Here is a 72089-nt window from a genome sequence, read left to right as displayed (position 1 = left end):
CTTCTATGCAGAGTACATCATGAGAAACGCTGGGCTGGAAGAAGCACAAGCTGGAATCAAGATTGCCGAGAGAAATATCAATAACCTCAGATATGCAGATGACACCACCCTTATGGCAGAAAGTGAAGAGGAACTAAAAAGCCTCTTGATGAAAGTCAAACAGGAGACTGAAAAAGTTGGCTTAAAGCTCAACATTCAGAAAATGAAGATCATGGCATCTGGTCCCATCACTTCATGGCAGATAGATGGGGAAACAGTAGAAACAGTGTCAGACTTTATTTTGGGGGGCTCCAAAATCACTGCAGATGGTGACTGCAGCCATGAAATTAAAAGCCACTTACTCCTTTGAAGGAAAGTTATGACCAACCTAGATAGCATATTCAAAAGCAGAGATATTACTTTCCCAACAAAGGTCCATCTAGTCAAGGCTATGGTTTTTCCAGTGGTCATGTATGGATGTGAGAGTTGGACTGTGAAGAAAGCTGAGCGCCGAAGAATTGATGCTTTTGAACTGTGGTGTTGGAGAAGACTCTTGAGAGTCCCTTGGACTGCAAGGAGATCCAACCAGTCCATCCTAAAGGAGACCAGTCCTGGGTGTTCGCTGGAGGGACTGATGCTGAAGCTGAAACTCCAGTATTTTGGGCCCTCATGTGAAGAGTTGACTCATTGGAAAAGACCCTGATGCTGGGAATGATTGGGGGCAGGAGGAGAAGGGGACAACAGAAGATGAGATGGCTGGATGGCATCACTGACTTGATGGACATGGGTTTGGGTGAACTCTGGGAGTTGGTGATGGACAGGGAGGCCTGGTGTGCTGTGATTCATGGGGTCGCAAAGAGTCGGACACGACTGAGTGACTGAACTGAACTGCTGTGTTAGATATTGTTCTAAGTGCTAAAGACATAGTATTTAATAAAACACACAAAATCTCTCCTTCCTTAAGGAAATGATATGGTTTGGGGGAGACAATAAGTTATATAGTGTACTGCAAGGTAATAATGCTCTGGAGAAATGGGAGTAAACAGTGCTAAGATGCTCAGGCAGTTGTCGGCAAAAGAGGAGAGTCGGTAACATTTCACTACGGTCATGAACGAGGAAAGGTAACAAGCCGTGGATATCAAGGGGAAAACTTCCAGGCAGTGGACACAGCAATTGCAAAGACCCTTAGGCAGGGTATACCTGGCATGGTTGAGGAGAAGCCAGGGAGCCAGTGTGGCTGGAACACAGAAGATTTTGTAAGCTACTTAAGAAGAATTAAATATATACTCTGAGTTTAGAGTTGAGTGGGGAAGGACATATAAGTATTAAGATATATGTCTTACACTTAAGAAGTCCATATGCTAATGGGAGAGACAAAACAAGACAAATGAAATAATAACAAATATAAAACAAGAGACCATTAGGTAAGAAACTGTGTGATTCAGGGTGGGGACTATACCCATTTATGAGAAGAAGGTCTGTAAGTGTGAAAATGAATGGGAAGTGCTTCCTATTGGGGATACTTTATGATGGAGAGGTAGGACCTGAAGGTAGGGTAAGATTTAAATTCCAAAAACAGGGGAGGGTATTCAGTCCACATATCGTTAATATCCCCTCCTGCGTCCCAGGTGAGGTGCTGGTTGCTACTGGGAGATAATAGGGAACACTACAGAAAAAACAACAGAGAAGGTTTCTGCCCTCACAGAGGTAGCACTAAGCAGACAGCATGGTAGAGATAAAGTACAGGTTATGCGTTAGGAAACCTTGCAAACAGGAGAGAGAGGTAGACCTGACACACTGAGGATGGCAAAGACCTCACATGCATCTAGTTCAGAGGTTTCGAGGCCAAAAATCATTTGAGGGAGGCTGTTAAGAGTCCCAGGCTCCACACTGGGGATTATGCTTGAGAAAATCTACAGTACCCAGCTAAACTGCCTTTCTGAAGCAGTTATTAACAGGGTAGGAACTTTAATCAATACAAACCGATTTCTACCTGGAGAAGAATCCTAGGCTCTGTAAGAAGAGATAGTAATGAAAGAAAAAGAAAAAAAGAAAGGGAAAGGGAAGGGAGAAAATATACCCATATATACACAGGTATGCTTGTTCTGCATTACTTGATATGTTGTGAACTATATTGGCAAATAGTCTGTTAAAAGTATTTCCCCCGTTTTCTCCTTCTTAACCCATGGTTGCCTGCCTCCTATAACTTTGCACTCCACCCCCTTTTGTAATACCAAGTAAAGGAGGAATGAAAGCCATCAGATGCCAAATTCACCTACTTCTCAGTTTTGCCAGGTGCCTGGGAGAACAGTGGTAGTGTTGAGCCCCCTTGCAGCCTTGGGAGTGAAGGGACATCTGTTGCTCCTCAAAATTCTTCTCCCTGCCTGGACTGCACTACTTCCACAAAATCGATTAGGTAAATTCGCTCAACGCCTGCTCCTCTTCATGCAAAAGTGTTGCTGCTCCATGAGTTAAATGTCTGTCCATCTTCAGAGGGTGCAACCCTATTCCCACCACAGGAGAGGTCCCCAGTCAACCAACCGCTCCTAAGGAACTCTCCAAGGCTCCAGGATGTGGACGCAGGGGACAGGTTTCCTGACGCAGCCTGAGCCTTCTGAGGCCTCAACAGGAATTCCCAGGGTGGCCCCACACCATCAGTGTGAGGAGGTAGTGCAGGATTCCTCTGTAGAATTCACATTAAAATAGGGCTTGATCATGGCTCTCTGGGGAGAAGCAATGGAACCCTAGTATGAAACAAACAACTTGGAGTTTCTAAAGACCCCTGCTACAGATCCACAGGGTTCTGAAGTGAAATTTCTCAACAGAAATTAGAATTAGTTTTGTATGACAAAAAGTAACTAAAAAACCAAAATATACGAGCACAATAAAATCAATTCTATTCAATTCCAATTCTCTCCAACGTCCTCCCAAACCAGATTCCAATTTCATATAAAAATGTTGTTTAATTTCTAATTTTAATAGTATTTTCCTCCCCTCCAGATGCAGGTTTTGGTAGCAGCAAATTCAAACACACGATTTACCCCTGTATCAAGAACAGCACACGATAACAGGGTTCTACATATAAAAGCCCAATAAATATCAAATTTTCGCTAAGAATGTTTCCCTTCCTCTCAGGCCTTTCGTCGCCTCACATTTTTCGAAGCCAAGTCTCCAAACCTCGGCTACTCAATTTACTGGGACGCTCCGGGAGGACCCAGGAGGACCTCGAGACACAAGTCCCCAGACAGGTTGATTGACGACAACCAACTCCCCTCGCAGGCAGCGCAGTTCGAAGGATCAGCTTTGCGCTTGGAGCCTCCGTCCCGTGGGCTGCCCTGGTTTCCACTTGGGCCCCCACTTCCGCTCTCGCTGCCCCCAGGCATCGTCCCCGCCCCCAGATTTCAACCCCCGCCCATTCCTTGACACCCTCCAAAGCCAGACACCTGGCCATACCTGCACTTCCTCATCCTCCGTCACCACTCCGACTATCGGGATTTGGCGAGGGCTGCTGAACTTGATCCTGCTGCTGGGCTCCCGGGCCTCGGCCGTCTCCGCGGCCTCCGCTGTGGACATGGCCGTGGCTGCGGAGGGAGGGATGGGTGCGTCTCCTTCCTTCCCACACTGTGCCCGCAGCCGCGAGACAGAAAGAGGCTCCGCTACCGAAAAGTGAAAGCCGCCTAAGAGCGGCTAGAGTCGCGAAAGGTCCCAGGGGTCCGGCCGTGGCCTCGGCTGCCGCGACGCCACTCTCATCCCGCCCCTTCTGCCCACCCGCACACCTTGCCGCTTTCAGGCTGGCAGGTTGCTAACAAGCTAAAGCGTTGCTAGGGGAGGAGCCAGAGGCTGACAAACGGGCTCCTACGGAAGCCGGAGGATCCAAACTACCCCAAACCCTTATCTACATCCTAAACTCTGGAGTGGCTAGGTTTGCATGGGTTCCAGAGGGAAGAGGGGCGAACACCTCGGTAGGTAACGGTGGAGTGTTACCTTGGCGGCTTGTGTGACTCAATCTTTGTAGTTTGCTCTGGGCCTTCTTAAAACAAGAATGGGCCTGTGGTGGATGTGGGATGCAGGAATGATGAATGACAGAATGCTAATATTGGAAGCTGAGCGGTTTATCTTATCCCTAAGAAGAGACCAGTATTACCTACATTCCCCAGCCTTTTACCTCTTCTGTACTCTAGTGAGCACCAAAGCATTGCACACAATGCTGGAAGGCTTTCAAGTCAAATCGTTGAATTTAGGGCAAGTTAACCCCTGGAAACTCCAGTCTTCTCATAACTTTTTCACTTTTCTCATCAATAGGATTGCTGTGAGAGGACTGAATGAATTGATGGTTTTGTAAAGTGGTGCTTGGCACATAATAAGCAAGATGATCTATATGACATTTCTGGCTCTACAAATAGAAATGGAAAACCTAGATTGGGCTTGGCAGCACTTGATGTGAGTCACAGCCAAAGAAACCAAGTTTCTTTGAAAGAGTACTGCACGCTTCCAGTCCGTTTCCTCAATTCTGTTTAACCCCAGTCCTTGGAAACTGCCCTTACTGAGGTTACCACCACTTGCCGTCAAAGACTGTGTACATTTTCACGTCTTCATCTGGGTGTTGGAGAAGACAATGGCACCCCACTCCAGTACTCTTGCCTGGAAAATCCCATTGATGGAGGAGCCTGGTAAGCTGCAGTCCATGAGGTCGCTAAGAGTCAGACATGACTGAGCGGCTTCACTTTCACTTTTCACTTTCATGCACTGGAGAAGAAAATGGCAACCCACTCCAGTGTTCTTGCCTGGAGAATCCCAGGGACGGCGGAGCCTGATGTGCTGCCATCTATGGGGTCGCACAAAGTCCGACACGACTGAAGCGACTTAGCAGCAGCAGTAGCAGCAGCATCTTGGTGTATACTTGTCTATAGTATTTTACACTGTTGACCACTCACCCTTTCTTGAAACTCCCTAGCTCCATTTTCAGCATTATTATTATTATTTTTTAATCTTTACAGCTAATCATTGGTGCCTTTAGAGCTCCTCTCAGGCCTTACACCCAGAGGCGGTTCACTAGGTCTAAGGTTGCTATTAACCCAAGAAAGTGCAAAGGGTGTGTCAATTGTATTGTTGACGTAACCTTAATTACTGTGTAAGTATACTACATCAAGAGGAGACTGAAACCACTTGGATAAACAGAGTGGAATCCTGTGAGAATGGCACCAAAGTCTAAAATGGTGGTTGGAAAGCTCATAATCCAATGACCTGTGATCCTCTGTGTGCTCATTCTGGCATCTCAAGATGAGGAAGGATGAAAAGAAAGGATTGCCAAGGAAAATTTTCCACTTAAAGTAGAGCTTACCTAGGAGATGTCAACTGACTTTTGTGATTAAGCACAATAGACTGAAGGTGATAAGAGTCCATAAACCTCAATGGCCCTGGGAAATCAAACTCTTCTAACTGGACTTAACTGAAGACATTTTTCTAACAAATGAACAATAGGATTTTTGTTTTATTTTAACCAGTTGTGTACCAACGTATATATTCATTCTGTCCCATATCCAGAGTATCAGTTTCCCATCCTTAATTAGCACAAATCCCACAAACTCCCCCTTTCTAGCACTTAAAAACTTTTGACTTTTCTCCATTAGTGAGTCTATTACTGGGAAGTTAATAGATCTAACTGTAATTTTTTTTTTTGCTTTAATGATTTTTATCTTTTTACAGGTGAGAAGCAACCAGAATAGAATCCTCAGTCACCCCACGCTCAAGCCATATTGACTGAATTACTTCACTTTTACACAGGTGCCAAACTTCCTCCTGCATTACCTTTGCATCTTTTGTACCTGTGACTGTCCTCCAACGTCTAACTCCTTATGAAACTCTGTTCATGTGACCTTTTCTAGGAAACCTTCTCTATACACTCTGCTATTTTAGGTGCTGCTTTGTCTGTCATTCTGTTCTTGTACTCTCCACACATTTAATAGTATTTACTGGCTCAGCAGACTCCCTGCTAGACTGAGATTTTTTAAAACAAGGAGAGTTACTTACCCAGGTTTTTATACCCCAAGCCCTCAGCATAGTGACTAGAGAAGTATTTCTCAAAACTTAATGTGCATGAGAATCATCCAGAGAGCTAATTAAAAGACTTCTGAGTCCCATATCCAGGGTCTGCTTTAGTCAGTCGGGTAGGGTTCAAGGGTTTGCATGTACAGTTGACTCTTGAAGAACACAAGTTTGAACTGCGGGTTCCACTCACATGCAGATTTTTTTCAATAAATACAGAGTACAGTCCCACACAATCTGGTGGATTTAATCCATGGATACGGAACCTTGGATACAGAGGGTTAACTATAATGTTACCCCTGGGTTTTCATCCAAGTCAAGGTCGATGTCCCTAACCCCACACTGTACCCTAACCACCCCCAGCATGCTTAACCGCTGCACTGGAAGCACAGAGAGTCAACCACTGGACTGCCAGGGAAGTCCCATTGGTCCTTCTCTAGTATCGATTTTTAAAAACTGTTAAGAACATAAAAGACATTTTTATGAGAGCAGAACCCAGAAGGATGTAGGGTTAAATGGCTAACTACTGAAATGGTAAATTATTTCACAAAAAGATAAATTAATAGTAGAGAAATGTATAAGAGATGACATACATAGAGAATAAAAATACTTCAATCTGGTAACAATTCAGCAGAATTTAACATTTCTGTTGAATTACAAATTATAATTTCTTAAAAGCTGCTGTAGACTTAAAGATTAACTACAAGTTTTAATAATTTATTGAACTATGTACCATTTTTAAAAGTAACATTGAAAGCTAAATATATTTTTAACTTAAATGGATTAGGAAATAAATATACTTCTGATTTTTTATTGATCCTTGTTTGCACTCTAATTAACAATATTTAATAAAATTGTAATTATTCAATAGCATGAATTAAGAATGTTTCTAATTAACATTTTAGATTATATATGAATCTGGTAGTCAATAACCTAGTGCCAAATGTTCTAAATGTTCACACAAGTATTATTTCTTTCTGAGAGTAATTTATTTTAAACAGAAAAATTTTATAGCACATGGGAAGTGTGATTATAGTCCCCTGTAGGGGAATTATGTAACAAAAAAATACATAAAAGCTGAGATTTAATCTATTGTAGTGTTTTAAAAAATCTTTCAAGTTGAGTGTTGTAGAAACAAAGCATAAAAAAGAAAAGTAATTACCTCCTTCTAACAGAATCATTAAATTTGACACTAAGTAATAAGTACATGGAACATAAAAACGAAGTCAACCATTGTTTGGTTGTCAACCATTCTAATGAAGTGTACTAATAATCCAAATTGCAAGTGATTTTTAAATAGGAAGCTACAAGAGCTATTCATGTTTAGTGGAGCAATGAAATAAATGGTATTAACTTATAAAGAGTGACTTTTATCTGATCAAAGCTTCATCTCCATGACGTAGTTCCATGAACTGAAAATGTTCTTGAACTTTTAGAACTAACAGCCCTTTATTGTGTTTACATGGTGGGAGGTTATAGTAACCCCAGGAGAGAACTGTCTTTATTGTGGAGTAGGACTAATCAGACAAGCTTATTCTAGTGACATTAATTACCCAAGTTCTGTAACTAACTTGACTTGTTCTTATTCTATGAACCATGTTTTAGTCTTTGAAGGCTATGGGAACCAATACCGCAAACTGAGTGGCTTACGCAACAGAAATTTTATTTCTTCACAGTCTGGAAGCTAGAAGTCCAAGATCAAGGTGTCCAAGATTGGTTTCATTCTGAGGTCTTTCTCCTTGGCTTCTCCCTTTGTCATCACGTGGTCTTCCCTCTGTAACTTTATCTACTCTTCTTACTGTTCTTATAAGGACACCAATCATGTTGGATTAGGGCCCACCACTATGACCTCATTTTACCTTAACTACTTCTTTAAAGACCCTTTCTCCGAATGTAGTCATTCTGAGGTACCAGGGGTTAGGATTTCAATGTGAATTTTAGGGGGACATAATTTAGCCTGTAATTGATCCCAACATCCTTTGGACTATAATTAGAATTCTTGTAAAGAACAGATTGAAGAGTAGAATGTGCTTAGTTGAGGCAATACCGGTTTCTTTGCCTTTAGGACATGATATTTCTCAATGGCTCCTCTGTCTATGGAATTCTCCAGACAAGAATACTGGAGTGTGTAGACATTCCCTTCTCCAGGGGATCTTCCAACCCAGGGATCAAACCCACGTCTCTTGCATTGCAGGCAGAATCTTTACCACCTGAGCCACCAGGGAAGTCCAGGTATTTCTCAGATATTTCTGACTTAACAATCTATCACTGTACATTTATCAAAGAGAATCCATCCCTGGGAGATGTATCCACTCAGGTTTCTCAGCCAATCTGGATTTTGAGTCTGCACAGCCCTATGCCTGACTTTGTGAAAATCATCATTTCATATTTTATTTTCCATTTGAAGAATCTACTACCCAAATTACTGTGCTAGCCTAGGTTCCCTAGAGTCTTCCACAAACAAACAAGAAACATTCCCCTTCTGCCAGTTGGTTGGGGGCGGGCACTGTTTCTGCTAAGCAGAAGGGAGGAAAAGATGGAAGTGAGGCAGGCAGGGGAGGAGGATGTACAAATATAGGTGTTACTGAGCTGCCATAGCTTTGGAACAATGGAGTTATAAGTGCTCGGGCTTTTAGGATATTTTCATGGAGGCCTTGTGAATTATTGAACTTTGGAACGGTCCATCTGGGGAAATGAAGGGAGAACTTACTTACTAGCACCCTCTTATGCTTCAACTCTGATCAAAGTTCACCCTTGAAGTAGAGTTGCCAGATTTAAAGGTGAAAACCCATGCAGTATTTGTAACAGAATTACACTTATTTGTTTCTCTGCAATTCAAATTTGATTGAGTGTCCTGTATTTTATCTGACCCTACTCTCAGGATATTAATACCCACACATTTCCAGGCAGCTGCAGGGGGAGCCAGAGCCTTCACAGATCCTGTGCACAGGCACGAAGATCAGTACAGCAGTGTGGTGGGGCTGATGGTGGCAGTGGCAGCAGTAGCAATGACTCCTCTCTTGGCCCATAGGGCAGCTCTAACCACTGGCCAGGAGGCAAAATAGGAAGCTGAGATGGTGATGGGGAGGGTGTGGGCAGGAGGATGCAGGCATGGCTACATGGAAATCGGCTGGTAAATAACATAATTTTCTGTAAAAATGAGGCAAGTCATACTATCTCATTGGTTTCTGCAGGACTGTATTTTACTAGGCACTAGAAATACAGTTGCCAACAGAGGTCCATATAGTCAAAGCTACAGTTTTTCCAGTAGTCATGTATGAATGTGAGAGTTGGACCATAAAGAAGGCTGAGTGCCAAGAATTGATGCTTTCAAACTGAGAAAACTCTTGAGAGTCACTTGGACTGCAAGGAGATCAAACCAGTCAATCCTTTAGGAAATCAACCCTGAATATTCATTGGAAGGACTGATGCTGAAGCTGAAGCTCCAGTACTTTGGCCATCAGGGTCATTAAAAAAGACCCTGATGCTGGGAAAGACTGAAGGCAGGGGATGCCAGAGGATGAAATGGTTGGATGACATCACTGACTTGATGGACATGAGTTTGAGCAAACTCCAGGAGATGGTGAAGGACAGTAAGCTTGATGTGCTGCAGTCCATGGGATCACAAAGAGTAGGACACGACTGAGCTACTGAACAACAATAAAGGAATACAGCAGTAAGACAGAGTTCCTGCTATCAGGAACTTACAGAATATAGCTTGAATACTGTGTTCGGTCCTAGTTTAAAGATACTTAATAAATGCTAGTGAAGTGAAATACTTTTAAGAATACCATCTCATTAGATGGATGTTTTTCTAAATGTCTGCTCTGATAAAAGCAAACAAAACTCCCCCCAAACCCAAAACAATTACATGAATGCTTTCTGGATGCTTCTAAAAAGAAACAGCCAGCAAAGTATAGATGGCTTCCATCAAATACTGGAATGATTATTCAGTAAGAAAGAAAACTCCATTTGTATATAACATTTCAAAAAAGAAATTAAATCACATTAAATAGTACATTTTTATTTAGATGTTTATAAGGCAGATCTATGAGAATGATATAAAAACATGGCATATAATTTGATAACAGTACTTTGGAGATTATGGAGTTTTATCAAATATCTATTACACAGTTATAAAGAAGACAGTATTTTTAAGCAGATACAAAATACTCAATGAAAGATAAAGGCAGGAAAATGAGAATAATTAATTAGCAATGGAAAATCAGTTCTAATGTGAACTGCACACTATCGTTTAAAAACTTTTAAACATAAGAATTATTGCAATCTAGTTTATTCAAACAGTGTTATATGGTATTGTAATAAAGAACTGAAGGCCAGGATGGATTAATTTTGATTTCATATAAAGAAACCCAAATTTACAATGGCTTAAATACAGGAAAAGCCAGTCGAAGTAGTGAAGCAGTCAAGACCTTTTTAATTTCTAACATGTCCTCCTTAGGGTTAGGCCTTGGTCTTCTTGGATATTTGCAAGAGTTCCTATTATATGACAGTTCTGGCAGCAAGACAGAGGAATAAGATAAAGGAACACATGCTGCTTTTCTTTGAAGAGACTTCTAAGAATTCACTTATTTGCACCTCTACATCTCACTGGTCCACACTCAGTCACAAATGAAGACTTAACTGCGAGGGCTGTTGGGGAATGTGATGGGCAGCAGCTTTTAAAGTAGGGTAACTAGACACAGGGAGACAACTTCCAGTCCCCCTTCAGACTCAGTATCTGCAAAACTATGACAGACCTTTAAAGAAAATAAGAGAATCATCCTTGGAGTTGGCAATTTGGAAATCATTAAAAAAAAAAAAACCACCTGCTTTCGTTATTTATATTAGCCCATCTAGCCATTGGGAGAATCCAAATAGTCCACCCTAATTTTGGATGACTGCATGATCTTAATCCAATGATTTGGAAAGTTTAAAAAAAAAATCTGTTCAGTAGTCCTCCCCTTATCCACAGGGGATGTTTCAAGACCCCCAGTGGATGCCTGAAGCCACTAATAGTACCAAACTCTATATATACTATGTTTTTTCCCCCTATATACACATACCTGTGACAGAGTTTAATTTATAAATTAGGCACAGTAAGAGATTACAACAAAATACAAATGATAAAATAGAAAGATTATAACAAAGTACTGTAGCAAAACTTATGTGAATGTAGTCTCTCTCAAAATCTCTTATTGTATGTAATGTCTTTTCCATCTTAACTAAGCACTTGTCACACACTGTATAACTTTCATAGTATGAAGTGCAATGTAAACCTAGCATGAATTTCTTTTTCCTTCTTCACAATTTCATAGATAGGAGATTTATTCTTACCATATATCCTAGCAACCTCAGGATACAATTTTTTTCTTTCCTTATTAAGTAAAAAACTTTCACCATTTCACTTAGAGGGGACACTTTACAACCTCCCTTTGACATATCTGAATTCCTAGCATCACTACCCTTGTACTCTGAGCCCAATGTTAAGTAAAATAAGAATTACATGCACTACAATACCACAACAGCCAATCTGATAACCAAGACAGCTACCAAGTAACTAAGGGAAGGACATATTGAACAGAGGACTGATTCATGTCCTAGGCCAGCTGGAGTGGGAACATCAGCTGTTCCCAGCTGATCTTGGGAACACCCAAGATCTCACCATGCTATTCAGAATGGCACACAATTTAAAAGTTATGAACTGTTTATTTTCAGAATTTTCCATCTAATATTTTCAAACCACAGTTGATTGTGAGTAACTGAAATTACAGAAAATGAAACCATGGTAGGGGGAACTATGGTGTGTACATGTACTCAGCTAAACTAAATGTTTTTTGGTAACATATTGACAGAATCTCTGAATATTAGCACTTTAGAAGTTTGCTTAAAACAAAATTGAAGAACCTATTTGTTCCTATAAAGTTCACTGTTCAAAAGTATGAACAAATTGTTTCCACTAAAATTATTACAGTTTCATTTAGAGCAATTACATATAATGAATATGTATCAGAATTTGCTTTAGTGGCTTATGAACAACTGAGGGTGGAGCAGCTCATTTTCATGACAACACATCACAAATATAAATCTTAACACCAGGCTCAGGTTATTATACTATGCGTTACACTACTTTAAGTCATGAACTTACAAAATAATTTCAATGCAACACCATACTTATTTCAAAACAGAGATTTTATAGACTGACACAGGTTCAGTGTTTATAGTATTCCTAAAGAAATATTTATGAATTACACTGATGGCACTTTGTTTAAAACATCATATAAGAAATTTTAAATTTCATAAATAAAACCTCTTGGCAGGGGGAACCTCTATGTACAGAATTTTTTATGAAATGAGTTTAATGGCAATGTACACCCATGGCAGATTCATGTTAATGTATGGCAAAACCAATACAATATTGTAAAGTAATTAGCCTCCAATTAAATAAATTTATATTAAAAAAGGCAATTAAAAATAATTAAGATTCTATCACATTAATAAGAGATAATAAAAAAATTGGATATGATATATTCTCAAAAGCCCTTTTACACAAATAATTTTCATAATTTCACTGTAAGGATGAATATATGTTAGCCTATTATTAGCAAATTAATTTTGAAAGTAAAATCCCTTAATCAACTCAAAATTATGCTAATTTATAAGAAATTAATCAGGTAGTTTAACATTGGAGCTCATTAACCAATCCCATATGTAGCACAAAATAATTATCTCTGATAAATACCTATAAATATAATTTATTCATACTTTAAAATACTTCAAAATTTAAATAAAAATCTCTACCTGTAGACAATCTAGGCTAATTTTCATATATGCTTTAAAAAATATATGCTAACATGAATATATTCCTATTCAAACATGATTTTAAATATCTTGAATAGAGGAGACATATGAAATCTGCACATAAAAGCTAGGTAGCATGATTCAGTCCAATAATTAACTCCTCCTTAGGAAAAAAATTAATTATTTTGCATAGGATTAAAACTAGGGCTTCCCATGTGGCTCAGCTGGTAAAGAATCTGCCTGCAATGTGCGAGACCTGGGTTCGATACCTGGGTGGGGAAGATCCCCTGGAGAAGGGAAAGCTACCCACTCCCATGTTCTGGTCTGGAGAAATCCATGGACTCCATAGTCCATGGGGTCGCAAAGAGTCAGAAATAACTGAATGACTTTCATTTGCAGAACTAGATATATTTTATGTTCTTATAATTTTCTCAGGGACACTTCTCAAAATATGGTTTAGGAAAAACAAAACTACTTTCTCACATCTAGCAAGAGCAAAATTCAGTCATACTTCTGAGGTCAGAGTAATGATTTCTAAAGAATGATTATGAGAAATGATGATTAAGAAAAGTAATCAGGTAGGAAGTAGTAAAATAAAGCAGTTAAAAGTTTTTTAAGTAAAGCAATTAAAAGTCAGTATTTTTCCACTTTTAGAAAAGCTTTTAAACATTTAGAATTATAATGAACATATTACACTTGGGCTTCCCTGGTGGATCAGTGGTAAAGAACCCACCTGCCAATGTTGGGATCCATGGGTCGGAAAGATCCCCTAGAGAAGGAAATGGTAACCCACTCCAGTATTCTTGCCTGGGAAATCTCATGAATAGAGGAGCCTGTTAGGCTACAGTCCATGGAGTTGCAAAGAGTCGGACATGGCTTAGTGACTGAGCACGCACATATTATATTCATTCTAAAACTTCAAAATTATGTCAGCTTTGTAGTACTCAAAAAAAGATATTACCATTTCAAACAACTGTTACATCTTACATACACTTCATAAACTTCACTTTTTCATATTTTCAAAGGCCCCATTTATCTGTAATAGTGATAATTTTATGTTATTAGCTAATTAATATATACATGCAACAGTATAAATATACTTCAATAGTAAGCTAAGTTTTAAAACTATTTCACTGTATTTTCACATTAACTGGTGAAAGCATGGGCTTAAATGGAGTGAAACTGAAGGGACAAGAAATTATTACAAATATGTAGTTAATTTCACAAGTCCACTATATAGTTTATAGGTGTTACCTTGAAGTTATCACCCAACTGAATTCCTGCTGAGAACTAACAAGTAAATGATTATCAAGACAGAAAGGCTACAATTAAAATGAAAAGCTCAATTAAAAAGTACAAGTTACTAAAATTCACCAAGGAGAGAACATCAGAGAATCATGAGCAGTTTACCAAACTGACATGATATGGTGGTAGGGAGCAAGCCACTGGTGGGAAAGGTAGCTTCTACTGAGTAAAAGTCCTTTTCTTTTTGGTAGCTGGTTTCAGTAGAACCTTACTGGGTAAGTTTTAAAATGTTAAAATTTCAGGAAGAGGAATACATATAATTGTATCTTGTTTGCAACTTTCTTTTTTAATAAAGAAAGAGCAACTGGGGGAAAAATGTAGGACTTTCTAACCAAAGTATGAACAAAATGCAATTTTAATGTGTAATGTCAGTACTGAAAAATTTCATGAATAATTTGTAGGATTCTATGTCTCTAGAGTAGGAGAAGGCAATGGCATCCCATTCCAGTACTCTTGCCTGGAAAATGCCATGGACGGAGGAGCCTGGTGGGCTGCAGTCCATGGGGTCGTTAAGAGTGGGACACAACTGAGCGACTTCACTTTCACTTTCCCTCTTGCCTGGAAAATGCCATGGACGGAGGAGCCTGGTGGGCTGCAGTCCATGGGGTCGTTAAGAGTGGGACACAACTGAGCGACTTCACTTTCACTTTTCACTTTCATGCATTGGAGAAGGAAATGGCAACCCACTCCTGAGTTCTTGCCTGGAGAATCCCAGGGACAGGGGGAGCCTGGTGGGCTGCTGTCTGTGGGGTCGCACAGAGTCAGACACGACTGAAGTGACTTAGCAGCAGCAGCAGCATATCTCTAGAGTAGATTCATAATTAACCCACTCATCTAAATATCCTTCATAGATGCAAACTGCTCCCTAATGAATGGCTGAGTGGGCAGGAGGACGTCTCAAGAAGAGAGAAAGAGATGACCAAATCTACAGGGACTTTTTAAGACTCTGTAGGACCTCTGCTGTTAACTACTACTACAGTCCTGTCTCTACTGGAGTCCCTTGCTGCATAAAGAGGTGTATGGACTGCCACTGATCTCTAGGGTCCTGTCCCAGGCAAGATTCTTTCCTAGGGTAAGTGTGAATTATATCCCCAAGCAAGGATAAATTTACAATTATATCTTCACATATCTTTTGACACACACGACACACTGTAAAGAATGTCAGTGCCTTTACACCAAAGAGGAAGCATCTAGATTGGAATGCATGGGAATGGGGCAGGGGCCATACAGCCTAGTGGCTAAACCCATGGCCTCTGAAATATGACTGCCTGGATTTGAATACTAGCTCTGGAATGACCTTGAACAAATTACTTAACTTTTCTATCCTCCATCCAGTATCCTTATATGTAAAATGAGGATAATAACCACCTCTGTCAAGGGGCTGTTGTAAGTACTGTACAGAAAAATATAAGTAAAGTGCTTAGAACAGTGCCTGGCATGTTATAATCCCTTAATGAATGTCAGGAAAATCCTATATCATTCAGAATATGACTGGCTAAGGTGCAACAGCAAAAACAAGCTGAAAACAACTACTTGTAGGTAAACGTAACGCTTTCCCTCTAACTAGAAATAATTATAAGATTCCCAGGATTGGTATTATATTAGAAAAGTCAGTTTTGGAGGCCATATATTAAGCTGTCTTCTCCCTGGTCAGTATATTAATATGCAAATAAAACTGCTCTGCAACAAGATAAAGAATAAAACTTTTCATGAGGTATACATTATCAGTATGTATTTCACGTCTACAATGCGTTTTAAATATAATTTCAAGTTCAATTTGTCTCTTTGTGTTTGTTCACAAATCACATTGGTTCAAACCCTATCTTATGAAAGACATATAGGGATGTTAACATATACCTTTACCTAGATGCTAACCTAATGTGTCCTTTCTTAAAAATAATGTATGTTATGCATTTTTATTTCTTAAGCTGAATAATAATTAGAATCTTATTTAAGCTCCAGGAAAAAATATCCATCACATTATATTAAAACTTGAAGTTCTGCTGGTTTGCACAGTTTTTTTTTTTTAACATTATGTTGTATCTATACTATTAACTACAAATATTTCTGCCTGATTATGGAATAAAGTTTATTAAAGTAACAATAGCATTACAATTATATAAAACAAAACATACCTATGTTTCAACATAAATTGACTACAAAAATTCATATTAGCAAAATGTGACATTAGGGAAAACAAATTGGAAGAAAATTCTACCATTAATTCAGTTGAGATCCCATTGAACAGGTTTAAGCCCACAGCAGTTTGACAGTGCACTTGCAAGTGAAGATAAAAGAAGTCATAAAAATAATGGCATGAGGAGAACTTCATATAGCAGCAGGGAGCACCATTTATCATCACATTACTGTAACCCTCTCTGGTGAGATATGAGGAACTGCTCCTCCAATACCTTCTTCTAGAAATTGGCTCTTTTCCCAGCCCTTTTTAATTCTCTTTAGCTTTTGGCTTATACATGGAAGGAGTAAAACAATCTTACCCAGAATTACAATTGAGGGCAAAACAAGAGCAAGAACAAAGTTTGGTGGTGTATAAAACCTGTAGTACTCTTCTTCAAAAGCTCGTTTCCATCCATAAATCAAAACATGGAAAGTACTTATGAGCAGAGCGACATATCCAAGGGTAGACTTGGGACAGGGGAAGAAGAAAGAGAAACAGAATAAGAAGCAAAATTATTCAAGCTCATAAATCAATCCATCCAGATATACTGTGTTTATATTTTGAGAAAACAACTTTATCTTAAATTATTGTTACTCTTTGTTATCTACTGAATTAAACAATTTTAACATTTTCATATATTTCGTACACATTTATATGCACACTTTGTTTTACACAAATAAGACCAAATTACATATATTCTAATATTCTGATTATTTATCACATCTAGAACTTTTCCTCATGTCATTAAACATGAAAACATGAGTTTAATTTAAAATGTATTCTACTGAATGGATGTGCTATAATTTACCTAACCATTCCTTTTTGTTGATCATTTACTGTTTTCTTACCTTCTTCAACTATTATATAATGTCACTTTAAGCCCTTTTTTATATTTTGGTTTAGTTCCTTAGAACTGATTTCTAATAGTGGGATTACTGGTCAAAACATCTGGCTTTTCCTTAAAGATACTGATAAAAACTGGAAAACTTCTTTTAAAGGTTCTCCACATTTCTACCAGTTGTGTATATTTTTTAAAATGTATGTGAGTGTATATATATACTATATATAATATAGTAAATATATTATATATGTAATATATGTATGCATATATATACATGCATATAATTAAATGCTAAAGAACATTCTCATAGGTATACATACATATAGTTGAAGATAAATATGAAAAATCTTGTAGTATTAATGTGTAACATAAAAAGAATTTCAAATGGTTTTACTGACCATATTGAATGAGATTATAAGAGTATTTTGTTAAAAAGTTTACAGTTTAAAAATTGAGAAGTTCAGCATTTTGGATTCCCTTTATTATGCTTAACTGCTTATTTGAGAAATGGTCTATGTTACACAAAATGTAGCACTCTATCAGCATAATAATGTAATGTCTATAACTTCACTGGAGAAGGATTAACTCTCTAGCAGAAAATTGTTCTGCTTGCAATTACTCATCTAAATTTATCATGATACTTTGCACCTGTCTAGCACCTTTTATCAGAGTGCCTTCTATTTCTTTTCAGGTGGGATTAAACTAGCAGTTGGGAAAATATTCACATTTTATTTCCCTCAAAAAGGAAAAATTAATTTAGATGAGGGATAGGTCCTTATTCTGAATGAGGTTTTTAGACCACTTAAAAATAAAACAAAACACAAGCAAATAGGCAAAAAACAAAACCCCAAAACAACCAAAAGTTAGTGTACCACCAGATGCCACTCATCTGCATATTGTGCTATAAACCATTTGGAAACAACCAATACTGGTTTTATGATAATTTAGGTAGGGTCTAAATTTGAATTATGTATTTTAAAAATATGCAAATTCATTAAATAGCTATTACTAGAGAAAGTGAATGTTTAACTTATCATACAACAAATGTTATTTTGAAATCCCTCATACACATATGTATACAACTGATGTACCAAATACATATACTAACAAGATTCATAAGGCTGGTTGCTTCTCATAATCCATTAACCTAGTTTTGTTACTGCTTGTGTTTGTGTGTATATACACATTTCCTTTAAAATATTCAGACTGAGCTTCTCTCCACTTGAATTACAACTAATGAAACTTTTCTAGACAGATTAAGATGACTCAGAATGTAAAATAAGTCTCCATTGAGTTGGCCAATAATACATTGCCTTTAGTATTAAATTTGATCTGAGCTGACTCGCCTCCCACTTTCTATTCCTTTTTAAAATAACGTGTATCTATAACATAGTAGGCAGTGCTATCAAAACCTTCCAGTAAAGTCCTGTACTGGTCTTTTACTAACTAAACCAGAATGGTCCTAACCTGGCCTCTAGCAGCATATATTCCACGAGCTACTTGCATAAACAGCAGTCCCAGAGGCATTCTTTCATAAGGAACATATTTAAAATTTAATTGTACTTAATTGTAGTTAAAATTCTGTACCACCCATCCCCTCACCAAACAAACACCATGTACCTGAATGAAACTGAATTCCCTCCAGTTTAAAGTGTTGCTCACTGAAGGGATAGAGGTGACTGCCAGGAGGGAAAGTAAGCCAAGGCTCATTATGCCAAAGGAAATATACATTTCAATTCTCCAGACTTCTTCCTCGTTCCAAGAGTTTTCAATATTTGCATGAACCTAACAAGAAAGCAAATGTGAATTTCCTTTGTTTGGTAGAACATTAACTGATTCAGCACAGAGTTCACTCTTGGCCTAAGAATATGTCATATACAGACATATTTAGGTTGCACTAATTCAATTTAATGAACTGTTATGGAGAACCTATTACTGGATGGTATTTGTTCCAGGTGTGTGGGAAAGAGAAGAGAGAGTTAAACAGAAAGAGGACTAAGGTCCTCTCCTTCCTTACCCATATGTGATAAGGGTAGTTGACACATTTGTAATACATCGTGCTGACATGGACTCTGGAGTCCCAACACTGAAATACTGTTGGTTGGTTCCAGAGGGAGACTAAAGAAGTAGTGGCAGGTAGTTTTCCAGTACTTTTAAAAGTTGATTTCAACTTGGTTGAATATTCTGGCCTTAGTTCAACTTAGAATCCAAGCAGGGGATTTCTAAACTTTGTTCCTTCCTTTCTCACAGAATATTTATATGTTGATTTACTTCTTTCTTCTTACCTTCTTTTCCCCAGGAAGTTGAAATTGCCCTGAGGATAAAGCCTTACGGAGCACAAATATTTATCTACTTGAATGACCTCATTAGTATACTTTTCAACTGTCTAGTTGCCTCATTCAGTACTTTCCCAAATGTCTTCCCCTTACATTGATAATGCACATATAATCAACCCAGACTTTAACTCTGAATATGTCAGATTCTGCATAGGAACTACTTTTAGAATTGTCTGTTTACATGCAAACAATATAATTAGAGTATAAATCAAGATTTGGATTCCTTGGGTTGAAGCTTTGATCTATTCAAGGAAAACAGGTTCTAACTTAATACCAGCTTTACTTTTTGTCCACTTCCAGGTAACCAAACTGAAGTTTAGTACAGGTAACCATACCTGAACCATACCAGGTAACCATACCTGAAGTTTAAAGAAAAGAGAGAAAAGCTATTTCTTAGCCACTAGTCACTGAAGCAATCAATACCCACATTCTGAAAGAAGCCACAGAGCTCCTCTGTGGAAAAAAAGGTTCTTATTATCTCATTTGGCATCTATACAACAATACAGAATAACAGCATACCCCAGTAAACCTGGAGCCTACAACCTGTATCTCTCTATTAATACCTGCCCTCCCAGTTCACCCTTTCATTCCATGAGTATGTTTTTTGAGTGTCTACAATGTGTCAGACACAGTTCCAGGCATTAGGCATATATCAAAATGGGCAAAGACGACTCCTCTTGTGAACTTACATTCTGATGAGAGAAGGCAGAGAACAGTAAATAAAGAACACAGAGTGTGTTAGAAGGTGGAAAATACTATTGAACAAAGAGAAGGTACAGCAGGGGAAGTAGGAGAGGCTGGGAGTACCAGGGTTGAGTCAGAAGCAGGTGGCAGAATGTAAAACAGTGTCCAGTGAGGGCCTCGCTGAGGAGATAAGGACTTGATGGAAAAAATTTTCACATTCTGAGGTATGGGAAAGTCATTCTGGCTCATATATGATTTGGTTTGAACTTTATAACTAAGAACAGCCTGTCTTATGTACAAATATACATTGTACATCAGCTTTACCATTAAAAAAAAGAATGCTGCCCACCATCAAGTTTTATAAAGGGTTTAATCGGCCCTTTGGGCCCCAGTTCACAATGGGCCATGAGGAGAATTCAGGAGGAAAACAGAAGGATGAGGCTTTCTGGGCTATGAAATATTGGCCCCTAGATAGTTAAGATGCATACCTCTGGGAGAATTTCAATGACCCCAGATTCCTGCATCTTCCAATATATAGAAAAACACTGAAATTATTAACTTGAAATATCTGTTCTTTGTGATCAGCAGTAATCCTTTACCAAGGATGTATGTTTGACCACACTTATTTCCTAGCAAAAAATTCATATACATTCTGGCTCCTTCCCTGCCTCTTCAGAGCAGTCCCCTCAGAGTTACTGAGAGGTTGTTTCCCAGGTTATAGTCTTCAGCTTGGTGTGGATAAAACTCTCTTCAAATTTGATTATTGATTGTTTATTATTTTTGTCAACAAATTGAAGACTTGAAGGAGGTGAGGAAGCTGGTAGAGTAGATATCAAAGCCTTACCATTCATTTAAGTGAAGTGGTTTTTAGAGAAAATGGCTTAAAGAACATCAATCTAGTAATTTTTTTTCAAATTATTTTAGGTTTTATTGTTGAAACAAATGTAATTACTGGATGCTACATACTTGGACCATAATGCCTTGTTTCCTTATAAAATGCAAAAGCTCTTATATATGTGTTTGGTATATTGTGCTCAACTTTCACTGAAAAATGCTACATCAAAGAGCTTCAGTGAAACCCCTGATATTTACTGAATGGAAATTGTTGAGGAAAATCATAGTCTATGCCATCATCAAGCCAATTCTACGAGGCTCTCTCTGAGATTTTCTTTATGAGTTAAGTGCTAGAAAAGCTTCACGTGAGGAACCAGTACCTTTCTTGCTTTTTGATAACAAAACCCAGCAATCCTGACTTGCTATTCTTTTTTATATTTTCACTAGGCTTAATTTTATTGTATGTGTTTACTAAAAGCTGCCTTATTATTTCATGGAACATGGCCAATTATAAAAGAATTAACTGATGCTGAAAGTAATCACTGCAGTTGCAACAAAAAAGGAAAATAAAACTCAACTCTTCCCTTCACTTCTCTGCTTTTATTCTGCAGAGAAAGGGATGATAGAAGCTTTAACTATGAATTATTCTGAATTAGCCATATAATTCTATGCAAAAACCTTGTTTAAAGAATAATTCTTTCCCTTCCTTAAATATACCAACATTTCTATTACAAAGTATGTAAAGTTTTACACTATATTAAATCTTAGTTTTTATAAATTATACTAATCAAGCATCAGATAAATATCAAACATGCTCCATACCTGCTGATAAGCCATGTTGAGAAACAAGTATCTCTCCGATCTTCTCATTGGTAAGCAGAGGCTGTAGGCAACATGGACCGAAGCGAAGAAAAAGCTTAATAATCCAAGCTGTTTTCTACACTGTAACCAGGTCTCCAACCACGGTGGAAATCTCCTATACTTGGTGCCATAGTAAAGCTGATAAGCAGCTGCCAGAAGACCTGCCAGGTAGACCAGGGACAGCAAAGTAATGGCAACTATGGGCAAGGTCTTATTCACAATCTCAATTGGAATCTTGTAAAAGTCACTCTGCTGGTTTCTAGCATAGGGATGAATCACATCTCTGACAAAAGAATAAAGAAAGAAAAATGTGGCCAGGCTTATGGCTACCACCACTGGCCCTCTCCAGAGAGTAAACAGTCGCAGGGGTAAATTTTCAATCTCCCTGGCTGATGATAATGATCCCAAGTCAACAGGAATGAAATTCAATTGACGGGCAAGTTCAATAACCTGTTGTCGAGCTTGAATATTATTGCTGCATATATAAACCTGTGGGAAAAAACCAGAAGACTCATCATTACCATTGTTGCTTATAAAAATGGTAACAATCACATGCTCCATTTAATCCATGGAGCATCACATATGATGACTTTGAGTGATACAAAAAACTAAGGTGATAAAGCATTTGTTAATTTATTAATCTTTTATTTATAGGTTAAGATAGTATTGTAAAAAAACAACAAAGTCCTTGCTAGCTTCGACGACATGAAATGAAAATGCAGAAAAATCTAGAATGAACCTGGGACCAAGACCTCAGGGGAAGGGAGGCAGGAGGAAAAATTTCTAAACCACATGCTTCTGAACAGATAAAGTAAGTAAGGTCTTCTCTTCAGTAGCCTAGGTGGAATTCAAGCTGCTGGCCATGCCCCTCCCCCATCCAGCTCCCATACTCCTGCAGATGGGCTGGAGCTGGTTCTTCAGGCTTTGGTGGACAGCTTAGTTCTAGGACTGCAGTGATTCTGCCAGAGTGATTGCAAGCAATACACTTTATGGCTATTCAGTAAGGGAAAAGATGAGTATGGTGAACGAGCATGAGATGGTTGAATTTGCAATGAAAACTTCTAAATTATGTCATGATGCTATACTATTTATAAAATTTACCTTCTGGCTTAGAAACCAATTCACCAACACCATGGATAATCTCAGGTATATTACTTTATTGGTCAGAATTATGAAATTCTTTCATCTTTAAATGAGGATAATATATTTGGTGGGGGGAAATGGCATTATTAGGCTTAGTTAATTTAAATAGTAAAAGTAACTGCCATTTGATGTGATTGAGATCAGTAGGGGTGGGGGTGGACTTTCAAGCTACCAAATACTCATATATTGTAATACAGTTGAGAAGTCAACAAATATTTGTTGAACACCAAGTTCATGCTGGAGTAGTGTTAGAACCTGGATTAGTATTAGAAAAAAGTTTGCTATAAAATCTCTGAGTGATGGTCAGGGAAAACAAATTCCTAAATATATCCCTGAAGATGTTTATATACATGCTCAGACCACACTGAAATTCTTGCCTGCTAAACCTAGTTATATAATGGAAATAATGTAGACTTCTTAGGATTATTAATTTTATCTAACATTAGCCATATAAATGAAAAAGTCTATACTGTTAGAACTTCTAAAATGGAACAGTGAAGGTAGAGAAATATATATGAAAGAAATGAGGAAAGGCATTCTCAGTTTATTACAGGTGTGACAATGGTCAATTAAACTTTTTTATTTAATTCATTAGGGAAAAAATTATAAAACTTTATAATTTACCTAAAAGAATAAATCAAACATATGTAAAGGCACAAGATACAGATGAAACTCTTTCTGTATTTCACATTGAACAATCTCTTGTTCCATAATTTATTTTGTTGAATATTAAAATTATCACTAATATGGGCAAAGGATTAAATTCAGGTTTATCTCTCATTTACTTGATTTGATCTATAGTAAACCTTGGTGGATATGCAAAAGAAAAAAAGGCTTCAGAGCAGTCTCTAGGAAAGTATATGTTCTTTGACTAGGTCTTCCAAATTAAACACCTGAAAATGAGTAGTTAATCGTGACTCTCACATGCAGCGTGCTGTGCTGTGCTGTGCTTCAGTTACTCAGTCATGTCTGACTCTTTGTGGCCCCATGGACTGTAGCCCGCCAGGCTCCTCTGTCCACGGGGATTCTCCACACAAGAATACTGGAGTGGGTTGCCATGCCATCCTCCAGGGGATCTTTCCCACCCAGGGATCGAAACCATGTCTTTGGTGTCTCCTGCGCATTTCAGGCAGATTCTTTACTGCTGAGCCACCAGGGAAGCATGATATGCAGCATACAGTGCTGTAAATACTTGAATTTATTTTCTAAGACATCTAATCCACTGTCTTTATGGGCAAAAATAATAAAAGTATTTTATCGTCTTGCTCCAATATAATGCATAACTACACTTTTGAAAGATTTTTAAGGTGTACTACTCTATGTGTTTACTTATAAAAGCAGAGATGGAACACTGTTTACCAAATAGGCAAACACTGTTTACGTCTTTTTGTTTGCAAAGGAGGAGGAAGGAAGAAAGGGTGGGAGGAAGAAAGGCAAAGAAAAAAGACATGTTTGAGATTGTTTTAATTTTTGAGGAAGTAAGGAGATGGCCCATTATTCATCTACGAATCTTGTCTTTTTCTTCAATTAGCTGATTATGATAAGAAAGTTCAAGTTATTTTCTCAGATTTTTACATCATTTTGAGGATAGAAATATGTCCTTACAAGGTCAGGACACGAATCTTCAGGAGCTCATACATAGTTTTCAAAATGATAATCATGGGAGAGCATTAGAATTCATTTTTTAGGTATATATTTGTCTACCTATTTAAGTATAAAATACCAGCTAAATAAAAATCAAATGTAAAAATACATACCTGCCGGCTGGCATCCTTAGGTCCTAACTGAAGTGCCCAAGCTGAGATAACATTAAATCCTTTCACAATCAAGGAGTCTGGGAATAGTGAAGCCAAATATTCTGCATTGGATTCTGGGTATTGGTTTACCCTCATATTATTGCTCACATCAATCAGGATTTTACCCACAAGCAGATGTCTCAGGTCCCACAGGGAGGTATAATGTTCTCTATGTATAGCAACAAATATTATATTTGTTTTTATTAGAGCATCTTCGTGATGAGTGACATCTACTACATGAGGAAAAAATTCAGAAGCAAATTTAGGATTTCTGCTTCCTATTACCACATGATAGCCACATCTAATAAGTCGAATGGTCAGGGATTTGGCAAAATCCCCACTTCCGATTACACCCACAGTGACCTTCCTTGCATCTTTGATACCATTTATCCCATTAGGCAAAAAATTTTCACTAAGACTCTTGGGGCTTCCCATCATGGAGATCGATTCCATGATATGGACTCTTCCAAGATCACCAGGGATATCCTAGGGGAGAGAAAATAAAGCACTCATCAATTACTTATTACCAAACATGAACACACTTTTAGATGTTATAACAACATCCCTGTTTCTAGAGGTAAAACAATCTGGCAAGCTATATAACATCAAACACCACAAGACACAATTTGTAAGCCAGAAATGGATCTCGAAATAGAAAAATGAACTGTCACAAAGTTGATGTGCTAAATTGGAGCTTCTCCAATTTTAATGTGCATTTGAATCATCTGAGAATCTTGTTAAAAGGCAGATTCTGATTCAGTAAGTCTGGAGTGAGGCCCAAGATTCTGCATTTCTAACACGGTGATGCCAATGTTGCTGGTCTGTGGGGCCCCTCTTTGAACAGCAACGCTCTAGAGCACAAAAGGAAAGACAGTGAAGTTTTCAGCAAGGGAGAACTTGAAAAAAAATACAGCTGCAACCAGTGTGAAAATTCAGTTTCTCAGCAGACCGGAGGCAGCAAAGTCAGAAATACCACTAGAGGTAAAGAAGGACTGTGACAAGAGAAGACAGACAAACAATAGTAAAACCCAAAGAACCATTTATAACCCCAAACTGTCTAGAGTCATTTGGGACTACCTCAGTAGCTAGTAAGTAACTAGTAAGAACTTTATTATTAAATAAGACTAAGCTAAATCAGCTACTAAAAAAAATGAAATCTGGGGCTTACTGTTTTCAGAAAAGTAGCCATCAAAATATAATAAAGAATTAATTAAACACTATAGACTATCATCCACCTTATGTCTCATTAACTTATCATCGAGAAAGTTTTCCTGTATAAAGGGGGTTAGTAATGTGTTTATGGTCTTAAATTACACAATACTTATGAAATCTTTTTCTTCCCTTTTTTTGCATTGGTTGCCTTGAATATAATGAAGTTACTTTTTTCTGGAAAAAAATCTGTCAAATTCTTTTCTTAGTGACTAACACCTGCAAAGTTTATATTTGTAGTAACTTGCTCAAGAATACTATTAAAAAAAATAAATAAATGAAAAAAAATCAAGAATACTGTTGAGATGGCCATGAATCAGTGTCACTGTTAGGTCTGAATGAAAAACACTCTTCCATTTTATCTGCAATGTTCAATTTCTTTTATAGTAACAGCAGATGTGGATCTCTTCAGAGAACTTAATGGATTTTACAGGAACAGGTGGAATGTTTTTAAAAAACATGTTTTTCTGGTTTTTAGTAACTGGAATTTGAAATTACTGGAGCCAGGAAAATTCAACTTTTTATCTTAGAAATGGAACATGTTCAATGACTCCAAATATATCAGTGAATTAATCTTTAGAAAGATAATAATATTACCTGATACTCATATAGCATACACTGTGTGCCAGCTCTGTGCTTTACAGATTAACTGACTGCATCCTCACAACTACCCTATGAGATAGGTACTAGTATTGTCATGCCAATTTTGCAGACGAAAAAACTGATACATGCAGAAAATAACTCATACAAGGTCACAAAAGAGGAACTAGAGAAACCAGGATTAGAACCCAGGCAATCTAGCAAGGTATGTATCATTTGGGTGCCTGTAAGGAATTAAAGAAAGATATGGGGGTAGTGGCAAGGTGGAAGAGAGATGGTGGTGTTCATATTAGTATATTCTCCTTCTTCAGCCATGTCATTGCTCCTTAGCATTACCTAGTCATCTCAGTGTCTAACTTGGGTCCTGGGAAAGGGGAAAACTCACTGTTTTTTAGTCTATTACATGTTTCATTTCACACTTTTCAAGTTATAAGGGGTAATAATTATTTGCTTTCCCTTGGGGTGATTCCACACACCCTGAAAAGTGGGGGTGAAGGGGGTGTCAGAGGCACTAAGGTGGTACAAAACTGTCATCATTCTCCAAGAGATATTCCTGGTATTTAGAGAATCAGGAGCAGTTAAAGAAACCAGAAGTAATTAAATCAATGCTCATTTCATTAAACAATTCAAGGTGAACTGACTGACTTACCCCTAGTCATATATATTATCTAAGGATAAAGAGAGTTACTAGATTCTCACACAGGAAACCAAGTTTCCTATATCCCAGTCTCAAGTTCTTCTGAGTAGAGATTGTAGCATCCCCCAAAATGTAAGAATTGCAAAATCTTTAAATCCAAGAATCATGATGATCAAGACCTTTTCAAATGAAAGCAAAAATAAAAATAGTATCGCTGATCTGCTTATTTTACAAAGTAAGTTCAAACCCCTTCTGTAAATCAGAATGTGAACAAGTAAAAATACATTAGGGCCTAATAATGTCATCTCTGGGTACCTCATAATACCATGTATCTTATACATATTAATAGATGACTCTGTCCTAACATGTCCGGGCCTTATTCATATTGTATTTCTAATGGCAAGTTTTAACTGAACCCTTTAATAGTATGACTGTGCCTATAAATAGAAGTTGGTCTAATAAGTGAGCTCTTCTCATCAAGGTTTTAAGTAATGTAAAAGCATTCATGAGGAAAAAAAAACAACTTTTAATGGATTTGAGAGATGGATTATTTGTATACTGCTGAAAGCATATGATAATGGCACATACTATTTCGTAGTTTGCAATATTTTCACATATATTACCTTATTTAATTCTCAGGTGGCTGTGAAGTACATACTATGCCCATCTTAAAGATGAGGAAACAGAGGCTTAGAGAACTTTGGCAATTTATCAAAGACAGTGCACTTTGTAGTTAACACAACTCAGCTTCACATATAAGTCTTTTGACCTTTGCTAATTCTAACACTGCAGTGCAAACATTGTATGGGATATCTTAAAGCTATCAAGATCACCAAAATCACCCATTAGTTTTATTCTCCAAAAGAAATACTAACTCTAAATAAAGTATGAATCATAGCTCAGATAGTTTTAGGTAAACCCAAAGCTATAAAATGGGCAAACTCTGGGAGATAGTGAGGGACAGGGAGACCTGGTGTGCTGTAGTCCATGGGGTTGCAAAGAGTTGGACATGACTTAGAACTAACTGAACAGCAATGGCAAAGCTATATAGTTTGGATTTATAGCTATTAATCAATCATCAGTAAATCCAAATTTTAGATCAAAACCAACCAAAGACATAACTTTATTAATACTATGAAAAAAAAACCATGATTGATTGCTGGGTAATTCTTGAAGAACCCCCAGGTAGCAACCCATTTTCTGTGGGGGCACTGCAAATACCGTGAAGGTATATCCTGCTTCTAGAAGGAAGGAAAAAAGAGCCAAGAAATATGTGTGGGTCCTGTGGAACTCACCTGTACACAGACCTAAAAAGCACCTCCTCTCCACAAACTATGGGTGCTGAGACACTGGAGTAAAAATCTCATGAATCTCCTTTCAATTCTGTAAGCCATCATTTTGGATCACTTAGTTAACAGCTGAGCTGAAGTTTACAATTGTGATGTCCATAAAAAAAGGGGGTTATAAGGGACTTTCCTTGGTCCAGTGGCTCAGACTCAGCTTCCAATGCAGGGGCCCTGCATTCGATCCCTGGTCAGAGAACTAGATCCTACATGCCACAACTAAGATCCTGTGCAGTGAAATAAACAAATATTTTTTTAATGGGGTTATAAGAAGTGAATAACGTCAACAGCTGAAAAAGGTTTACCTATTTACAAAGTAAGAGTCATAAATACCTTACATTGTACATTTCCACTGATAAGGAGTGATGCAACTATAATCTAAAGGGAGATCTGTTTTTCTGTGGTCCAGCATGAATTTATTCAGGCCACTGTGTACTTTGCACAGAAGATATAAAGAGAAGCACAGCACTTACACTTAAGTTTACATTCCATTTAAGAAAAGACAAGATATAATTGAATTAAAAAGCAAGAGAAAGAAGAACAAATTCATATCAGCATATAATTAAGAATTAGATAGTATGATCAGAGCATAGTTATTCTAGAAAATCAGGGAGAGAAAAGTATCATATGGTGTCTCCTTACCTCAAATCATTCTATATATATGAATTGTACTTGCAAAATAATCTCAAATTTACACAGAATGTTTCAAGGGAGGTACACTACAGGTTCATTCTAGCTTAAAACCTCAAGGACCCAAAATTAAATTTGGCTTTCTGTGACCTTACTTTCAAAGTACTGGGGCACTGGCTCCCAAATATGAAGCTATCACTGGTCAACAGCAATTAAAAAGTATATGGATACAGTAGGGAGTTTTTCATAAAATTATTCAATTTGCCAAATTGTCCTTTCCTCTGAGAGTATATCTGAACTAACTTTAGGGGTCAAAATGTTTGTTTTTTACAAAAGGACAGTGATAAAAGTTGTTTGAGTTGGCAGTCCTATATAGATCCTCTCCCCTCCTTTTTATTTTACTGGAAACTCATATAAAAGTGCTCCTTAAGCCTTTTGGAGAGAAAACCTTTCTTGGGAGAGGGGGTAAGCACCATGGACAAGTTCCCGGCTGCTGGAGATGTCTGCTTAATCCTCAGATGATATATCAAATATCCCTATCTAATTTTATGTAACTAGAGATTTTACTATCATGATCTTTGGGTTGCAAAAAGATAACCTCTGAAGTCTCTCAGTATTTAAATAAACATAAAACCCAACTGTTTATGGGCTTCCCTTGTGGTTCAGCTGGTAAAGAATCCACCTACAATGTGGGAGACCTGGCTTTGATCCCTGGGTTGGGAAGATCACCTGGAGAAGGGAAAGGTTACCCACTCCAGTCTTCTGGCCTGGAGAATTCCATGGACTGTATAGTCCATGGGGTCGAAAAGAGTCAGACACGACTGAGCGATTTTCACTTTCACTTTCACCTGTTTATAACAATAAAGAATTTCTTTGAGGGAAGATGTGGGGTCTTTCTTTTTTTAGGCTTTCATTTTTTGGAAGAAATTTGTAAGTCCTTTAGACAAGCCCAGAAGCAAAGCTGCAATTCTGCTTGAAAAATCAGAATGTGATTTCTTAACACAGCAGTTGTCCAAGTATGGTCCCTGAACCAGCAGTATCAGCAGTACTGGGAACTGGTCAGAAATGTGAATTTTTAGGCACTATCCCAGACCTCCTAAATCAGAAACCCTGGGGGTGGAGCCCAGCAATCTGTTATAAAAAGTCCTCAGGGGGTTCTGATGCACATTAAAGTTTGAGAATAACTGCCCTAATGTAATGCAGTCCAACCACTGTTCACCATTTGAATATTTAAATCCACTTAAGTCAGATTATTAAATTCTTTCAGCTGAAACTCTTGGATAATTTATATGCATCCTCATTTAAAAATCATTCTCTCAAAATTATGAAACAGTAATTTTATTAAAACTATGCAGATTTATTCTTTGAAATTCTGTTTATAAACTATGGTAATTACAAATGATTCATTAATATTTCATACTTGGATCTGAGTGTCTTTTTGTGTTCATATTTTCTAGAACCAACTGAAGAATTTTCAGAAAAGAAATATAATAGCATTACAGCAAAATAATGCTAACTCCAAGCCTTCTAGACTTTTCAAATAACCTGAATTTTAATGAGATATGCAAAATTACAAGTAACTCCCAAAATATTTCCTAGGCTCAGTATGTATTTAATATATACCTTTATATGGGTATGATTTTATGATATTTCTAGGTCCTAAATCACCAAAACAAAACTTTATATGCTTATGTTGAAATTCCTAGGGAAAGAAAGCAATCTAATTCATGGTAGGAAGATTTTAAGCAAAAAAGCTTTCTGGTTAAATTTAGGTTAGTCTAGAAATTCAATTTTTAAAGTATATTGCCTGACAACTTCAGTTGATAAAAATATTTTAGGATCTTCTTCAATAAATTAAAGTAACAACATCCTTCTAAGACCTCTCCACTCACCCACTTTTCCTCTATGTTTAGGCCACAGAAGATGCTATACACATCCTTCCATCCACCTTATAAGAAAGCCTGTTACATCAAGCACAGTCAGGGGTCTTGTGCATACCTGGACTCTCATAGCAATGCAAACTGAATGACAAGGGGGTATGTCATACTCCCAAATGAAGCTGGGAATAGCAGGTTATATCATGGCTGATATAATCTCCCCATTTTATAACATGTTGCAGATTATACTTTGAGATAAGGACACCTATGTTTGGTGGTGGTGGTTTAGTCACTGAGTCGTTTCCAACTCTTGTGACCCCATGGGCTGTAGCCCGCCAAGCTCCTCTGTTCATGGGCTTTTCCAGGCAAGAATAGTGGAGTGGGTTGCCATTTCCTTCTCCAGGGGATCTTTCTGACTCAGATTAAACCTGGGTCTCCTGAATTACAGGCAGATTCTTTACTGACTGAGCCACCAGAGAAGCCCACACCTGTCTTTCAGTTCAGTTCAGTTCAGTTCAGTCGCTCAGTCATGTCCGACTCTTTGCGACCCCATGAATTGCAGCACGCCAGGCCTCCCTGTCCATCACCAACTCCCAGAGTTCACACCTATCTTTACTGGCTAGCAAATGCAAGTTTTCCTGTGTTGTAGCAACTTACAAATAAATAATCTTCTATGAAAGATCTAGCACTCTAGCCTCTACACAAACATGTTTCCCCTTTCAATGCCATACCATAAACAGATTAGAAAAGGCACCAGTGCCCACTGGGTGCTGTGAACTGTAGGGATCTCTGATGATTGACATCAATTTATTTATTTTTGAATCAATTTAGAAATCTGTCCACAGCCAAAGGTCATAAGGATACCATCCATCCCCAACCATTCCCCCATCCAGTGTCTTATTGAGCCTGACCCCCCAGGCATTCAGCTAGGTATTAACACTTCAGTGACACCAAACAAGTACTAGCTTCTTGGTCTTCTAAACCATATGATGAAATTATAAATATTGAAGCATATATAGCAACTAAAAAAAAGCCTTATGGAGGTGTAATTTACCCATGAAATCTACCCATTTAAAATGTATAAATTAATAATTTTCAGTATATTTAGTTATGTAACCATCACAACAATCCAGTTTTAGAACATTCCCACCAGCGATAACTGTTATTACTCAAATTTTAATAAAAACTTGCTGAGAGCATAGGCCTCTTTTGTTTTTTAAACTAGTATATGCTTCTTTAAAAAAAAATCCTTCTTCCTGCAATCCTTCTTCCTAAACATCCCACTGGCTTTCACACAGCAGATTGTGGCCTGTCTTTTGCTGATTCTGCTCGGTACTATGGGTATAGTAGAGGTATCTATTATTTGGCTTAAGTGGAGAGGCAAAATCTCAGTCTCAGAGCTGCCTCTTTCCACAATGGAGAACAACCTTCTAAAGCTGTGGTTCTCAACTCCAGCTTCACCCTCCAGTGACCTGAGGAGCTTTACCACATAGTAATACCCAGTCACCACCACCCCTGAACCCCAGATTTTTATTTAATTAATCTAAGGTTCAGCCTGAATTTTTTAAGAGATTTTCTCATCAGGATTTTAAATGATATCCTTAGGTGCTTTAATTCGCAGCGAAGATTGACAACAACTATACTAAAAGAGGCAGGATTCAACCACATACTCATTTGGGTATTTGGAGATAACAGATATGGCTTTTTGATGCTCAGTTACATTTCTTTCCACATTGTTTTTTGTAATAATGAAAAGTAACCCTAGCAAGAGACTAATAGCGGCCCCTGGATGCTGGAAACTGGAGAATGCAGCCCTTTCCCTTGTGGGCTCTGAGCTGTCTCAGAAGGTCCACTCACTATTTTGCAATTTCCTCTCTTCATTTTTTGGAAAGGATAGTGCCATTCCTTAAAATGTGTCATCCCACCACACAGCATACTTTGTTCCTGTTATTTCATAACATTCAAATTTCAGAGTGTTCCAGTAAGAGTGTCTCTTCTGTCTGACTAGGGGCTTCTCTCCTCAATTCTTCAGGCATCATAGGTTCCACTGACCTGAGCAGAAAAGGGTTTCCAGGTGGACCGATTATCAAGCTTTAATGTGGGTAGGATCACTTGAGGATCTTGCTACAATCCACATTCTGATTCTCTAGGTCCGGAGGATGCTTGAGAGCCTGCCTTTCTCCCAAGCCCCCAGGTGATACACGTGGCCCTAGAGTTTCATGGCCCAGACTTGGACTAGAATGGCCCTAGAGTTTCTCTACCTTTTCTTTTGATTTTAACAGGTGATACAGACTAAATAAATGAGAAAACTATGGCATTTATAGAAAGTTTTGTTTATGTGGTATCAAGGAGAAAGAATATGCCTAGGCTTCTGAAATCATCTTGTTATTATGAATTTCAGTTTCATTTGTTAAAAAAGTTGTACTTGACTCTGTGCAGTCCTTTTCAATCAAAAATTCTTTAGTTTCTAAGACTCAGTTCAGTTCAGTTCAGTCGCTCAGTCATGTCTGATTCTTTACGACCCCATGAATTGCAGCACGCCAGGCCTCCCTGTCCATCACCAACTCCCAGAGTTCACTCAAACTCACGTCCATCGAATCAATGATGTCATCCAGCCATCTCATCCTCTGTCGTCCCCCAATCCCTCCCAGCATCAGAGTCTTTTCCAATGAGGCAACTCTTCGCATGAGGAGGCCAAAGTATTGGAGTTTCAGCTTTAGCATCATTCCTTCCAAAGAACACCCAGGATTGATCTCCTTTAGAATGGACTCACTGGGTCTCCTTGCAGTCCAAGGGACTCTCAAGAGTTGTCTCCAACATCACAGTTCAAAAGCATCAATTCTTTGGCGCTCAGCTATCTTCATAGTCCAACTCACATATCCATACATAACCACTAGAAAACCATAGCCTTGACTAGACAGACCTTTGTTGGCAAGTAATGTCTCTACTTTTGAATATGCTATCTAGGTTGGTCATAACTTTACTTCCAAGGAATAAGTGTCTTTTAATTTCATGGCTGCAATCACCATTGGCAGTGATTTTGGAGCCCCCAAAAATAAAGTCTGACACTGTTTCCACTGTTTCCCCATCTATTTCCCATGAAGTGATGGGACCGGATGCCATGATCTTTGTTTTCTGAATGTTGAGCTTTAAGCCAACTTTTCCACTCTCCACTTTCACTTTCATCAAGAGGCTTTTTAGTTCCTCTTCACTTTCTGCTATAAGGGTGGTGTCATCTGCATTTCTGAGGTTATTGATATTTCTCCTGGCAGTCTTGATTCCAGCTTGTGTTTCTTCCAGCCCAGCGTTTCTCATGATGTACTCTGCATAGAAGTTAAATAAGCAGGGTGACAATATACAGCCTTGATGTACTCCTTTTCCTATTTGGAACCAGTCTGTAGTTCTATGTCCAGTTCTAACTGTTGCTTCCTGACCTGCATACAGGTTTCTCAAGAGGCAGGTTAGGTGGTCTGGTATTCCCATCCCTTTCAGAATTTTCCAGTTTTTTGTGATCCACACAGTCAAAGGCTTTGGCATAGTCAATAAAGCAGAAATAGATGTTTTTCTGGAACTCTCTTGCTTTTTCCAGGATCCAGTGGATGTTGGCAATTTGGTCTCTGGTTCCTCTGCCTTTTCTAAAATCAGCTTGAACATCTGGAAGTTCACGGTTCACATATTGCTGAAGCCTGGCTTGGAGAATTTTGAGCATTACTTTACTAGTGTGTGAGATGAGTGCAATTGTGCGGTAGTTTGAGCATTCTTTGGCATTGCCTTTATTTGGGATTGGAATGAATATTGACCTTTTCCAGTCCTGTGGCCACTGCTGAGTTTTCCAAATTTGCTGGCATACTGAGTGCAGCACTTCCACAGCATCATCTTTCAGGATTTGAAATAGCTCCACTGGAATTCCATCACCTCCACGAACTACTAGCTTTGTTCATAGTGATGCTTCCTAAGGCCCACTTGACTTCCCATTCCAGGATGTCTGGCTCTAGGTGAGTGATCACACCATCGTGATTATCTTGGCTGTGAAGATCTTTTTTATACAGTTCTTCTGTGTATTCTTGCCACCTCTTCTTAATATCTTCTGCTTCTGTTAGGTCCATACCATTTCTGTCCTTTATCGAGCCCATCTTTGCCTGAAATGTTCCCTTGCTATCTCTAATTTTCTTGAAAAGATCTCTAGTCTTTCCTATTCTGTTGTTTTCCTCTATTTCTTTGCATTGATCACTGAGGTAGGCTTTCTTATCTCTCCTTGCTATTCTTTGGAACTCTGCATTCAGATGCTTATATCTTTCCTTTTCTCCTTTGCTTTTTGCTTCTCTTCTTTTCACAGCTATTTGTAAGGCCTCCTCAGAGAGCCATTTTGCTTTTTTGTATTTCTTTTCCATGGGGATGGTCTTGATCCCTGTCTCCTGTACAAAGCCATGAACCTCCGTCCATAGTTCATCAGGCACTCTATCTATTAGATCTAGTCCCTTAAATCTATTTCTCACTTCCACTGTATACTCATAAGGGATTTGATTTAGGTCATACCTGAATGGTTTAGTGGTTTTCCCCACTTTCTTCAATTTAAGTCTGAATTTGGCAATAAGGAGTTCATGATCTGAGCCACAGTCAGCTCCCGGTCTTCTTTTTGCTAACTGTATAGAGCTTCTCCATCTTTGGATGCAAAGAATATAATCAATCTGATTTCTGTGTTGACCATCTGGTGATGTCCATGTGTAGAGTGTTCTCTTGTGTTGTTGGAAGAGGGTGTTTGCTATGACCAGTGCGTTCTCTTGGCAAAACTCTTAGTTTCTAAGACTAATCAGTTCAGTTCAGTTCAGTCGCTCAGTCTTGTCCGACTCTTTGCGAGAATTGCTAGCTTATATTTAACACTATGACACTTCAAATTTGTGAGCTTTATTTAACAGTATGATTTAAGTAGTACACAGGTTCCTTGAAATTTCAAGGTCACAGTTTTCCTGTGTGGACCTTTGACTTGATGTATGCATTTAATCCCTGAAGTATGTTGTTGTTGTTTAGTTGCCAAGTCTTGTCCAACTCTTTGCGACCCCATGGACTGCACCAGGCTTCCCTGCCCCTCACCACGTCCTAGAGGTTGCCCAAGTTTCATGTCCATTGAATCGGTGATGCCATCCAACCATCTCATCCTCTGTTGTCCTCTTCTCCTTCTGCCTTCAGTCTTTCCCAGCATCAGGCTCTTTTCCAGGGAGTCAGTTGTTCATATAGCCGAAGTATTGGAGCTTCAGCATCAGTCATTACAGTGAGTATTCAGGGTTGATTTCCTTTGGGATTGACTGGTTTGATCTCCTGTTGTCCAAGGGACTCTCAAGAGTCTTCTCCAGCACCACAGTTCAAGAGCATCAATTCTTTGGTGCTCGGCCTTCTTTATGGTCCAACTCTCACATCGATACATGAGTACTGGAAAAACCATATCCTTGACTATACAGACCTTTGTTGGCAAGATGATATCTTTGCTTTTTAATACACTGTCTAGATTTGTCATAGCTTTCCTTCCAAGAAGCAACTGTCTTCTAATTTCTGGCTGCAGTCACCATCCAGTGATTTTAGAGCCCAAGAAGAAGAAATTTGTCACTGCTTCCACCTGAAGTATACTATCAAGCTAAGAGAATTCTATTACACTCAGATACATCACCTCCTAAGATTTTCAATTTTGTGAAGTTTCCTTGACATTCGTCTGGCTGAATGGCAGCTATTGTGCTATATTACTTTTATAAAACAGAACCACATTTGTTTCACAAACATCTAGAACATTAATTGTTGGATGATAATAACTCTGAAAGGACTGTTGTTCTCAGAGATCTTAATGACTTTCAAAGCCTGCTGATTTGGATGTGTTACCAAGAAAAAGTAATTCTCTGGGGCCAGGCAATGAGGTTGGTGTATTTTTTTACTTTGCAGGCTATACTGAACCTTTCTTCTTCTGTCCTGCAAACCCCAAGCTCCTTTGAAGCTCATGGCAAAGTTAAACATCCTCTCCCTATGCTCACTGCTATTATCTACTGATTTCTGGCTTATTCATTATTACTAGTGACTTTGGCCCCCAATTCTAACACAGTCTTCCTCTCTGCCCCAGCAGTTGTCATGCCGACCACTTCATCATTCAAATGGATGAACCATTCAGTCTCATGGCCTCATTTCCTTCATCTAAGGCAACGAATCTTTGCCTTCACCTCACCTCAGATATCTCCAAGCACTATCTCTTGGCCTTCCAATAATTTAGTCAAATCCTCACACTGATAATTCCAGATAGCAGGAGAAATTTGATCTGTTTACTATATTCTCACTCTACTGGTTTCTTTATCCATCCTAGATTTCACAGTGTGTATTTATCATTACTCACTTAAAAAGATGGACTCTTGTTACACACTAAATGTTTATTACCCTACCCAAACTATATGTTGAAATCCTAACTCCCAATGGGAGGGTGTTAGTATGCACAGCCTTTGGGAGGGGATTAGGTCACAAGGGTGGAACCCTTATCAACTGGATAAAATAGAGCCCAGAGAGCTCTCTTTTCCCATCCACCATGAGGTCACAGAGAGAAGTCTATGAACCAGGAAGTGGGCCCCTACCAGACTGAATCTTCCGGTGTCTTGATCTGGGACTTGCCAGCCTCCAGAACTGTGAGAAATAAATGTCTGTGGTTTAAGCTACCCAGGCAGTGGTATTCTGTTATAGTTCCTTTCCATCACATCCTCTTGGCAAATCTCTAGTTGTGGAAGAACCCAGCTATCCAGTTTCACTGTTATCTGTATTCAAGTTGGTGAAAGCTGCTACAGAAAAATCTGAAAACTCAGCTCACCTTAAATTCACCATTATCAATATCACCTATTAAAGGACATCTGTCCATTTCTGGCCTGGACACCATCCCTTTTCTCCTTCCCAGCAGCTTTTGTTATGATCTCCTCAGAGACATCTCAAACTTAACAGGTTCAAAATGAAACAGCTTTTTCTACTCAGATCTATTCACATTCATCCAAATTTTCTCCTCTCAGTAAATGATATCATTACCCACCATTTGGGCTTCCCTGGTAGCTGAGGTGGTAAAGAATCCTCCTGCAAAGCAGGATACGTGGGTTCGATCCCTGGGTCAGGAAAATCCCCTAGAGAAGGGAACGGCTACCCACTCTAGTATTCTTGCCTGGAAAATCCCATAGACAGAGGAGCCTGGCAGGTTACAGTCCATGGGGTTGCAAAGAGTCAGACAAAACTGAGCAACTAAGCACACATACCCATCATTTGGTCAAGCCAGAAATCTAGAAGTGAACTTCAAGTCCTTGCTTTCCCTCACCCTTAATATAAAACCCAACACCAACTTCTGTTTTCCAAAATATTTCTTAAAAATCTCTCTCCAATGACACCAGCTTAATCCAAGTCTCTCTCATCTTTCACCTGAACTCTGCAGACATTTTCTAGTGGGTCTCTCTATTTATTTCTTCGCTTCTTTCCAAACCATTCCCCAGGTAGCAGCTAAGATTGTCTTAAAATGCAGATCAGATGATGTCTTTCACCTCCTTAAAAATCAACGGCCTCGTGTTTCATTTTGAACTACAGTCACCTTTCTGAGCTACGGGTTTCCCAGGTGGCGGTGGTAGTGGTAAAGAATCTGCCTGCCAATTCAGGAGACATGGGTTCAATCCCTGGGTCAGGAAGATCCCCTGGAGAAGAAAATGGCAATCTATTCCACTATTCTTGCCTGGAAAATTCCATGGACAGAGGAGCCTGGCCGGCTATAGTCCATGGGGCCACAAAGAGTTGGACACAACTCAGCCCTCACTCACACACCTTTCTGACCTACATGAACCTGACCTGAAGGCTCTGAATGGACTAGCTAGCCCCAGTATAACTCTTCAATATCATCCTGTATGACTGTTCCTCCCTGTGTTCCAGTCACAGACTCCTTTTCTTGACGTAGAAAGGACCAATCACTTTCTCATCCTGTGAACAGGCCTATCATGTCTCTTCAGTAAAATGATTCACTCAAGTTTGTTTTGTTTTGAGCCCCTGTTAATTTTCCTTTCTTATGTAATTATTCTTTCAGTTCAGTTCAGTTCAGTTCAGTCGCTCAGTCGTGTCTGACTCTTTGGGACCCCATGAACTGCAGCAGCCAGGCCTCCCTGTCCATCACCAACTCCTTCATTACTATTTTCCTGACTGGAAAATCAGCTCCCTGAGGGTAGAACCATGTTTGTCTTGCCCATCACTCCCTCCACAGTTTCTGACACATAAGAATACATAAGAAAAAGACAGTACATAAGAATAAGATAAATATTCTTCCTTGTCAAATGCATCCAAAAATGTCATGGACAAAAGAGATGTAATAGGTCTCCAGATAAGATCCCTCATTTTGCTGATGAAGACAGCAAGCCCACAGGCCCAAAGGGGATGATAAATCAATGTCATAGTTAAGTCAATGTCATGGTTCCTGGCTGAACACAGAATAAATGCATCTCCCTGATGCCCTGAATATGTTCTTCACTGAAACTGCAGTATTAAAATATAATTATGCTCACTCACTATAAGTCTGTTTTCCTTGTCACTAGATAATAAAAAGTGACCTGGATATATAGCCTTTCATTTCCTTTCTGCACAATTTGCTCAATTTATCATTACTGATATTGTCTCACTCCCTCAACACCTCTCCATCCCCTACCCCCTCACACTGCCCCCCTCCCCTCAAGTCTGACTAGCTAAGACAAAGAAACTGTAGCCTTTCAAATTATGTTTCTAAATATCCTGCAAAATCTCTAGGATGGGTATTTTTCTTCTTAAGAGAAACAGAGACAGCTGCAGACTGAAAAATAAGAGACTTAGAGAAAGAAAAAAATAAATGGAGATCAACACGATGAAGAAATAATATAGGTGAAAAAAGTGTTGTGGGTGTGGCGGGGATGTGGTTTTGCAGAGAACTAAAAAGGTTCTCAAGCGGGGGTTGTTAGCAGGACTAGAATCCAATCAGAGTCAAGAGGGTGGGGGTGGGGCAGGAGTTGAAATTCTACTTCTCCCACTTTCAAGGTGATGAGTGATAATTAACCATGACCTGGAACAAGTCTTTCCAACTAAAAAATGCACTGCCTGAGGAGCAAAAACTGACACCAATCCTTCTCTAAGGCAGTAAGGAAGATAATAATTGGAAATCTCTCGACAAAAATTCTCTTTATCTCTCTGCTCTATTTTAAGAGCAAGATTTTTAGGCCATAATTTTCAACAAGTTTTGACTGTGGCTGAATACAGGGCTTAGATAATTTAGGACACTCAAAGAAGAGGCCAATTACTTTCTAACATAATGGCCTAAACACACCACGGTCACATCATTGGGTAATAAACAAAATGACTACTAGAAAGACATACACGTTCGCAAAGCAGCGCTGCCGGATCTTCAGTGAAATACGCTGCATGAACCTAAAGTGGATAGAAGAGTATCAGGCAGACTAAGGTAACCTGTCCGTCCTTTCCCTTCGTTCCCTTGGGCCACATCCTACCTGGGACAGTGTTCCCCCTGGCCTCCTTTCTCCTGGGCCCAACCAACCCCAGGACTTTCTGGGAGCTCGGGGAAGTAGGGGTCGGAATCCGTGGAACAGACTCCCTCCCTACTCCCTGCCTCAAGGTACCAGGCGATCAGGAACCCCAGAAGCTCAGAGCGGACGCCGCAGAATCCTGGGAAAGAGGCATGCAGCGCTTGGCACCGACCGCATCTTGACCCCCAACTCTGCAGCTGCCACCGCGCCTGGCGCTCTCCCCAACAGACTCACCTCCGCGCCCTCCGCGCCGGGCAGGGGCGGGCCTCGCAGCTCTCTCCAGCAGTGCTGATTCCCCGGGGGCTTTCCCGGGCTCTAGGGCCTAGGGACCGTGCCTCCGGCTGGCGGCTTGCAGGGTGGCTGCCGCTGCGGTCGCGCTCGGGCAGCTTCCCCGCCTCCCCAAGCTGGATCGCGCAGGGCTGGGGAGCACGGCGAGGAGGGAGGGAGAGGGAAGGAAGGAGGCGCGCGGAGGCCGGCCTCGCAAGACCCACCACTAGGGGCTGCGCGCTGGGAGCTGGCAGAGCGCGGAGCGGGACCGGGGACCCCTAGCGGGCTAGGTGGGAGAGCTGAGGCGGTGGGGGAGGAGTCGGAGAGCTCGGAGAGGGTGAGGGGACGATCTGGGGACAGCCCGGGAGTACGTGGACCATCAAGAAGTGCAAGCAAAGCGGCGGAGAGTGCTGGTTGTACGGTTCCAGCTTGGCGCTTCCCTCATTCTCTACACCTCCTGGGAGCCGCTGAGTATCCATCCACCCGTGGCCTGAGCCTCCCTGCAGGGCTCCGCCAGGATTCATTTTGAAGCGGTTTAGAACAGTTGAGCCCACTTTTCTCCTCCATTGCTTGTGTGCTGTACAGCGCCTTTTCCAGTCTAGACTTTGCTTTTAATTACACCCCCGCTCTCGCCACTCTCAGTTCCTGACAAGTCTCCAAGAAACTGCGCTTTTTATCCTGTACGTGTTCTTTCCCTCACCTCTACCCACCCAAATCATCTTTTGGCTTGCCTGTGTCCTTGGAATAAAATGTTCAGAAATGCCCTTTCATAAACAACATTTAACAACTCCCTGGGATAGGAGAGAACCCTCAGAGCTGGCGGACCAGATAGCAGTTTGTTAGCTTTGACCTTCACTCTAGCTGGTGGTGCTTGAGCTTGGCGTAGGAGAAAAAGAGGGTTAGGTCGGGAGTTGGGGGATGGGGGGGGGGGCCGGGCAACGGCAGGTGAGATAGGATACCTGGGTTCCTGGGAAAGCCACTTAACTGCCTAGGCCACAACGGCCTTGAGTGTTCAGAGGATTCCTGAGCTGTAAGGCCACATTTGGTTTGAGGATTATGTAAATACCCGCCCCCCACCCCCACCCCCACCCCCGCCAACTCCGCAGACTGCCAAATAGCCAGGTATCCTTCATCTTTTGTGCCAAAGATGCAGGCAGAAGCAAGAGATCTTTATTTTCAAATGTCAAATCGATTTACTGAAGATTCTCAAATTTGGGGAATTCGTTTTCATACATCAGTAAATCCCCATTTCAGCAAATTTAAGTTTAAAAAATAATCTCTTTCGGTGTTTTATTAACCAGGGGGGAAAAACTCTTGAAGCAGGTCTTGGATCGATTACTGGACACTGCACTTTCCCCTTTGCAGTCTATACCGAGATTAACCTTTGCAAATGCTGCTTTGGGAATACATTCTTTGTTTGACTTGACATGTGCCCCCTCCCCCACAACCAAATATTAAGTTCAAAAGTTTAGGCATGAGCTACCCGTTAATGATGTGTCATGATGTGGTGGCACTGGCATCTGGTAAAATTCTTTCCACGTTGGTAACTGGGAAAAAAATAATTAAATTTTGTATCAGTTTTTATTATTTTGCTTCAACACTACTCTGAAATAATGAAATTAGTATTTTTAACACTTCTATAGGGCAGATAGAGGAAATTCATGAAACTTAGTAGTTGATGAAGTGTTTAGCTTTCCCATGTTCTTAAAATATACAATAGCATTATATAACTTCCACGAGGGTTATTAAACACAAAGGATTTTTAAGTATCCTAAACTATAAATTATCAAACAGGTAGGTAAGACATATTTTAAATAGTTTTAATAGCTGTCTTAACATGGATTTGAACTATTCAAAAAAACCAAGTTATATGTGAAATCGCTTACCCTAAAAGAGAACCAATGAGTCAGTAATTTGCAATCTCCAGAAGACATGTCTACTTGAACTATTAAAATAAGACGTTCTCGATGGAAAATCTCATGCCACCAGATGTGTTCCCCAGAATTGTTGGTATTGATGCAAACATGATTCCTTTCAACTTCTTCCATGGTTACTGTCATTTTTACTACAGTTGCTATTTGGAGTTGCAGAGTATAAAAATGATTTCGCAAGATTTTTCCAGGTCATGACATGCTCTCTGAGAAATCCCTTTAGTTCCATGAAGTAGTAATGGATTCCACTGAAGTACAGCAATAAGTTATTAAATGGATTTCTAATGGCCTAGAGATGTTCACACAGTATTTTCTTTGAAGTTATTATACAATTGAATAACTTTAGAGTGGTCATTTCCAAAGTATGTAACTTCAAGCTCTAGTCCCTCAAAATGCTCTTCCAAGTAATACATTCACTACAAATGCGTTTATTGAGCTCCTGCTGTGTGCCCTGGCTAAGGCACCTGGGAAATGGTGAAGAACAGAGATGCTTACCTGTCCCATTAGAACTGATAGTTTGGGGACAATAAATTAGTGAACAAGTACAAATGAGATTTACACAAATTTGTTTACACAAGTAAAATAAACGTAAATCATGATGAAAATAACAGATAATAACAGATAAATAATATGATGAACATCTTTATTTTAGAGATTCACAATGCAAATTAGTGGGTTAAAAGCTCCGAGAATTTCTACCTAAAAGACATTTCCTTTACTTCTCCCTAACAAATTCCCAAACTTTTTTGAGGACTGAATATTAATGAAATAGAACCATTTTTGTGAAACACTACTCTCTGAAACCAATAAACATAAAATTCTGTTAACATTACCTTACATTTTTTGTCAATGAATATTCATGTACTTTAATAAATTTATATATAATACATTTGAAATAGATTGAAGATAAAATTATATACATTTATAAGTATATTAATAAATTTTGGTAGATTTATAAGAATATGTTTCATAGATTTTGTCTGAAGAAAAAATGATGTAGACACATTTATAAATCTATTAGAATGTATGAGTGTGTATCTGTTTAAGACATATTTTGTGGCTAACATTGTTTCATGAATGACTTTGCATACATCAATATAGTCCAGATGCTTATAATTTTTAATTGCTATAGTCCCTAATATTAGTATAGAATTGTTTTCTTTACCCTGAGCTTTAGGAAAATACATTTTTTAATTCTTTTGCTATTGCAACTAACACTGCCTTAACCTCTTTGAAAAATTTGCTCTTTGCTATAGTAAGTGGAAGGAATATTTCTGATATCAGTGTTTTATTAAACATTTAAAATGTATATTTTTAATTATAATCTACAAAATTTCAGTAAAAGTAGATTTGATTCTAGATCTCATAGATGACCACTTTGTAACTGAGTACAAGTATGCGATTTCAGAACGCATGTTTTTTTGCATTTATCATGGCATTGGTGCCTAGCAATATCACCCTGTCAAAGTCTAATGAGAGATCTTAGAGCTGAACAATAAAAAGACAAATAATCCAATTATAAAATGGACAAATGATTTATAAAATGGACAAATGATTTGAATGTATCTGTGGACTTAGTTTCTAAGAAGACATTTGCTTCAAGTGAATACCAAATAACATTAATTTGTGCTTTTTCAAGGTGTAGTTAACAGCTCACAGAAGAGAAAAAAGGGATGGGAGAAATTAGTCACTCTCCAACACATTTTAATTAAAAATTTATCTTACATAAGTTATAGGTATACAATATAGTGATTAACAATTTTCAAAGGTTATATTCCATTTATAGTTATTATAAAATATTGGCTATGTTCCCTGTGTTGTACAATATATCCCTGTAGCTTATTTTATACCTAATACTTTGTACCTCTTAAGCCCTACCCCTATGTTGCCCCTCTCCCAACTAGTGATCACTAGTTTGTTCTGTATATCCATGACTCTGCTTCTTTTTTGTTATACTCACTAGTTTCTTGTATGTTTTAGATTCCACATATAGGTGATATCATACAGTATTTGTCTTTCTTTCTTTGACTTATTTTACTTAGCATAATACCCTCCAAGTCCATTATGTTGTTGTGAATGGCAAAATTTCATTCTTTTTTTATGGCTGAGTAGTATTTCTCTGTGTGTGTGTGTACATAGAGTATATATGCCATTTCTTCTTTATCCATTCATCTATTGATGAACACTTAAGTTGCTTCCATGTCTTAGCAATTGTAAATAATATTGCTATGAACATTGAGGTACCTGTATCTTTTCAAGTGCTCATTTTAAGTATGTTAAACCCAGAAGGTCTACAGAGGTACAGTCAGTACCACACTCAATTTATAAGCAGCAATTTAATTTCTGTCCAGCAATATTTTTCATACTCAATTAATTGTGAAACCCAGGTCCCCACTGACCAGATGTATCTTGATTTCTCATCTATTAAATGAGTCTCCAACCTTATAGAGTTATTGTGGGTATTAAATGAGTTGCTACATATAAAGTGGCTATTATCCATTAACTAGTATATGTGTTAGATATTATTTAACAAACTTGCACATTTGTTTTGGTTTCATAGTTATGTACATGTTCTAATCCTAAGAATTTTACACAAAGTTTTGTATTTGAACTATACTACAAATATATAACTGAAATATGATACAAAACTATAATCATGTAGTTTTTTAAAAAAGAAATTTAAGTCAACAATGTGGCCATTGAGAGTTTTTCTCCCTTCTTTTTTTTTAAAGGGGTTCATACTTTACTCAAGTTTGAGAATCATTAGCCTAGAATAAACTTGGGCTTTTTTTCTCTATATATACTTTTTAATACATCCCAGGTGTCACTCTCTGAGCTCTTAAAAATTAATAAGGAAAACCATACTTAGGTCCAGTTGTCTTGTTAGTTAAGTTTTAGTTCAAATGTGCTTATTCGCTCAGTCATGTCCAACTCTTTGCGACCCCATGAACTGTAGCCCACCAGGCTCTTCTGTCCATGGGGATTCTCCAGGCGAAAATACTGGAGTGGGTTGCCATGCCCTCCTCCAGGGGATCTTCCCAACCCAGGGATCGAACCCAGATCTCCCACATTGCAGGTGGATTCTTTATCGTCTGAGACACCAGGGAAGCCTTTCAGTTCAAATACTCGTGGATAAAAGAAGGAGGCATGTTGCATGGAAATTTGTAAACTAAGAGTTAGAATGTCTTCAATGATTTATATAAACCTTTAGCAAGTTGTTTAACCACTCTTGGCCTTAGTTGGAATGTCTTTGAAATAGAGATCTGCTTTTGGGAATTCCCTGGTTGTGCAGTGGTTAGGACTTGGTGCATTCACTGCCATGGCACAGGTTCAGTCCCTGGTTAGAGAATTAAGATCCTGCAAGCCATGCAATGTAGCCAAAAAACAAAACAGAAAAAAAAAAAATTTGACTTTCAAATCCCTTCAAGGTCTAAAATTTTATGACATTTTCAGTATGCCCACGGTTATAGTGTGAGAAGTTGTTATTACATCTGGCACTTAATAAAGAAATGTGCCCTTCAAGGGGCCAAACTTTCATGTGTTATCATTCAGCTGGGAGATTCTCTGGTGGCTTAGTGGGTAATCTGCTTGCAATTCAGGAGACCCAGCTTTGGTCCCTGGCTTGGGAAGATGCCCTGGAGGAGGAAATGGCAACCCACTCTAGTATTCTTGCCTGGAGAATCCCTTGGACAGAGTAACCTGGCAGGGTACAGTCCATGGAGTCACAAAGAGCAGGGCATGACTGAGCAACTAACACTTTCAGGTATTTGTTCTGCCCTTTTCTCATTCTTTGCTGTTAGTCTCAATACACAGTTAAATTCTCCAAAGTAGAGGAAGAGCATTTAGTCAGAAGAACAAGTTATAGCAATTACCACCCTTGTGCAGTATCCTCCACAGTAAATCTGGGCTGGCGCATTTTACAAATAAGAGTGCAGTAGTGGTGATGATTGGTGACATCTAAGACTGAGTCACAAAAAGCCTTGTAGCTTCTGCCTTGGTCTCAGAGCTCATGTTATAGGGGAAACAAGTAGCCACTTAAAATTTACTTTAGACCACTGTGCTGTGAGGAAACCCATCCTGGCCTCATAGGCCATGGAAGAGAGAGATGCCTGAAGAGCCTATCCAGTTGAAGTGTGAAATTAAGAAGCCATATTGGATGTCCAAGGCAAGTCTTCATATAACTCCAGCCTCATCTGCTATCTGAGCAAAAGCATGACTCCAGAATGAGAGTCACCAAGCCAAAATAACTTAATTTACAAAACTGCCAGATAATAAACTTTTTGAAGCTGTCGATTTGGCAGCAATTTGTTATGCAGTGATAGATAAGCTTGTTTAAGGGCCAAAAAAATGCTCATTTCTCTTTTGATCAATTATATCTAATTTATATCCCTCTCATATGAACTCCTTTTTAGAAAAGTAGAGCCATGTAATTTTTTTTCAGTAGACAATTTCCTCTTTGTTTCATTCATTAAGAAAAATAATCACAAAGACATGGTTTCATGTCATTTCATCATCTTTTTGATGCCCAGTTTAAAAGTCATTTTCTGGAAATAATTGATTCATCATCAACTTTGCAAATCCTGTTATTAATACCCATGAAAGAAACTAGCTTTAAGAAACAAAACATAACTACTGTTTCTATAAACATACATGTTTGACCCTTATTACTATAAAAGGATCAGAGAAGATTAGGAGTGAGAAAGATGTTAAATAGGAGCCCGTTTAAATCTGTTTTATTATTTTAACATTATATCTAACTTAGGTTATTTATCTTAAAACACATTTAAGTAAAATTGAAATGTCCTTTAAGATGTTGAAATTTTATAACTAAATCCAGCTATCCCTAAAAAAGAGGTTTCCATTTATTTTACAAATGTTTTTTAGAATTGATAGTGTTGACAAATAACAAAGTGTTTTATAATACTTAATTTCATACAGTAGCCCAAAATAAATACTATTCAGGTCAAAGTGTTAAAATTTGAAGTTCTATCCTTTTTAAAAATATAAGTTGATGGGAAATGTTTCCTGTAAATTTATAATATCGTTGTCAAATTATTTAAAATAGCTCACACAAATTCAGGGTAGAAGTAGAAGTTTAGGCTCCAGTAAATGAACAAAAGAATTGATGGACATTTTAATAAAGAAGAAATAAAACTGTTTAATAAACAGAGACTCTGAGAAAGATACCATCAATGTGCTTTCTATAATCTCTTTTTCTTTTCCTTTTCATTAAATTTGAACAATCAAGTATTGTTCTCTAAGCAGCTCACCAAAGGTATTACTATTTAAAGGCCTTTTCTAAAATTTGCAATATACATTGTTAAGGCAAAAAGTAAAAAGTAGGTCACTGGCTTAAAAATGCCCAGGACAACATTTCTCTTATTTTTATTAAGCAATTATTTAATAAAGGAGTCCCCAGTCAGCTAGGTTCAGTTCAGTCACTCAGTTGTGTCCAACTCTTTGCGACCCCATGAATCGCAGCACGCCAGGCCTCCCTGTCCATCACCAACTCCCAAAGTTCACTCAGACTCAAGTCCATCGAGTCAGTGATGCCATCCAGCCATCTTATCCTCTGTCATCCCCTTCTCCTCCTGCGCCCAATCCCTCCTAGCATCAGAGTCTTTTCCAATGAGTCAACTCTTCTCATGAGGTGGCCAAAGTACTGGAGTTTCAGCTTCAGCTTCATTCCTTCCGAGGAAATCCCAGGGTTGATCTCCTTCAGAATGGACTGGTTGGATCTCCTTGCAGTCCAAGGGACTCTCAAGAGTCTTCTCCAACACCACAGTTCAAAAGCATCAATTCTTCGGCACTCAGCCTTCTTCACAGTCCAACTCTCACATCCATACACGACCACTGGAAAAACCATAGCCTTGACTAAATGGACCTTTGTTGGCAAAGTAATGTCTCTGCTTTTCAATATACTGTCTAGGTTAGTCATAACTTTTCTTCCAAGGAGTAAGCGTATTTTAATTTAATGGCTGCAGTCACCATCTGAAGTGATTTTGGAGCCGCAAAAAATAAAGTCTGACACTGTTTCCACTGTTTCCCCATCTATTTCCCATGAAGTGATGGGACCGGATGCCATGATCTTAGTTTTCTGAATGTTGAGCTTTAAGCCAACTTTTTCACTCTCTTCTTTCACTTTCATCAGGAGGCTCCTTAGTTCCTCTTCACTTTCTTCCATAAGGGTGGTGTCATCTGCATTTCTGAGGTTATTGATATTTCTCCCGGCAATCTTGATTCCAGCTTGTGTTTCTTCCAGTCCAGCATTTCTCATGATGTACTCTGCATATAAGTTAAATAAGCAGGGTGACAATATACAGCCTTGATGTACTCCTTTTCCTATTTGGAACCAGTCTGTAGTTCTATGTCCAGTTCTAACTGTTGCTTCCTGACCTGCACACCGATTTATCAAGAGGCAGGTCAGGTGGTCTGGTATTCCTATCTTTTTCAGAACCTTCCACAGTTTCTTGTGATCCACACAGTCAAAGGCTTTGGCATAGTCAATAAAGCAGAAATAGAAGTTTTTCTGGAACTCTCTTGCTTTTTCGATGTTCCAGCGGATGTTGGGAATTTGATCTCTGGTTCCTCTGCCTTTTCTAAAACCAGCTTAAACATCTGGAAGTTCACAGTTCACGTATTGCTGAAGTCTGGCTTGGAGAATTTTGAGCATTACTTTACTAGCGTGTGAGATGAGTGCAATTGTGCAGTAGTTTGAGCATTCTTTGGCATTACCTTTCTTTGGGATTGGAATGAATACTGACCTTTTCCAGTCCTGTGGCCACTGCTGAGTTTTCCAAATTTGCTGGCATATTGAGTGCAGCACTTCCACAGCATCATCTTTCAGGATTTGAAATAGCTCCACTGGAATTCCATCACCTCCACTAGCTTTGTTTGTAGTGATGCTTCCTAAGGCCCACTTGACTTCCCATTCCAGGATGTCTGGCTCTAGGTGAGTGATCACACCATTGTGATTATCTTGGTCATGAAGATCTTTTTTGTACAGTTCTTTTGTGTATTCTTGCTACCTCTTCTTAATATCTTCTGCTTCTGTTAGGTCCATACCATTTCTGTCCTTTATCGAGCCCATCTTTGCATGAAATGTTCCCTTGGTATCTCTAATTTTCTTGAAGAGATCTCTAGTCTTTCCTATTCTGTTGTTTTCCTCTATTTCTTTGCATTTATTGCTGAGGAAGGCTTTCTTATCTCTTCTTGTTATTCTTTGGAACTCCGCATTCAGATGCTTGTATCTTTCCTTTTCTCCTTCGCTTTTTGCTTCTCTTCTTTTCACAGCTATTTGTAAGGCCTCCTCAGACAGCCATTTTGCTTTTTTGTATTTCTTTTCCATGGGATATGGTCTTAATCCCTGTCTCCTGTACAATGTCACGAACCTCCGTCCATAGTTCATCAGGCACTCTATCTATTAGATCTAGTCCCTTAAATCTATTTTCACTTCCTCTGTATAATGATAAGGGATTTGATTTAGGTCATACCTGAATGGTTTAGTGGTTTTCCCTACTTTCCTCAATTTAAGTCTGAATTTGGCAATAAGGAGTTCATGATCTGAGCCACAGTCAGCTCCCGGTCTTGTTTTTGCTGACTGTATAGAGCTTCTCCATCTTTGGCTACAGAGAATATAATCAATCTGATTTCTGTGTTGACCATTTGGTGATGTCCATGTGTAGAGTGTTCTCTTGTGTTGTTGGAAGAGGGTGTTTGCTATGACCAGTGCATTTTCTTGGCAAAACTCTATTAGTCTTTGCCCTGCTTCATTCCGTATTCCAAGGCCAAATTTGCCTGTTACTCCAGGTGTTTCTTGATTTCCTACTTTTACATTCCAGTCCCCTAGAATGAAAAGGACATCTTTTTTGGGTATTAGTTCTAAAAGGTCTTTTAGGTCTTCATAGAACCGTTCAACTTCAGCTTCTTCTGCATTACTGGTTGGGGCATAGGCTTGGATTACCGTGATATTGAATGGTTTGCCTTGGAGACAAACAGAGATCATTCTGTCGTTTTTGAGACTGCATCCAAGTACTGCATTTTGGACTCTTTTGTTGACCATGATCGCTACTCGATTTCTTCTAAGGGATTCCTGCCCGCAGTAGTAGATATAATGGTCATCTGAGTTAAATTCACCCATTCCAGTCCATTTTAGTTCGCTGATTCCTAGAATGTTGACGTTCACTCTTGCCATCTCCTGTTTGACCACTTCCAATTTGCCTTGATTCATGGACCTAACATTCCAGGTTCCTATGCAATATTGCTCTTTACAGCATCGGACCTTGCTTCTATCACCAGTCACATCCACAGCTGGGTATTGTTTTTGTTTTGGCTCCGTCCCTTCATTCTTTCTGGAGTTATTTCTCCACTGATCTCCAGTAGCATATTGGGCACCTACTGACCTGGGGAGTTCCTCTTTCAGTATCCTATCATTTTGCCTTTTCATACTGTTCATGGGGTCATACTGACACAATGTGGTCCACTGGAGAAGGGAATGGCAAACCACTTCAGTATTCTTGCCTTGAGAACCCCATGAACAGTATGAAAAAGAGTCCCCAGTTTTCCAGTATTCAATATACATATATATTGGGCCTTATTATTTCCTAGATTATTTTACTCCAGTCAATTTACCCATTTTATGAGCAGCTTAATGTTTTGAGCCATCTTTTCCAGAAGTATGTTATTAAGAAGATTCATTTTTGACAGTTTCCCTGGTGGCTCAGATGGTAAAGAACATACCTGCAATGCAGGCGACCCAGGTTCTATCCCTGGGTCAGAAAGATCCCCTGGAGTAGAAAATGGCAACACACTCCAGTATTCTTGCCCAGAGAATCCCATGGACAGAGGAGCCTGGTGGGCTACAGTCCATGGGGTCGGCTGCAAAGAGTCAGATGACTCAGTCAGATGACTGAGCCACTTACTATTTATTTTAAAACAGTGACTAATAACTTTTATTTTTATGTTTTTCAAACTATTAATTTATTCTAAAAATATTTATTGAATATTCTTTTTGTGTCTCTCTTACCAGACCACCTGACCTACCTCTTGAGAAATCTGTATGCAAGTCAGGAAGCAACAGTTAGAAATGGACATGTAACAGACTGGTTCCAAATAGGAAAAGGAGTACGTCAAGGCTGTATATTGTCACCCTGCTTATTTAACTTCTATGCAGAGTACATCATGAGAAACGCTGGACTGGAAGAAACACAAGCTGGAATCAAGATTGCCGGGAGAAATATCAATAACCTCAGAAATGCAGATGACACCACCCTTATGGCAGAAAGTGAAGAGGAACTAAGGAGCCTCTTGATGAAAATGAAAGAGGAGAGTGAAAAAGTTGGCTTAAAGCTCAACATTCAGGAAACGAAGATCATGGCATCCAGTCCCATCACTTCATGGGAAATAGATGGGGAAACAGTGGAAACAGTGTCAGACTTTATTTTTTGCGGCTCCAAAATCACTTCAGATGGTGACTGCAGCCATGAAATTAAAAGATGCTTACTCCTTGGAAAAAAAAGTTGTGACCAACCTAGATAGCATATTCAAAACAGAGACATTACTTTGCTGACTAAGGTCCATCTAGTCAAGGCTATGGTTTTTCCTGTGGTCATGTATGGATATGAGAGTTGGACTGTGAAGAAGGCTGAGCACTGAAGAATTGATGCTTTTGAAATGTGGTGTTGGAGAAGACTCTTGAGGGTCCCTTGGACTGCAAGGAGATCCAGCCAGTCTATTCTGAAGGAGATCAGCCCTGGGATTTCTTTGGAAGGAATGATGCTAAAGTTGAAACTCCAGTACTTTGGCCACCTCATGCAAAGAGTTGACTCATTGGAAAAGACTAGGGATTGGGGCAGGAGGAGAAGGGGACGACAGAGGATGAGATGGCTGGATGGCATCACTGACTCGATGGACGTGGGTCTGAGTGAACTCCTGGAGTTGGTCATGGACAGGGAGGCCTGGCATGCTGCGATTCATGGCGTCGCAAAGAATCGGACACGACAGAGCGACTGAACTGCACTGAACTGAAGGGGCTTGGAGACACAGCCACAGACAAAGCAGATCTCCACTGCCATGAAGCATGCGCTGGAGTCTAAAATATTTAAATCACAAATTCACCAATGAAGTATAGGTAGTTAAAAAAGAAAAGAATTTCAAGGATTGAGCTGTGGAACATTCCAACATGTGGTGATGAGAGTGATGAAAAGTAAAGGACAAAAGAAATTAAGATACCATTAAGAGATACTTCTCTCAAGGAGGTAAGAGAAAAAGTGGAACTGTTGAATGCCCTGGAAGCTGAGTGAAAGGAGTATTTCAAGGAAAGGGGAATACTCAAGGGAGTGTTAGGTGCTTTTATGTGATCAAGTAAGATGAGAAATAAGAACAAGATTTAAAATGTGAAGATCATTGATATCTTACCTCATGGCAGTTCGTTCAGAGAAAGGGAGAACAGAAATTGGAGACAAGTCAAAGAACAGAGCAATCCAAGTATAGACAACTCTTCCTAAGACTTTTTCTGTAAAATATAGAAGAGAATTGGAGTGATGACTGGAGGGAAAAACAGGTTCCAGAGCTAGGAACAGTTTAAGATAGAGAAAATTGTATATATATTCTTACAGAGACAATCCCACGGAGAGCAGAAGATAGATGATGCATGACAGAGAGTGAAGAATTGCTGAAGCAGCTGAGAAGGTAAGAGGGGATGGGAATCAGTGCACGAATGGTGGGGCTGGCCTTTGTTGGGAGGATGAATAGTTTATCCTCAATGGAAAAGACACTACAGACGGGTCTGGATGCAGTGAAGTGGCTAGATGTTCTGGGTGAGCTTGGGGAAGTTCTCTTCTGCTTCTTTTTTCTCAGTGATACAGGGAACATTTGTCTGCTGAGAGTGAGGATGAGGGCAAATGAAAATTTGAGAGAAGAGGGAAAGGCATACAAAATGGGACAGATAGAAAGCACATAATAAGATAGAAATAAGTCTAAATATATCACTAATCACAACTATGAATGGAATAAACTTTCCAATCAAAAGGCAAAAGTTTTAGACTGGATTGAAAAGAACATTTATGCTATTTATACAAGTCAGATGTAAAATGCAAGAACACAGAAAAACTAAAAATTAAGGATTCGAAAGGGGTACCTGTCAAATGTCAAGTAAAAGAAACATGATCTAAATATATTATTACCAGATAAAATGACTTTAAGGAGAGTTACTACTTAATGGTAAAATATTCAGTTCACTAAGAAGGTAAAATAATTCTAAATTTGTATGCCTCTAATAATGTAGCCTCGAAACATAGTATGACAGAATCACAAGGAAATTTTTTAAAGTCTGCCACCGCATTAAGAGATTTTAATACATTTTTGAGAAATTGAATCTTTAATTAAACTCTTTTTATGAAGTAAAAAGTAAAAAACAAGTAAAATCAGGCACAAGAAGCTTTCCTGGTCAGTTATCTAAACATTTAAAGAACAGACCAATCCAATATAGCACAAACTCTTCCAGAAAACAAATTGAGAAAGAATGTCCCCCCACTTGTTTTATGAGGTTAGTATAACCTTGAAACCAAAGTTACTAAAATATGATACAATTTTATTTTTTAATTAAATAAAAAATGTTTTTAAATGAACCATCTGATTCGCTTAATAGCAAATTTTTAAAAAAGATAATACATCAAAATCATGATTATCTCAGTAGATGCAGAAAAGGCATTCTGCATAACTCTCTATTTGTAAAAAATTCTTAGCAAACAGAATAGAAGGAAACTTTTCAAACTGAAATGTAGTTGATTTACAATATTGTGTTAGTTGTAGTTGTACAGCAAAGTGAGGAAGTTATATATATAGTTTTTTTCAGATTATTTTCCATTATATGTTATTGCAAGATATTGAATATTGTTCCTTGTGTTGTACAGTTATTTCTTGTTGCTCCTATATTTTATATATAGTGCGTGTATCTGTTAATCCCATACTCCTAATGTATATACCTCTTTCCCCTTTGGAAACCATAAGTTTCTTTCCTATGTCTGTGAATCTGTTTCTGTTTTATGAACAGATTCATTTGTATTATTTTTTAGATTCCACGGATAAGTGATATCATACAATATCTGTATTTCTCTGTCTGACTTACCTCACTTATTATGATAGTCTCCAGACCCATCCATGTTTCTGAAAGGCAATATTTTATTCTTTTTTATGGCTGAGTAACATTCCATTACGTGTATGTGTATGTATATACACACACACACACATACATACAACACCTTCTTTATCCACTAATCTGTTAATGGATGCTTATGTTACTTCCATGTCTTGGCAATTGTTAGTAGTTCTGCTGTGAACACTGGAGTGCACATATCATTTTGGATTAACATTCTCTCCCTTCCAAGTATATACTCAAGAATGGGATTGTTGGATTATATGGTAGCTCTATTTTTAGTGTTTTTAAGGAAGCTCTATACTGCTTTTCATAGTGGTTGCACCAATTTACATTTCCACTAACAGCGTAGGAGGGTTAAAAGGAAACTTTTTTAATCTGCCATTAAGCCTGTCCAAAAAATGTGCAGTACTTCCTAACATAGTGTTGAAAGCATATCCTTAAATGATGAACAGGACAAAGATGTCCTCTATCACCATCACTGTTCAATACTGTACCTGTAGCCCTGGCTTGTGTAATAAGGAAAGAAGAAGAAATAAAAGGCAAAATGATTAAAAAGGAGGAAACAAATTATCATTATTCATGGATGAAATACAGTTGACCCTTGAACAACAGCAGGGGTTAAGGGGGTTAACAGCAGGGGTTCCACTTCACCACAGTGAGCATCCAAATATACATTTACAGTAGGCTTTATGTATCCATGGTTCCTCATCTATAGGTTTAACTAACTGTGAATCATTCAGTGTTATATATTTACCTTCTAAAAAGTCCACATGTAAGTGGACCTATGCACTTCAAATCCCTGTTGTTCAAGGGCCAACTATAATTTTACATAGAAAACCTGAGAATCTACAGATAAAGCACAGGATATAAACAGAGGTTAGCAAGATTGCTAGATAAAAACATCAACATATAAAAGTCAATTGTATTTCTATGCACTGCAACAAACAGTCAATAATGCATTTCCTAATGCAATTAGGAAAGATGCCATTTTTTACAGTGACCCAAAGCACCAATGCCTGCTACTAGAGTTAATGAAAGATAAGCAATCTCTTTTTGGAGAAAAACTTAAAGTGTATTGGAAAAGGAATTTAAAAATATCCAAATGAGCATAAAGATCTTTCATAATCTTGTGTAGAAGAACTCAGTATGGTAAAATTGCGATTCTCCCCCAATACATCTATTTCCTCAGTATTATTCTAATGGTTGTACCATCAGGATTTTTCATGGAACTAGACGCATTAGTTCTAAAATTATCATGGAATAGCAAAAGGTCAAGAAGTCATGAAATTCCCAGAGAATAAAAACAATATAAGATGATTTACTCTTCTAGATATCAAGGCTAATATAAAGCCATGAAAATTGTTTAACACAGGGTTAGACAAACAGACTAAGGGAATAGAGTAGAGAACACTGAAACTGACCCAGGCACAGAGGAAAAATGTGATATGTGCCAGAGCTTGTACGTCATTAGGAGAGAAGTGCCATTGTTTATGTTAATTTATAAAACACTGTGTTATGAAAAAAATGAAATTCTACTTCCTTCCACAAAAATAAAATCTAGGAAAAACGAAAGACTTACTGTGAAAGGAAAACTTGAAAATATAGGAAAATATCTTTAAAGATGAAAACATGGGAAATATCTTTGTAACCTTTGAATATGGATAGATTTATTAAATAAGACACATATAAGAATGTGAGTCAAAAGAGTAAAAAAAATTATCCATTTACACTAATATTTACATTTATCATACTCAAAAGGAACCATGGAGGGACTGAAAAATACCACCATTCACGAGTGAGAGAATGAAAGTAAAAAGTTTATCTTAACACTATTTTGAAAATAGCTTTAAATAGGAATACATAGGAGCTAAATGATAAAGGAAAGCAAGACAATGATAGACCAAAAATTTAGCATACTGCCTACCTCTGAGGATTCAGGTGGGGAGTCAGCTATAACAAGGAAGGGGACCTCTGATACACTAAGATTTTATTCTTAAGCTGATGTCTGCTATGGGAGTGTACATTTCCTTAAAATTATTTTAACATGCACATATATTTCATATGAATTATATATAAATAAAATATAATTTAAAACATACTTATAGTGTAATACAAATCAATTCAAAATGACAAAGCAATATTAGAAATACATTGGCTTTCAAATGGAAAAGGAGAGCTTCAGGTATGGTTTGATCCAGAATCCATACCTACAGCTGGGGAAGAGGGCATCTTCCTTAAGAGCAGATAGACTACACTGGGAAAGGTTAAATACCAGGATGAAGAACAAGTGAGAATGGAAGAATCTAGGCAGGGAAAATAAGTAAATGTCCAGAGCCACAAAACAAACATTTCAGTAAAAATTTCTCATCTTGAACTGAACTTTTAAAATCCTTGTTTTTCCATTTGACTTTTGCTAACCTGGATTTCTAGCTGAAATGAAACATTAAGAGGTGTAATAATTTTATAATATCCCTTAATTATTTTGTACATATAACCTTCCAACTCATGCTTTAACTTTTTGCTCAAAAGATATTTTGATTCAATAATAAGCACTCTTCTTAAGTGTGGTGGCATTCTGATTGAGAAATAGTACTAAAAGCTTGTTAAAATAGTGACTGCTGTGCCTGTGTCCTTATATCCCAGTATATGTATAATATATATACAAGTCATAATTAGGATCGTGTTGACTTTGAATATAACTGCAACTTTATTTTATGTTATTTATTTAACTTTCATATTTTTCTAGTTTTGAAGCTGCTGTTTTAATAGACAACTTTCCCAAGCTAATTTATATCAAAGTTTATAATTTCTTTTGAATAATTGTGGATTTAAATAATTTAAAATCTCCCTATTAAGTCCAAAAATTTTAAAGAAAATTATTCTTTTAAAAATTTATTTATTGAAGTATAATTAATTTATAATGTTTTACCAGTCTCTGCTGTACAGCAAAGTGACTCAGTTATACACAAAAGTATATTCTTTTTTGATGTTCTTTTCCGTTACGGTTTATCCCAGGAGATTGGATATAGTTCCCTGTGCTATTTAGTAAGACCTTGTTGTTTATCTGGTCTAAGTGTAATAGTTTGCATTTACCCACCTCAGACTCCCAGTCCATCCCTCTCCCTCCCCCTACTCCTTGGCAACCACAAGTCTGATCTCTATGGAAGCAAAATTATTCTTGATAGCAATCTCTCAAGACCTTAAATAGATTAAATGCTATGTAATTTAATGTTTTGTTCATGACGCAAGGTCATTAGGAATGTAAATTACTTTGTTATAATTACAATTAATTTCTGATACAAGTAGCTGTTTGTTTCTGTACTTGAAGGGATTATTCTAACTGGTGAGTGTGAATAATTGTTTTTTGGTTGCTACTCTCCACATGAGCATTAACTTAAACAAAATTATTTATTTATGTATTTTTTTTTGGCAGCACTGGGTCTCTGTTGCTTTTGCATGGGTTTTCTCTAGTTGTGGTGAGTGGGGGCTCCTCTTCCTTGCAGTGCATGGCCCTTTCATTGCTGTGGCTTCTCTTTTTGCAGAGCACAGGCTCTAGGAGTGCAGGCTTCAGTAAGCTTGGCTAGTGGACTCAGCAGTTGTGGCTCACGGGCTTAGTTGCTCCGCAGATCAGGAATTGAACCCATGTCCCTTTCATTGGCAGGCAAATTCTTATCCACTGTGCCACCAGGGAAGGCTGAGCTTTAACTTTCTGAAGCTGTTGATATGCCAACACCTATCAGCAAAACTCTTCTAAGCTGTTACATCTTAAGTGCTACAAACTAATTAAAAGCATGATATAATCATGTCAAAAGTGTCTGTGAATAGATTTTAAGTAAAGTTTTCACAAAAATTATGTACTTGAATTTTGGAGCAAAATTTTTGATCTCCCTATATATCACAATAGCTTTAAAATTTTTACTTATAATTTTCCTTTTTACCAAGTTTTCAGTTATCTTGTTCTAAGGAATCCTATGAGTATAGATTGTTTTGTAAACAGGAAAAAGCACTAAATATGAATCAAAGTGCTGAATTATTTTAGTTATATATGATTTAACCACTGTAATGTTTAAATTCTATACTTCCTATTTATAGTGAGTGAAAGTCGCTCAGCCGTGTCTGACTCTTTGTGACACCATGGACTATACAGTTCATGGAATTCTCCAGGCCAGAATACTGGGGTGGGTAGCCTTCTCCTTCTCCTCATAAAGCTCATAAAGCTTTATTAATTCCTTTCTAAGCTATCTGTGATTTCTGTTAAAAAAGATTCTGTTTTTAATTGTCTGCCTCATTTACTTTAAAAATTATTTTAGCAATTTATTTCTCATTTTATATTAAAACTATTTGGTGCTCTTTCAATAATCTCCATTGTCTGTAGGACAAAACATAGACTACCAAAACTCTTCTCTTGTGTATTTCCAAATTGCCTACCTTCTTTTACCTACTATATCCATGTATAAACTCTCTTTACACATCCTATTTGTCTAGATTATGTCATTTTCAGTCCTATTTCCTGGTGAAGTCTACTAACTTACCGACCTCTATTAAGTGATCCGATGGTTAGATCCCTTTTCTTTATGAGACCTTTCTTAATTTCTCCCAGCCCACACAAAACTCACTCTTCTCCATGTTTAATACATTACCCTCCTACGAATGTAGAGCTTGCATACTGTTTTATATTCGGAATCTGTCTAGAGTAACCTTTGGATTTTGCATATCTCCAGCACTTAGCACAGTGTTTATCCACAGTACCTAGAACAATCTCTTAGTAGATACTTGGTAAGGATATAATGATGGTGGATTCTTCATTAAGAGGGCATGCCAGTAGCTTACTTGAGAGAGTTCTTAAACTTTTGTGATGAAGTGGTGTGGGTTTCCTTTTGGTGAGGAATTCTTGCAGGCAGAATACTGTGAGTACACATTTGTACCAGGAAAGTAAAATACAGACCTCCGGCCAAAACTCTCAAGTAATTCTGGCCAAAGACATAAACAGCCAAATTCCTTCAAAAATAGTTTCCTAGAAGCAATTTGCATTGACTGTGCTTTGGTCCAAACAGCCTCCTTTAAAAGTGTAAATCTTTAAAAGCATGGTAAATCTAATCATTGCAGATAGATGGCTTGGAATAATAGTGTTTAACTTTTGGCTAAAATCATCTAGATTTTTGTCAGTAATTCAATTAATTTTTCCAAGTCACCATTCATCTTTTTTACAGATAGGTGGTAGAAAGTACATATCTTTTTAGAATGGGAGTACCTTTCTAATTACTGAACAATCTTTCTTCAGGTGTAGAATTTGTTGAACCTAGGATGTGGAAGGAATTTTAAAAGTGTGAATGTCATGGTACAGTGATTAAAGAGTCAGTGGAAATTTAGCATTTTTCCTTAATGTGTACATTGATCAGAAATTTGAGTTCCTAAACTGAGTTAAAGACATTCAATTCCTAAACTGGGTTAAAGACATTCAAACTGGGTTAGAGACCAAGAGTCAAGATCAATAAACAAATAAACACATGTTTATTAATTTGCAAGCCAAACCTACCAGGTGGCTCAGGGGTAAAGAATCCACCTACCAAAGCAGGAGCTGCAAGAGATCCGCCTTTGATCCCTGGATTGGGAAGATCCTCTGGAGAAGGGAGCGGCCACCCACTCCATTATTCTTGCCTGGAAAATCCCATGGACGGAGGAGCCTGGTGGGCCACAGTCTGCGGGATTGCAAAGAGTCAGACACAACTGCGCGGCTTTCACTTTTTTACTTTAAGCCTAACATAGGATGAAAAGAGCCATAATCTTTGCCTTTAAGAAGTTTGAAATCTAGATAAATAGATATAGGTAGATAATATGTGTTATTTATTGAGATATGAATTCTTGATTGAATAAACAGTATATCATACTTGCCAAAGAATGATACAACAAAAATACCGTGAGAAAGAGAGGTGTTCTTTCATGCTGGGATGAGTATAGCAAGCTATATCAAAGTAAACTGAAAGAGTTGTACTTGAAGAATGGGTGGACTTTGAGTATGGATGAAGAGAGGTAAAACATTCTTGGAGATAAAGAATGAGAACAGTGTGAACAAGGCCACGGAGTCAAAGCCATTTTCGGAGGAGAGAAAAGATCAGTTTTTCAGAGAGGTGCAAAACTGTAGACTAGACTAGGAAAGGAGTTTGGAGTCGGGATGTGGAAGAGTGTGAATGCCAGGCTATGGAATAAAGATTTCCATGTAAATGAGTGGTGAGGAGCTATTTGGGGAAGATTTTGGTAACAGAGAAAGCTTGATCCAAGTTGAGGTTTAGGAGATTAATTGTTAGCCATGTACCATTTGAAAAGGAAGGCAAAGAGGTGAGGTAATATGAAGAGGTTTAGAAGACTAACAAAGCAGTGCAAGTGTGAGGTAGAACAGAGGACATGTGTAATTTTTCTGTTCGGCATCCCCTTTCTTCTGATTCAGTGTTTCTGGTGGAGATGACTCTATCCCCTGCCAAGAGCAGATGACCCTGATGTGCTCAATTAAAGGAGTCCATTCCTCTGGTCATAATTATTGGCTCATGAATGGGCACACACCCTAAAGTAAGAAAATTAGTTTTATCTCTAGAGCTCTCTCTGCTAGACCTGTCAGGAAAAGTACCCTCTTCTTCAAGGATACTAACATTGTCAGTGGTCATCTTTCCTGTCATATTGTATGGTAGCTGGCTTCCAAGGTGGTCCTCAGTACTAAGATGGTCCTTCTGATACTCGTGTCCTTGTATAAGCTTCTTCCATATTGTATCAGAGTTGGTCTATGTCTATATGATGAACGGGGCTTCTCTGATAGCTTAGTTGGTAAAGAATCCACCTGCAATTCGATTGCAGGAGAACTGGGTTCAATTCCTGAGTTGGGAAGATCCGCTGGAGAAGGGATATGCTACCCACTTCTTATTCTTGGGCTTCCCTTGTGGCTCAGATGTGGTAAAGAATCCACCTGCAATGTGGGAGGCCTGGGTTTGATTGCTGGGTCAGGAAGATCCCCTGGAGAAGGGAACGGCTCCCCACTCCAGTATTCTGGCCTGGAGAATTCCATGGACTGTATTGTCCATGGGATCACAAAGAGTCCTACATGACTGAACAACTTTTGCTTCACTTTGTATGGTGAATGAATATACAGCAGAAGTGATGGTATAATGACACTGTGTGAAATTTCCAAAGTGAAATCTAGACTTAGTATCAAGACTTGATTTTTAGATAAAAGGGAACACCAAGTTTTTTAGTTTAGCAAATGGTTATATCATTAACAGATATAGCAATGTCTGGAAAGGGGATTTGTTGTTGTGGGAGGATAGGAGGAGATAAAGAATATCTTTTCAGGTCAAGATTCTGGACAGTAGCATTAGAAACAATGGCTGGATTGATAGAAATAGACTGTCTCACAAAACACTTGAGTTCTCTGTCACTGTATGATTCCTTGTTGAGGATGTTGGAGACTGAGCTAATTATAATAACATAGCATCTAAAATCACATCCAAGTAGATGATTTGATTTCTACCAGTTATACAAATACATACTCAAAAAAGGGGAAATTTAACATAAATGGAAGCAATAGCCATAATCTCTCCTACCTTAGAGCTCTTCAAAGTTTTTTTCCTTGTTTCTCTCTTGTTGCATCAGGTGAATTTTAATCTCTGTTGGAGCATACCCAGTTCACTAGACAGACTAGAACCAGAATCAGGGGCCTTTGGTCACAACCATCTCTCAACTTTGCAAATCATTTCGGTTCCACTTTCACTTAATTCTATGCTGTATAAAATTGACCATCTCAGAAAACACTAAAAAAAAAACAAAGAAACCAAAGGATACCCTAGCAAACTGACAAACCTGTATGTCTTCTTTCTATTAGAAATAATTTTATGTCCTGTAAATAACCTTCCTATATTGTTCAATACAGTCAAAGCTCCCTTTTCCTTAATTTTCTTTCCTTTTTAAAAAAATTATCACCTATTCCTTGTTTCTGAAAAAAATTTCCCTTTTCTTTAATATAATCCCAAAGTAAACAAAATACTTTGCTTTCAGAAAATAAAACAGAAATGTAAAGTAAAGAAATTAGACTAGACAATTCCTCAAACTCTTTTCAGCTCATAAACATAAATAGCAAATCCAAAATATTTGTATTCAACAGCACTGAACTCTTTTAGTAATAGTTAAACATTTTTTAATGACACATTATATAAATTATGTTTTTCAATACACTTTCATCAAATTGTACAATTCTGTGGACATTTAAAAGGGATTTATGGGCTTGAAAAAGCTAATATGCTTTTCTACTAAGCATCTTATTCATAAGAAGCCAAATCTTGATATTCAATAGGATTTGTGAAAAGCAGCAAATAAGGAAGTGGGACAATGGGAAGAAAACAGGTTCATCAGATTCTTGCCTCATTCTCAGCCTCCCTTTACCCTCCCTCTCACCTTGGATTCACCTAGTACATTTGTTTTTTTCAAGTCTGGAAAAATCTCCCCTGCTTGATCAGTTTGGTAGATGCCTACCCTGAAGATTTATTATTTATTTTTCTTGCATCCTTACAAAATATTCCTTGAATATTTTAATGAGAAATAGGGTTTTTCTTAGAAAATATTTGATAATTTGATTGATTTTGTAAAACTACACAATAGAATTTTTTATCATTGGAAAGACACTTAACATATTAAGTTTTCTTATGCCATCTAGAAACATAAGAAAGACCAAGCTGATGCAATTTTCACTCATCATTTACTTCATGAAAGCAGGGAAATTCCAAGTCGGCCATTTTTAAGCACACTGCTGGGCTAAAGGAACTAGTTGACTTTTAAATTCTATTTGCATAAGCAAATACAAATTAAGACCCAAATCATGGATCAACTGGCCTCAAAATTTTCCCCTTCTTGATGTTGTTCTTTCCCTCTGTCCCTCCCTGCAGCCTCCCTCCTCTTGTTGACAGTTCATCTTACCATAAGCTATTATAATATAGAAGATATTATCTTTCAGGATAAAGGCAGAATGCCAATGTGGGAGGCAGAATTTTGGCAGTATTCTGAATTTTCTTAAAGACAATGTTCATTCTTCTTCCTTCAGCCCCTTAGAAGTGAGAAATAAATCTCACCAGCTTTAATGGAACAAATTTAGCTCAGTTCTCAGCAGGCAAAGTGTTCTTTTTTTTTTTTTCCTGTAGTCACCTCAAGAAGATTCCTGAGCCTTCATAGTATAAGATTGTTTTTAAAATATTTGGCTCTTTCTTTGGGTATGACTTGTACAGTATACAAGTGTAATTTAGTAATAAACTTTTAGTTTTCATGTTGCAAATCTGGTTGCCCTAGTTTAAAATTATATGTTGAATTATGAAAATCAAGCATTTAGTTGCTATGGGGAAAAGAGAAATTGTTTAAATATGCAAGCTTGGTGTCTTTTCCACTCATATTTTCCATCCAGAAAGTTGTCTGGAAAACCATTACCCCTCTACTAGAGATATTGCACAAATGTAATGAAAACCTAAAATAATTTTGGTTTTCACCAACCTTTTCTTATGAATTAGTCACAGTTTCCATCTTACTCTCTGAAAATAACAAAAAGATGGATTTTGTCAAAGGATTACTATGAAGAAGGAAATGCGGTTTTGGATTGACTAATACAGATATGAGAAGAGTATAAAATACTGGTCTATTTGAAAACAATGGACCTAAAAGAAAATTCAGAAAGACTTGACTTGCTTTGTATAGCTAAAAACATTTTATGTTAAAGCCTAAGTAATATAGATTTAGGAAACTTTAGTAGGTATGGCATTTAAGTGTGCCTAAACCAGTCCATTCTAAAGGAGATCAACCCTGGGATTTCTTTGGAAGGAATGATGCTAAAGCTGAAGCTCCAGTACTTTGGCCACCTCATGCGAAGAGTTGACTCATTGGAGAAGACTTTGACGCTGGGAGGGATTAGGGGCAGGAGGAGAAGGGGATGACAGAGGATGAGATGGCTGGATGGCATCACTGACTCGATGGACGCGAGTCTGAGTGAACTCTGGGAGTTGGTGATGGACAGGGAGGCCTGGCGTGCTGTGATTTATGGGATGGCAAAGAGTCGGACACGACTGAGCGACTGAACTGAGCTGAACTGAACTGAAAACGTAGGCACTAATAGGCTATTCTATATTTGAATTTCAAGTTTTAAAAACAATATTCAATGAATTTTACATTAGATTTACTCTTTGGTAGATTAAAAATAATTTTTTAAAACAGAAGAAACGATGTCTCTTAATTTGAAATAATATCTCACTACCTTGACTAGTCCATGGGATTTTAATGATTATTCTGGGGTTGCTTTTGAAGAGGAATTATGGCTAGAGATATTGCTTAATTAGCAATAAAGTCCAGGGATCTGACAACTGAAGAATTCATGGTGGTGACTAATGGGGTATAAGACTGTTTAGTGTCTGTCCCAGCAGAAGGAAGTATTTAGTATTAGCAGTCATTGAATGAGATCCGGATATAGGTTTTCAAGTGGCTGTTTTCCCAGCTCTATTACACACTTCATACCCTTTGGCAACCTCAGATTTCGTGCCTTTGGACGGTGAGCTTCTTAAGCCAGGACTGAGGGTTTCTGCAGACAACAGAGATATTTTCTCTGTCTTGAGTCTCTGGATTCTTTCCCAACCCTTGCAGTGGCACAAATGCACATCTTTCATCACAAAGGAGACCAAACCCAAGAGTGGAGAAGGATCAGTGCTAACTCTTGGCATGACACAGTGGCTACAAAGTCACGGAGCCCTGGGTCTCAGACCTTCTGCCGCTTACCAGCGTCTGACTCTGGAACAGTCTCCTCTCTCTGACCTCAGAGTTGGCTATACAATGAGATTCATGGGGATTTATGATATGAAATTATGCTACATAGTTAGAATTTACAGAAATTATTTTGGATTAGCAATATGTAGACATTAGAATGAATTCTTATAGACTCTGCTTCTTATGAGAGATGGGTTTCATATAGAAAACTGGCTGATGGAGCACTAACATTTTGGCACCAGTTCATTGACAGCAGGGACCACAATAATTGCCTCGTTCTTGCCAGAACATGAGGTTTTGTGAGAAAAGTGATAATTTTTGTAACTTTAGCTCATTATTAATGATATCCCTTCTAGCAACACCATCTACTGCCCAGCTTTCTTCTAGAGCCAAATTTTAGGAATGTGCGTAACCACCCACTCTCTCTTCAATTGCTTGGAACTTGGATACTTTTTTCTAACTAGTCTGTTTTTTCTTTATGGAAGGCTTGGGGATTTTTCTCTTATTTTTGGTAGCCTGAAATTTCACCAAGACTGAATAGGCATAGATTCCTGAGCTCCCCAACTCTCTAATTCATCTTAAAAAGCCCTTGGATCTGAAGTCTAGTGTTTTTCTCTAGCTCCAGGAAATTTTCTTTCATGTTTATTTTCACATTTTACTATGTCCATTTCCTGCTTCTGAGGACTTACAGGAGAGGTATTTGAAATCATCTAGATCTCTTTTCCATGTCTCTTAAATTTTCTTTGACATTTTCAATTTTTCTTTTGTACTACATTCTGGGAAGAGTCCTCAGTTTGGTCTTTTAGTTCTGAAAGTTAGTCTTTAATGATATATGTTCTGATATTCAGTTCCTTTATTATTCTTTTTCCTTTTTGAATCCTAAGTATAAAAAGTTGATTTAATTATAACCCCTTAGTTCATAGCACAGTTTTATCATTTGTTCAGGTAAGAATCTTATTTCACTCATTGATTTTTCTAAACTTCATCCCTGATTTGCATTTCCATTTCCCCCACCACTCTTTTCATTTAGTATAGTTAATATAAGATCTTGAATCTGCATATATTCTTGCATGCCCAAAGATATTTTGTTGTCTTCTGTGCATACTTTTCTATTGTTATAAATATACAATATGCAGCATAGTTTTAAAAAAATTTGGCAGTAATAGTTTTAATTCCTAAGAACTCCAATTGTCTCTCTTTTTTATAGCAATCATATTTTTGCTCATCACTGTAATATCTTCTCAAATCTCTCCAAGTAGATGTTATACCTATTTTAAGGTCTTATTTTGTTGTTCCCATTGACTTTCTATAGGTTTTATTTCTGTTGTTTGAATTAATGATGCTTTCCAGTGATGTTAATTTTCCTCAAATATTTGGTAATGATTATCTGTTCTTATTGTCTGTTTCCTTGACCAGATGAGAATCCCTGTTTACTTGTCTGCTAATGCATGTTTCTCTTTTGCTGATAAAGGAAGAGCACAGTGAGATGTGCACCCAGAGGGCTGGCATATTAGTTTTCTAGGGCTGCCTACTTTTCTAGGCTGCAAAGTACTCCAAACTAGAAATAGAAATTTATTCTCTCACAGTTCTGGATGCTAAAAGTTCAAAATGAAGGTGTTGGCGAGGCAATCCAAACTCCACGCCCCTCAGCGAAGATCCTTCTTTGCTCCTTCCAGCTTGTGACAGCCCTAGGCACCGTTTGGCTTGTGGTAACATAGATCCGTGCTCTGCCTTTTCTTCACAAGGTCATCTTCCCTCTGTGTCTGTGTGTCTCTTGTCCTCACGTGCTGTTTCCCCCTCTCTGTCTCTTTCCTCTTCTTATAAGAACATACAAATCATATTGGGTTAAGGGTGAACCATATTTCACTTGGGCTTTCCAGGTGATGCCGTGGTAAATAGCCTGCCAGCGCAGAGGGTGCGGGAGACACAAATTTGATCCCTGGGTCGGGAAGATCCCCTGGAGAAGAAATGGCACCCGCTCCAGTATTCTCACCTGGAAAACTCCATACACAGGGGAGCCTGGTGGGCTACAGTCCATGGGGTTGCAAAGAGATGGATACGACTCAGCATGCATGAGCATGATACTTCATTAGAACCTAATCTTAACTAATTAGACCTGCAATGACCTATTTCCAAATAAGGTCATGTTTTGACTGTACTAGGGATTAGGATTTCAGTTTATGTTTTTTAGGGATACAATTTAACCTTTAGTAGTGGGTAAATAGCTTGTCCACTGAGTAAAAGTGGGCTTCCCATCCTTACCTTGTACATTTGTCCTTCTGCATTCCCAGAAGCTTTGCTGGGAGTCTCTGATCCAGAACTCCCAGTTTCAAGACCTGTCCTAGTGGCTCGCGGTAAACAATCTTCCTGCCAATGCAGGAGGCATAGGTTTGATCCCTGATCTGGGAAGATCCCCTAGAGAAGAAATGGCAACCCACTCCAGTATTCTCGCCTGGGAAATCCCATGGACAGAAGAGCTTAATGGGCTACAGTCAGCGGGTTTGCAAAGGGTCGAACATGACTTAGCAGCTAAAACAGCAACATGACAGTTTACCTGGTGGCAAATGCTAGAATCAGAATGCTCTTTTATTTCCACCCTCTGCTGTCACTGTGGAAGTCTTGGCTAGCCTCTGCTTCTCAGGCCCCAGCACCGAAGCCAGGAGCCTTTCCCAAAGCCTTTTAGCTTTGTTTATAAATGAGATCTGTAGTCAACTGCACAGATCTTTCCTCAAAGGGTCACTGGCCAGATCTTCTGACTGGTCCTTTAATGACTCATCTGATGATTTCTCCAGGACTGATTTGGTTTGATTAGTTCAGTGCCTAAAACTCATGCAGGATTTTTCTTAGGAACTTTTGCTTCCTTTTGCAATAGCTTCTATTTGGATCTTGTGTTGCAGTTTCTCATTTCTCTGTAAATCTGCTTTCTACCCTTCCCCCCAAACACTCTTTGTGTACTGGAAATTCCTCACATTTTCTGGTCCACTGATGCCATGCTTTCCTGTTTTTCTCTCTGTTTTGGATCCTTCTTTAATCATATCTTTTCTTTAAAATATCAGTGGTATTTAGATGGGAAGGAGATAGATGTACCTGTTTGCTCCGCCATAAATATATGGTGTATGGCGTTGATCTAAAGTAGAGGGTCACAAGGTTTTTCCTGCAGAGGGCCTGAGAGCAAAATATTATAGGCTTTGTTGGCTATAAGGTCTCTCTTGCACCTACTCAACACTGCTGTTATAGTGCAAAAGCAGCCTACACAATATGTAAATGAATGAAAGTGGCTGTGTTTCAATAAAATTTGACTTACAAAAAACAGGCTGTGGGCCAAGTTTGACATATCCCCGAAACCAGTGGTTCTCAAGTTTATCATGCGTCAACATCTCTGGAAAGACTTGATAAAACACAGATTGCTCTTCTCACCTCCAGTTTCTGACTCAATAGGTCTGGGGTGGGGGTGAGGCTGTTCCAGAATTTGCATTTTTAATAAGCTCCCAGGTGATGGTGATACTACTGGTCTGTGAACCACACTTTGAGAAACGTTCATCTAAATAACTTATGTTTCCTAAACACTACCGTCTCAACCATTTATTGATAATACAGCTATGTTCCCTATGTATTTGTTCATTCATTTAATAATATTTTATTGAGTTTTTCCTATGTGCCAGGCTCTGTTCTAGGTTTTGAGAATATTGCCATAAATAAGACAATGGCTGTGTTCTCATGAGTGGGGAAACTAGACAACCAAACAAACACAAATATACCTATAAAAGATATAATATTGGGTAGTAATAAGAACTACTTAAATAGAGCCAAGGGGAAGGAGAGAACAGAACAGGAACAGAACTCTTTTAGTTAGGAAAGTTAGGGAAAATCACTTGGAAGAAATGCCATCTGAATACACAAGTAAAGATGTAAAAGCACTAATCATGAGAAAGGTAGAGCATTCCTGGAAGAAAAATATAGTAAATATTAAGGCCCTAAGATAGTAATGAGTTTGTGTTTGAGAAGCAGCAAGGGAACCAGTGTCATTGGGGTGATTTGAGTAAGGTAAAGAGTGGCAGGAGTTAACTTTAGAAAAGTGGGCATAGTGCACATGTTTTAGGGATTTGTAGCCCATGATATAGAGTTTGCATTTTACTTTGTTTCATGGGAATACACTGGAGGTTTTTGTGCAGAGGGGTGACATGCTAACATTTACAATTTCGAAGCATCACATTGGTTGCTATGTGGGAAAGCCTCTGGGAGTGGTGATCATGACAGAGAATGAATATGACAACGGAAGCAGAAAGACCAGTTGGGAAGTTTCAAGAATTCTAGGAGGACTACAAGTGGCTTAAACTAAGATGATTTTGGTGATGAGATACACTTAGATGCAGAATATATTCCTATGGTGGAACAAGTAGAATTTGCTGATAAATTTGATGTGGAGTGTTAGGTAAAGAACCATATCAAAGATAGCTTCTAAGTGTCTGTCTTGAGCAACAGGGTGGGGCTGGGTAGGAAATTAAGAATCCATTGCTAAAACTTCGTGTTTGAGATGTTTCTTAGACATTCAAGTGAAGTGGTCAAAAAGACAGATATAAGGAGCTCAGCTGAAAAGTCAAGGCTGCTGCTGCTGCTGCTGCTAAGTCACTTCAGTCGTGTCTGACTCTGTGCGACCCCATAGATGGCGTAAGGCTAGGGATATTAATTTGGAACTAATCAACAAACTTTTAATGTTTTATATTTAAGGCTATCCTGTGAGTAATATTCTAAAAGTAAAAGTCACTCAGTCATGTCCAACTCTTTGCAACCCCATGGGCTAGGGCCTGCCAGGATCCTCTGTTCATATAATTCTCCAGGCAAGACTATTGGAGTGGTAACTGTTCACTTCTCCAGGGGATCTTCCCAACTCAGGGAGTGAACCCAGGTTTCCTGCTTTTCAGATGGATTCTTTACTGTCTGAGCCTCCAGGGAAGCCCAAGAATACTGGAGTGGGTAGCTGATCCCTTCTCCAGGGGATCTTCCTTGCCCAGGAATTGAACTGGGATCTCCTGCATTGCAGATGGGTTCTTTACTGGCTGAGCTACTAACGAAGCCCATTTAAGGCCATAGAGTGAAGGAAATCACCTGTGGTGTGAATGTTTATAAAGGTGGGGTTCACGAGTTAGTGTTGCTAACATCGACATGTAAGTTCTATCAGTATTCCTCTTCTGTTCTCAGTATTTCCCCCCTTACCTAAGAGACTTTGAGAAGGTTTTTGTGCCTTGCAAACAAGCGATCCCTGACAAAAAAGATCCATTGCCTTATCTGTATAAATGAGGTAGAGTTTTCAAACCGTGTACCATGGAGCCCAAGTTGTCACAGGGGCTTATGAGCAGGCTGTGTGTGGGTATGTGTGTGAGTATGGGTGTGCTTAGTCACTCAGTTGTATCCAACTCTTTGCAGCCCCAGGGACTTTGGCCCACCATGCTCCTCTGTCCATGGGATTTTCCAGGTAAGAATACTGGAGGGGGTTGCCCTTTTCTACTCATGGCCTTTGTTAGTAATTTTGCTATTTAAAAGATGAAAATTAAGCCTGCTCTTATACTGTATAACTCCACTGTGTAAACCCATTAATGTTTATCTTTTGTGATAGTACAACTTCAAGTTCTAAGGGCGGTCTGAAATCTTTCCCATATCACATGCCAGGGTACATGCTGGTCCTCATGGCCAGGTCATCACCAACCTCAAGCTTAGTTTCCTGATTCTTAGATTCTCAGAAGAGCTTGTCTAGTCAGTCACTCCCTGGTTCAATCGATGGGCAGGAGGGGGCATTTTTTTCTAAGAACACCAGCTTTCTCATCATTACTGTTTTGGCACCTATGCTCTTTTCCCTCTTTCTCTCTCTTCAGTTGTTGAGAAACACCAATATTTTGCTGAGGGAGCCTTATTTCAGTGGGGTCATGCCTCCAGGCAAGGGATTAGTGAGCTCAGGTGATCTCATCAGTCTCTTCCAGTTCAATAATTTTATAGCTGCACGAACTGGCAACTTGTTCTGGGCAGAGTTCAAATGGGCATCCATTAATAATTCTGGGAATGTCACATACTCACTGACAATAAATGTGAGGACCCCTTGACCAGCTGAAGTAATGGAATTAGCTGAGAAGAAGAAGGTAGTGGACTTTAGCTTCAGGTCATGTGTAATAGTCACAAGTCGGTAATTTATTAATTTATTCAAACATAGGATTATTTTCAACAAATAAGAGATCAAATAATTTACTACCTCTTCAAAGGCCCTCTTGAAGACATCTGGAGAAACTGGCATGAAGAAAAGGTGATGTCTAATTAACTG

General features: G+C 38.4%; 2 protein-coding genes across 3 annotated transcripts in view; both read right to left on the bottom strand.

Moving 5' to 3' along the window:
• Positions 1-3791, bottom strand: part of CFAP69 (cilia and flagella associated protein 69) — a 62504-nt gene extending 58713 nt beyond the window's left edge. Inside the window, exon 1 of one of the 2 annotated variants that reach the window (XM_040259784.1) lies at positions 3433-3791. In XM_040259784.1, the coding sequence (XP_040115718.1) occupies positions 3433-3552 (120 nt within the window). In that variant the 5' untranslated portion in view covers positions 3553-3791. The remainder of the gene's footprint in view (positions 1-3432) is intronic. The other variant, XM_040259785.1, reaches the window with a different exon arrangement.
• Positions 3792-16205: 12414 nt separating this feature from the next.
• Positions 16206-41163, bottom strand: STEAP2 (STEAP2 metalloreductase). The gene is made up of 5 exons (XM_040259783.1): positions 40883-41163; positions 24766-25290; positions 21827-22354; positions 18771-18935; positions 16206-16776 (listed from the first exon to the last, which is right to left on the bottom strand). The coding sequence occupies exons 2-5, from the start codon at positions 25255-25257 to the stop codon at positions 16489-16491; spliced, it is 1473 nt and encodes a 490-aa protein (XP_040115717.1). The 5' UTR covers positions 25258-25290; positions 40883-41163; the 3' UTR covers positions 16206-16488.
• Positions 41164-72089: the final 30926 nt, after the last annotated feature.

Source organism: Oryx dammah, unplaced genomic scaffold (genome assembly GCF_014754425.2).
Source record: "Oryx dammah isolate SB20612 unplaced genomic scaffold, SCBI_Odam_1.1 HiC_scaffold_18, whole genome shotgun sequence".
In the NCBI taxonomy this organism is placed as follows: domain Eukaryota; kingdom Metazoa; phylum Chordata; class Mammalia; order Artiodactyla; family Bovidae; genus Oryx; species Oryx dammah.
Note: the sequence above shows the minus strand (reverse complement) of the source record. Positions and strands in the feature narration are given on the sequence as shown.

Excerpts from the sequence above, each read along its gene's own strand:
- STEAP2 (XM_040259783.1), bottom strand. The coding sequence starts at position 25,257 with ATGGAATCGATCTCCATGATGGGAAGCCCCAAGAGTCTTAGTGAAAAT. Across the intron at positions 18,936-21,826 it reads TCAACATGGCTTATCAGCAG|GTTCATGCAAATATTGAAAA; the intron begins GTATGGAGCATG and ends CTTTCTTGTTAG. Across the intron at positions 16,777-18,770 it reads GGGAATTCAGTTTCATTCAG|TCTACCCTTGGATATGTCGC; the intron begins GTACATGGTGTT and ends CCCTGTCCCAAG.